This window comes from Oncorhynchus keta, chromosome 17, assembly GCF_023373465.1.
Source record: "Oncorhynchus keta strain PuntledgeMale-10-30-2019 chromosome 17, Oket_V2, whole genome shotgun sequence".
NCBI lineage: Eukaryota > Metazoa > Chordata > Actinopteri > Salmoniformes > Salmonidae > Oncorhynchus > Oncorhynchus keta.
Window position 1 is genome coordinate 57,737,541 of NC_068437.1, and position 70,511 is coordinate 57,808,051.

The following is a 70,511-nucleotide window of genomic DNA, read 5'->3' on the forward strand; positions in this document are numbered from 1 at the left end:
AACAATGCAGGTGTAAAAGCACGGTGGCTAGGAAAAACTCCCTAGAAAGGCCAAAACCTAGGAAGAAACCTAGAGAGGAACCGGGCTATGTGGGGTGGCCAGTCCTCTTCTGGCTGTGCCGGGTAGAGATTATAACAGAACATGACCAAGATGTTCAAATGTTCATAAATGACCAGCATGGTCGAATAATAATAAGGCAGAACAGTTGAAACTGGAGCAGCAGCACAGTCAGGTGGACTGGGGACAGCAAGGAGCCTTCATGTCAGGTAGTCCTGGGGCACGGTCCTAGGGCTCAGGTCAGTTGAAACTGGAGCAGGAGCATGGCCAGGTGGACTGGGGACAGCAAGGAGTCCTCATGTCAGGTAGTCCTGGGACATGGTCCTAGGGCTCAGGTCCTCCGAGAGAGAGAAAGAAAGAGAGAAGGAGAGAATTAGAGAACGCACACTTAGATTCACACAGGACACCGAATAGGACAGGAGAAGTACTCCAGATATAACAAACTGACCCTAGCCCCCGACACATAAACTACTGCAGCATAAATACTGGAGGCTGAGACAGGAGGGGTCAGGAGACACTGTGGCCCCATCCGAGGACACCCCCGGACAGGGCCAAACAGGAAGGATATAACCCCACCCACTTTGCCAAAGCACATCCCCCACACCACTAGAGGGATATCTTCAACCACCAACTTACCATCCTGAGACAAGGCCGAGTATAGCCCACAAAGATCTCCGCCACGGTACAACCCAAGGGGGGCAACCCAGACAAGCCGACCACAACAGTGAATCAACCCACCCAGGTGACGCACCCCCCAGGGACGGCACGAGAGAGCCCCAGCAAGCCAGTGACTCAGCCCCGTAACAGGGTTAGAGGCAGAGAATCCCAGTGGAAAGAGGGGAACCGGCCAGGCAGAGACAGCAAGGGCGGTTCGTTGCTCCAGAGCCTTTCCGTTCACCTTCCCACTCCTGGGCCAGACTACACTCAATCATATGACCCACTGAAGAGATGAGTCTTCAGTAAAGACTTAAAGGTTGAGACCGAGTTTGCGTCTCTGACATGGGTAGGCAGACCGTTCCATAAAAATGGAGCTCTATAGGAGAAAGCCCTGCCTCCAGCTGTTTGCTTAGAAATTCTAGGGACAATTAGGAGGCCTGCGTCTTGTGACCGTAGCGTACGTGTAGGTATGTACGGCAGGACCAAATCAGAGAGGTAGGTAGGAGCAAGCCCATGTAATGCTTTGTAGGTTAGCAGTAAAACCTTGAAATCAGCCCTTGCTTTGACAGGAAGCCAGTGTAGAGAGGCTAGCACTGGAGTAATATGATCAAATTTTTTGGTTCTAGTCAGGATTCTAGCAGCCGTATTTAGCACTAACTGAAGTTTATTTAGTGCTTTATCCGGGTAGCTGGAAAATAGAGCATTGCAGTAGTCTAACCTAGAAGTGACAAAAGCATGGATTAATTTTTCTGCATCATTTTTGGACAGAAAGTTTCTGATTTTTGCAATGTTACGTAGATGGAAAAAAGCTGTCCTCGAAATGGTCTTGATATGTTCTTCAAAAGAGAGATCAGGGTCCAGAGTAACGCCGAGGTCCTTCACAGTTTTATTTGAGACGACTGTACAACCATTAAGATTAATTGTCAGATTCAACAGAAGATCTCTTTGTTTCTTGGGACCTAGAACAAGCATCTCTGTTTTGTCCGAGTTTAATAGTAGAAAGTTTGCAGCCATCCACTTCCTTATGTCTGAAACACATGCTTCTAGCGAGGGCAATTTTGGGGCTTCACCATGTTTCATTGAAATGTACAGCTGTGTGTCATCCGCATAGCAGTGAAAGTTTACATTATGTTTTCGAATAACATCCCCAAGAGGTAAAATATATAGTGAAAACAATAGTGGTCCTAAAACAGAACCTTGAGGAACACCAAAATGTACAGTTGATTTGTCAGAGGAACACCAAAATGTACAGCTTTTATGATTTGTCAGAGGACAAACCATTCACAAGACAAACTGATATCTTTCCGACAGATAAGATCTAAACCAGGCCAGAACTTGTCCGTGTAGACCAATTTGGGTTTCCAATCTCTCCAAAAGAATGTGGTGATCGATGGTATCAAAAGCAGCACTAAGGTCTAGGAGCACGAGGACAGATGCAGAGCCTCGGTCCGATGCCATTAAAATGTCATTTACCACCTTCACAAGTGCCGTCTCAGTGCTATGATGGGGTCTAAAACCAGACTGAAGCATTTCGTATACATTGTTTGTCTTCAGGAAGGCAGTGAGTTGCTGCGCAACAGCCTTCTCTAAAATCTTTGAGAGGAATGGAAGATTCGATATAGGCCGATAGTTTTTTATATTTTCTGGGTCAAGGTTTGGCTTTTTCAAGAGAGGCTTTATTACTGCCACTTTTAGTGAGTTTGGTACACATCCAGTGGATAGAGAGCCGTTTATTATGTTCAACATAGGAGGGCCAAGCACAGGAAGCAGCTCTTTCAGTAGTTTAGTTGGAATAGGGTCCAGTATACAGCTTGAAGGTTTAGAGGCCATGATTATTTTCATCATTGTGTCAAGAGATATAGTACTAAAACACTTGAGCGTCTCTCTTGATCCTAGGTCCTGGCAGAGTTGTGCAGACTCAGGACAACTGAGGTTTGGAGGAATACGCAGGTTTAAAGAGGAGTCCGTAATTTGCTTTCTAATAATCATAATCTTTTCCTCAAAGAAGTTCATGAATTTATCACTGCTAAAGTGAAAGTCATCCTCTCTTGGGGAATGCTGCTTTTTAGTTAGCTTTGCCACAGTATCAAAAAGGAATTTCGGATTGTTCTTATTTTCCTCAATTAAGTTAGAAAAATAGGACGATCGAGCAGCAGTAAGGGCTCTTCGGTACTGCACGGTACCGTCCTTCCAAGCTAGTCGGAAGACTTCCAGTTTGGTGTGGCGCCATTTCCGTTCCAATTTTCTGGAAGCTTGCTTCAGAGCTCGGGTATTTTCTGTGTACCAGGGAGCTAGTTTCTTATGAGACATTTTTTTAGTTTTTAGGGGTGCAACTGCATCTAGGGTATTGCGCAAGGTTAAATTGAGATCCTCAGTTAGGTGGTTAACGGATTTTTGTCCTCTGGCGTCCTTGGGTAGGCAGAGGGAGTCTGGAAGGGCATCAAGGAATCTTTGTGTTGTCTGTGAATTTATAGCACGACTTTTGATGTTCCTTGGTTGGGGTCTGAGCAGATTATTTGTTGCAATTGCAAACGTAATAAAATGGTGGTCCGATAGTCCAGGATTATGAGGAAAAACATTAAGATCCACAACATTTATTCCATGGGACAAAACTAGGTCCAGCGTATGACTGTGACAGTGAGTGGGTCCAGAGACATGTTGGACAAAACCCACTGAGTCGATGATGGCTCCAAAAGCCTTTTGGAGTGGGTCTGTGGACTTTTCCATGTGAATATTAAAGTCACCAAAGATTAGAATATTATCTGCAATGACTACAAGGTCTGATAGGAATTCAGGGAACTCAGTGAGAAACGCTGTATATGGCCCAGGAGGCCTGTAAACAGTAGCTATAAAAAGTGATTGAGTAGGCTGCATAGATTTCATGACTAGAAGCTCAAAAGACGAAAACGTCATTTTTTTTTTTGTAAATTGAAATTTGCTATCGTAAATGTTAGCAACACCTCCGCCTTTGCGGGATGCACGGGGATATGGTCACTAGTGTAGCCAGGAGGTGAGGCCTCATTTAACACAGTAAATTCATCAGGCTTAAGCCATGTTTCAGTCAGGCCAATCACATCAAGATTATGATCAGTGATTAGTTCATTGACTATAATTGCCTTTGAAGTAAGGGATCTAACATTAAGTAGCCCTATTTTGAGATGTGAGGTATCATGATCTCTTTCAGTAATGACAGGAATGGAGGTGGTCTTTATCCTAGTGAGATTGCTAAGGCGAACACCGCCATGTTTAGTTTTGCCCAACCTAGGTCGAGGCACAGACACGGTCTCAATGGTGATAGCTGAGCTGACTACACTGACTATGCTAGTGGCAGACTCCACTATGCTGGCAGGCTGGCTAATAGCCTGCTGCCTGGCCTGCACCCTATTTCATTGTGGAGCTAGAGGAGTTAGAGCCCTGTCTATATTGGCAGATAAGATGAGAGCACCCCTCCAGCTAGGATGGAGTCCGTCACTCCTCAGCAGGTCAGGCTTGGTCCTGTTTGTGGGTGAGTCCCAGAAAGAGGGCCAATTATCTACAAATTCTATCTTTTGGGAGGGGCAGAAAACAGTTTTCAACCAGCGATTGAGTTGTGAGACTCTGCTGTAGAGCTCATCACTCCCCCTAACTGGGAGGGGGCCAGAGACAATTACTCGATGCCGACACATCTTTCTAGCTGATATGCACGCAGAAGCTATGTTGCGCTTGGTGATCTCTGACTGTTTCATCCTAACATCGTTGGTGCCGACGTGGATAACAATATCTCTATACTCTCTACACTCGCCAGTTTTAGCTTTAGCCAGCACCATCTTCAGATTAGCCTTAACGTCGGTAGCCCTGCCCCGGGTAAACAGTGTATGATCGCTGGATGATTCGCTTTAAGTCTAATACTGCGGGTAATGGAGTCGCCAATGACTAGAGTTTTCAATTTGTCAGAGCTAATGGTGGGAAGCTTCGGCGTCTCAGACCCCGTAACGGGAGGAGTAGAGACCAGAGAAGACTCGGCCTCTGACACCGACCCGCTGCTTAATGGGGAGAACCGGTTGAAAGTTTCTGTCTGCTGAATGAGCGACACCGGTTGAGCGTTCCTACAGCATTTCCTTCCAGAAACCGTGAGAAAGTTGTCCGGCTGCGGGGACTGTGCCAGGGGATTTATACTACTATCTGTACTTACTGGTGGCACAGACGCTGTTTCATCCTTTCCTACACTGAAATTACCCTTGCCTAACGATTGCGTCTGAAGCTGGGCTTGCAGTACAGCTATCCTCGCCGTAAGGCGAGCACAGCGGCTGCAATTAGAAGGCATCATGTTAATGTTACTACTTAGCTTCGGCTGTTGGAGGTCCTGACGAATCGTGTCCAGATAAAGCGTCCGGAGTGAAAAAGTTGAGGAAAAAATAAATAAATATATGAACGGTAATTAAAAAGTGAAACCCGTAAAGTTGTCAGGTAGCAAAATAGGTTGGCAACAAAACGCACAGCAATTCGAAAACAAGCCTGCAAGTTGTGACCGGAAATCAAGACTTGTGTTTTAGGTTATTGTCCTGCTGAAAGGTGGATTTGAATCTCGGTGTCTGTTGGAAAGCAGACTGAACCAGATTTTCCTCTTCTTTTTCCTCTTTTTTTCTCTTCCATTTCTTTTTATCCTGAAAAACTCCTTAGTCTTTGCCGATGACAAGCATACTCATAACATGATTCAGCCACCACCATGCTTGAAAATATGAAGAGTGGTACTCAGTGATGTGTTGCATTGGATTTCCCCAAACATAATGCTTTGTATTCTGGACATGAAGTTAATTTCTTTGCCACAACCTATTATGAGACTTGTTGTTTTGAGCATATTTTCGTTCCTGAACTTGCTGTACATAGTCCATCTGTAAATAGCCCACCCAATCTACCTACCTCATCCCCATATTGTTTTTATGTACTTTCCTGCTCTTTTGCACACCAGCATCTCTACATTTGCAACTCTGTGTTGTTGTTTGTATTCGCACTGCTTTGCTTTATCTTGGTCAGGTCGCAGTTGTAAATGAGAACTTGTTCTCAGCTGGCCTACCTGGTTAAATAAAGGTGTTCTCAGCTGGCCTACCTGGTTAAATAAAGGTGTTCTCAGCTGGCCTACCTGGTTAAATAAAGGTGTTCTCAGCTGGCCTGGTTAAATAAAGGTGAAATAAATTATTATTATTATTATTTTTAAACTTAGTCTTGCTATAACAAAAGGCTGAATACATTTGAGCTTTTCATTTGTAATTAATTTGTAAAACAAAATTAAAAACATAATTCCAATTTGACATTATTGTGTGTAAGCCAGTGACAAAAAATATACATTTAATCAAATGTAAATTCAGGCTGTAAACACTAAATGTGGAAAAAGCCATGAGTCGTGAATACTTTCTGAAGGCCCCTGGTTTTGTTATACTGAGTGTTCTCAACGAGCCTAGAGAACTGATATCACTGTATGTTATACTCAAGTGACCGTTAAATAAAGAGAAAAACTTATTATCACTATTATTTGTAAACTTAGTCTTGAGTGACCTGACAGAGCTTTTCATTTGTAAAACTGATATCACTGTAAAATGTAATATTTGAGTGTAAGCCAGTGACAAAAAGAGAAAACTGATATCACTGTATGTTATACTGAGTGACCGACAGAGAGAAAACTGATATCACTGTATGTTATACTGAGTGACCGACAGAGAGAGAACTGATATCACTATACTGAGTGACTGACAGGGAGAGAACTGATACCACTGTATGTAATACTGAGTGACTGACAGAGAGGGAACTGATATCACTGTATGTTATACTGAGTGACCGACAGAGAACTGATATCACTGTATGTTATACTGAGTGACTGACAGAAAGGGAACTGATATATGTATGTTATACTGAGTGACTGACAGAGAGAGAACTGATATCACTGTATGTTATACTGAGTGACCGACAGAGAGAGAACTGATATCACTGTATGTTATACTGAGTGACTGACAGGGATAGAACTGATATCACTGTATGTAATACTGAGTGACTGACAGAGAGAGAACTGATATCAACACTCCTACTCTGTGCCATTGTGGATTGGTGCTACAGGAAAATAATGACGTGCCAGTACAATTATGGATATTACCGTATGCAAGGATGTTAACATGGTGCTTTCAGCCTTTCAGAAACAAAGAAAGTCTTATAACAGAGCACACTGGTCTGTCTATGTGCTCATCATTCAATGGGCTCAGTTCAAGTCTCACTTGTTCACTTCAAGAATGCTTTCCTTGTTCAGAATTATCTTGAAAAAACTTTTTTTTTATTTTCAAGCAGCATGCACTTGGCAATAAATCAACCCCCCAAAAAAAAAAAAGCACCACAATAACAATGTGAAATTAGAATGATAAAAGGAAAAATCCCTATGCGGCTGAATCCATGTCATGTGGTCACTGCTGCGGATGATAAATCGAGTCAAAAGACATTGGGACGCGAAAGCTGTTCTCCAGAAGTTTCCAGAGTTGCGCAATGAAATCTCGCTTGACACTCGGAAAAGAAAAGACAAGTTGTTCTGTGCCTTCGGACAGCTTCACGACAACTTTTCTTCGGATTTCTTCCAATAGAATTACAGAAGAACTGTCTCTCGTTTGTTACCTAGCAATAGCATACAACTGTCTGTAACGCAGTATGTTTGTGCCTCGGTGGATGTAAGATCCAGCGTCTAGATCACTGAGTTCTGTGTATGCGTATCGGATGTATGCGCCTAGATCACCGTGTTGTGTGTGTCAGTAGGGACTAGTGGAACACATCTGGAGAGGAAACAGTGAACTAAAAAGCTTGCTGGTTGCATATTTCACATTTAAAAAATTGGGGGAGGGGGGGAATTGTCAGGACTCAGGACAGGAAGTAGGATGGTGAGGGAGGGAGGTGGTTGTCTGGGACTCCCAGGGATGTTACGAGTTTTCTTGTTGGGGACTTGTGCTCTTACGGTCCTGAGCTCTGCAGGCTTGGTGTTCCTTCTGGTGCAACACATGAACCTGTCAGCCCACCTGGCCCGGTTGGATCTACAGCTCCAGGTGCTCTCAGAGACTTCTGGCGCCGTGCTGCATCATTCTACAGCAGTATCCCTCCGGGCCAGCAGGGACCCTGGAGAGGAGACTGATAGGTTGCAGGTGCTCTCAGAGGAATCTGGGTTGCAGACATCACCCCACAGGACGAGCAGGGACCCCGGAGAGGAAGCTTCCCACAGGACGAGCGGGGAAGACCCAGGCAGAGAGGAGGCAGAAAGGGAGCTGCAGCATGGCCGACCCCGCAATAAGAGGAGCCAGGCTGGGAAACACAAGACTAAGCGACAGCAGAAACGTGACGACAGGGACATGATGATAATGATGACATACTCTATGGTCCCGGTAAGAAATATTTACTACATGAATTAGAGGCAGTATGTTATGTGTCTACTAAGTGAGTTATAGTAGGTTATTTTTGTAATTTAGTGACTGGATATATTTTTATACTCCTTTCTCGTACTGATACCCCCGGTGGGAATTGAACCCAACAAAAACCCTGTGTGTCTACTAAGTGAGTTATAGTAGGTTATTTTTTATTTATTTTTTACCTTTATTTAACCAGGCAAGTCAGTTAAGAACAAATTCTTATTTACAATGACGGCCTAGGAACACAGTGGGTTAAACTGCCTTGTTCATGGGGCAGAACGACATATTTTTACCTTGTCAGCTCGGGGGATTCGATCTTGCAACTTTTCGGTTACTAGTCCAACGCTCAAACCACTAGGCTACCTACCGCCCCTCCACTCTAACCACTAGGCTACCTGCCGCCCCTCCACTCTAACCACTAGGCTACCTGCCACCCCTCCACTCTAACCACTAGGCTACCTGCCGCCCCTCCACTCTAACCACTAGGCTACCTGCCGCCCCTCCACTCTAACCACTAGGCTACCTGCCGCCCCTCCACTCTAACCACTAGACTACCTGCCGCCCCTCCACTCTAACCACTAGGCTACCTGCCGTCCCTCCACTCTAACCACTAGGCTACCTGCCGCCCCTCCACTCTAACCACTAGACTACCTGCCGCCCCTCCACTCTAACCACTAGGCTACCTGCCGCCCCTCCACTCTAACCACTAGGCTACCTGCCGCCCCTCCACTCTAACCACTAGGCTACCTGCCACCCCTCCACTCTAACCACTAGGCTACCCTGCCGCCCCTCCACTCTAACCACTAGGCTACCTTCCACCCCTCCACTCTAACCACTAGGCTACCTGCCGCCCCTCCACTCTGCCCACTAGGCTACCCTGCCGCCTCTACACTCTAACCACTAGGCTACCCTGCCGCCTCTACACTCTAACCACTAGGCTACCCTGCCGCCTCTACACTCTAACCACTAGGCTACCCTGCCGCCCCTCCACTCTAACCACTAGGCTACCTTCCACCCCTCCACTCTAACCACTAGGCTACCTGCCGCCCCTCCACTCTGCCCACTAGGCTACCCTGCCGCCTCTACACTCTGCCCACTAGGCTACCCTGCCGCCTCTACACTCTAACCACTAGGCTACCCTGCCGCCTCTACACTCTAACCACTAGGCTACCCTGCCGCCTCTACACTCTAACCACTAGGCTACCCTGCCGCCTCTACACTCTAACCACTAGGCTACCCTGCCGCCTCTACACTCTAACCACTAGGCTACCCTGCCGCCTCTACACTCTAACCACTAGGCTACCCTGCCGCCTCTACACTCTAACCACTAGACTACCTGCCGCCCCTCCACTCTAACCACTAGGCTACCTGCCGTCCCTCCACTCTAACCACTAGGCTACCTGCCGCCTCTCCACTCTAACCACTAGGCTACCTGCCGCCCTCCACTCTAACCACTAGGCTACCCTGCCGCCCCTCCACTCTAACCACTAGGCTACCTTCCACCCCTCCACTCTAACCACTAGGCTACCTGCCGCCCTCCACTCTGCCCACTAGGCTACCCTGCCGCCTCTACACTCTAACCACTAGGCTACCCTGCCGCCTCTACACTCTAACCACTAGGCTACCCTGCCGCCTCTACACTCTAACCACTAGGCTACCCTGCCGCCCCTCCACTCTAACCACTAGGCTACCTTCCACCCTCCACTCTAACCACTAGGCTACCTGCCGCCCCTCCACTCTGCCCACTAGGCTACCCTGCCGCCTCTACACTCTGCCCACTAGGCTACCCTGCCGCCTCTACACTCTAACCACTAGGCTACCCTGCCGCCTCTACACTCTAACCACTAGGCTACCCTGCCGCCTCTACACTCTAACCACTAGGCTACCCTGCCGCCTCTACACTCTAACCACTAGGCTACCCTGCCGCCCCTCCACTCTAACCACTAGGCTACCCTGCCGCCTCTACACTCTAACCACTAGGCTACCCTGCCGCCTCTACACTCTAACCACTAGGCTACCCTGCCGCCCTCCACTCTAACCACTAGGCTACCTTCCACCCCTCCACTCTAACCACTAGACTACCTGCCGCCCCTCCACTCTAACCACTAGGCTACCTGCCGTCCCTCCACTCTAACCACTAGGCTACCTGCCGCCTCTCCACTCTAACCACTAGGCTACCTGCCGCCCCTCCACTCTAACCACTAGGCTACCCTGCCGCCCCTCCACTCTAACCACTAGGCTACCTTCCACCCCTCCACTCTAACCACTAGGCTACCTGCCGCCCCTCCACTCTGCCCACTAGGCTACCCTGCCGCCTCTACACTCTAACCACTAGGCTACCCTGCCGCCTCTACACTCTAACCACTAGGCTACCCTGCCGCCTCTACACTCTAACCACTAGGCTACCCTGCCGCCCCTCCACTCTAACCACTAGGCTACCTTCCACCCTCCACTCTAACCACTAGGCTACCTGCCGCCCCTCCACTCTGCCCACTAGGCTACCCTGCCGCCTCTACACTCTGCCCACTAGGCTACCCTGCCGCCTCTACTCTAACCACTAGGCTACCCTGCCGCCTCTACACTCTAACCACTAGGCTACCCTGCCGCCTCTACACTCTAACCACTAGGCTACCCTGCCGCCTCTACACTCTAACCACTAGGCTACCCTGCCGCCTCTACACTCTAACCACTAGGCTACCCTGCCGCCTCTACACTCTAACCACTAGGCTACCCTGCCGCCTCTACACTCTAACCACTAGGCTACCCTGCCGCCTCTACACTCTAACCACTAGGCTACCCTGCCGCCTCTACACTCTAACCACTAGGCTACCTGCCGTCCCAGGTAGATAGTTATTGTAGGTTATTTTTGTAATTTAGTGACTGGATATATTTTTATACTCCTTTCTCGTACTGATGGGAATTGAACCCAACAAAAACCCTGGTGTTGCAAGTGCTGAGAGCCACACAGTTACACGCTTGTAACGCCAGGGTAGTGGGTTCGATTCCCGGGACCACCCATACGTAGAATGTATGCACACATGACTGTAAGTCGCTTTGGATAAAAGCGTCAGCTAAATGGCATATATTATTATTATTATTACCATAAGTGATGTGGTATGTAGAGTATAAACTGGAACAAGACTCTGCTACAGTTTAAGCTGTGACTTGTCACACGTTTTTTTTTCTTATGTGTGTAGATCATCATTTATGATTACACAACGTTAAGTTACTGTAGAGTTTGTTTTCGAGGAAGGAAGATTCAATCTGGAATAGTTTAGTATTCTCACTCTCCTCCATATGTTCAGAGTCATTTCCTCTTTTCAGTCTTCTGGGATTAGCAGAAAATGTCCTTCCCATGCCAAGAATCATCTCATTGGAAGTCTGTGGATATATGATTAAGAGGAGGAAAACTGAGCATGCATCTGAAATATATCCTATTCCCATGTATAGTGCACTACTTTTAGAAAAGGTTATGTAGGACCCTGGTCTAAAAGTAGTGCACTATATAGGGAATAGGGTTCTATAGGGCTCTGGTCTAAAGTAGTGCACTATATAGGGAATAGGGTTCTATTGGGCTCTGATCTAAAGTAGTGCACTATATAGGGAATAGGGTTCTATAGGGCTCTGGTCTAAAGTAGTGCACTATATAGGGAGTAGGGTTCTATAGGGCCCTGGTCAAAAATAGTGCACTATATAGGGAGTAGGGTTCTATAGGGCTCTGATCTAAAGTAGTGCACTATATATAGGAATAGGGTTATATAGGACCCTGGTCTAAAGTAGTGCACTATATAGGGAATAGGGTTCTATTGGGCTCTGGTCTAAAGTAGTGGATTATATAGGGAATAGGGTTCCATTTGGTACTCTGCCAAACTCATAGAAATATAAAAGAGCCGCTCTTGGAGCTCAGATGCAAAAAATATTTCTGTCCAACGTTTGGACAGACCAGCTGTCTTCACCAGGGTATGATGACAAACACTGCGAGGTGACTCGTTTATATCGTGTTAGAAGACACACACAGGTGTCTGTAATCATGGCCGGGGGTGGCCTGATATCATTGGTTAATTCTCATATATTAAAATAGCATACAAAAAAACATAAATGGATAGCGTAGATACAATTTCGCTACGTAAGCCTACAAAACATTTACAAAATCACAATAATCACAAGAATGTCTTCAGATCTGGAACGAATTGCAAAAATCGCTGAAGTTGGAGACTTTTATCTCCCTCACCAACTTTAAACATCAGCTATCTGAGCAGCTAACCGATCGCTGCAGCTGTACATAGTCCATCGGTAAATAGCCCACCCAATTTACCTACCTCATCCCCATACTGTTTTTATTTATTTACTTTTCTGCTCTTTTGCACACCAATATCTCTACCTGTACATGACCATCTGATCATTTATCACTCCAGTGTTAATCTGCTAAATTGTAATTATTCGCCTACCTCCTCATGCCTTTTGCACACAATGTATATAGACTCTTTTTTTAAAATAAATACAAAATAAAAATTTTACTTGTGTTATGGACGTGTTTATTGTTTTCTCAATGTGTAACTCTGTGTTGCTGTCTGTTCACACTGCTTTGCTTTATCTTGGCCAGGTCGCAGATGCAAATGAGAACTTGTTCTCACCTAGCCTACCTGGTTAAATAAAGGTGTTCTCAACTAGCCTACCTGGTTAAATAAAGGTGTTCTCAACTAGCCTACCTGGTTAAATAAAGGTGTTCTCAACTAGTCTACCTGGTTAAATAAAGGTGTTCTCAACTAGCCTACCTGGTTAAATAAAGGTGTTCTCAACTAGCCTACCTGGTTAAATAAAGGTGTTCTCAACTAGCCTACCTGGTTAAATAAAGGTGTTCTCAACTAGCCTACCTGGTTAAATAAAGGTGTTCTCAACTAGCCTACCTGGTTAAATAAAGGTGTTCTCAACTAGCCTACCTGGTTAAATAAAGGTGTTCTCAACTAGCCTACCTGGTTAAATAAAGGTGTTCTCAACTAGCCTACCTGGTTAAATAAAGGTGTTCTCAACTAGCCTACCTGGTTAAATAAAGGTGTTCTCAACTAGCCTACCTGGTTAAATAAAGGTGTTCTCAACTAGCCTACCTGGTTAAATAAAGGTGTTCTCAACTAGCCTACCTGGTTAAATAAAGGTGTTCTCAACTAGCCTACCTGGTTAAATAAAGGTGTTCTCAACTAGCCTACCTGGTTAAATAAAGGTGTTCTCAACTGGCCTACCTGGTTAAATAAAGGTGTTCTCAACTAGCCTACCTGATTAAATAAAGGTGTTCTCAACTAGCCTACCTGATTAAATAAAGGTGTTCTCAACTAGCCTACCTGGTTAAATAAAGGTGAAATAAAGATCTAAGACTACACTGAGACCGAAGGGTCTTTAAATGAAAGATCCAAGCTGTAGTTTAAGTTTCTGTTATTGTCACCGTTTCCCTTCACTTGTGTCTTTCAGATCAAGGTCCTGTTGGAACTATGTAACAGCACAAAATACATGTGTTTAACAGGTGCGTTGTTGTTGAAATAGCTCTTCTAATATCTAGGGTACACAGACAGGTAACAGACAGGTAACAGACAGGTAACAGACAGGTAACAGACAGGTAACACACAGGTAACACACAGGTAAGACAGGTAACACACAGGTAACAGACAGGTAACACACAGGTAACACACAGGTAACAGACAGGTAACAGACAGGTAACACACAGGTAACACACAGGTAACACACAGGTAACAGACAGGTAACAGACAGGTAACACACAGGTAACAGACAGGTAACAGACAGGTAACAGACAGGTAAGAAAAACACATTTGTTTTTTTGAAAACTACAATTATTAAAATAAAAAACATTAGCAACAGCCTTAATACAGACAGTACCTCATTGAAACGCTGTATGTTGCCTATTGCACAATGACATGGACATGAATACAAAAAGGTCCTAACCATTCGTTCCATCCTACATTACAGGCTCACCAGGACCTCCAGGTAAAACAATCAAGAACACTTTGCATCAATCAAAGCATGACAAAAGGGAAAAGGGTGGATACCTAGTCAGTTGTCCAACTGAAAGCCTTCAACTGAAATGTGTCTTCTGCATTTAACCCAACCCCCCCTCTGAATCAGAGAGGTGAAGGGGGAGGGGGGGGGGAGGGGGCTGCCTTAATCGACATCTACGTCTTCGGCGCCCCGGGGAACAGTGGGTTAACTGCCTCGTTCAGGGCCCGGGGAACAGTGGGTTAACTGCCTTGTTCAGGGCCCGGGGAACAGTGGGTTAACTGCCTTGTTCAGGGTCCGGGGAACAGTTGGTTAACTGCCTTGTTCAGGGCCCGGGGAACAGTGGGATAACTGCCTTGTTCAGGGCCCGGGGAACAGTGGGTTAACTGCCTTGTTCAGGGCCCGGGGAACAGTGGGATAACTGCCTTGTTCAGGGCCCGGGGAACAGTGGGTTGACTGCCTTGTTCAGGGCCCGGGGAACAATGGGTTAACTGCCTTGTTCAGGGCCCGGGAACAATGGGTTAACTGCCTTGTTCAGGGCTCGGGAACAGTGGGTTGACTGCCTTGTTCAGGGCCCGGGGAACAATGGGTTAACTGCCTTGCTCAGGGGCAGAACGATAGATTTTGTACCAACCTTTCAGTTACTGGCCGAATGTTCTAAAAAAAAAAAAAAAAAAGTTTTTAATGCATCTAGTCATACATGTAGTTATCGATGATCATACAGGATGGTATCTGTTCAAGGCACTCCGGGTGTGGATGGGAAGCCAGGAGTCAATGCTACGGAAGGCATATCAGGACCACCTGGACCTGCAGGGAGACGTGGGAAAAAGGTCAGACACTGTTGGTGGTCTGTGATTTATTTTTTGGTCCATGCACAAGTGTTCTATTATACATGTGCAGACCAGTGGAGGCTGGTGTCACCTTAAATTGGAGGACTTGTAATTAATTCTATTCCAGCCATGACAATGATTCCATCTTCCAATTCAAAGTGACACCAGCCTCCACTGGTACAGACCTAACGAAACTAAATAATTTAAAGAAATCAGTAAAAGAATTTAAAAAATCCATCCATAACTATCATGATGACCCCTTGCCTGTCCAGGTCTCCCTGGAGAGAGAGGGAGCCTGGGGTGAAAGGAGACGTGGGAGACCCTGGACCTCCAGGACTGAAGGACGAGACCTCCAATGACATCTTCATAGAGGGTAAAAGAGGGTAGAGTTCTCATTCTCTTAAAAATCTATTTTACTAGCTCACCTTACTAGCTTAATCCCCCTACTAGTCCATTTTACTATCTTAATCCCCCTACTAGTCCATTTTACTAGCTTAATCCCCTATTAGTTCATTTTACTAGCTCACCCTACTAGTTCACATCTTACTAGCTTAATCCCCCTACTAGTCCATTTTACTAGCTTAATCCCCTACTAGTTCATTTTACTAGCTCACCCTACTAGTCCATTTTACTAGCTCACCCTACTAGTCCATTTTACTAGCTTAATCCCCCTACTAGTTCATTTTACTAGCTCACCCTACTAGTCCATTTTACTAGCTTAATCCCCCTACTAGTTCATTTTACTAGCTTAATCCCCCTACAAGTCCATTTTACTAGCTTAATCCCCCTACAAGTCCATTTTACTAGTTTAATCCCCCTACTAGTCCATTTTACTATCTTAATCCCCCCTACTAGTTCATTTTACTAGCTCACCCTACTAGTTCACATTTTACTAGCTTAATCCCCTACTAGTTCACATTTTACTAGCTTAATCCCCCTACTAGTTCATTTTACTAGCTTAATCCCCTACTAGTTCACATTTTACTAGCTTAATCCCCTACTAGTTCATTTTACTAGCTTAATCCCCTACTAGTTCATTTTACTCGCTTAATCCCCTACTAGTTCATTTTACGAGTTTAATCCCCTACTAGTTCATTTTACGAGCTTAGTCCCCCTACTAGTTAATTTTACGAGTTTAATCCCCTACTAGTTAATTTTACGAGCTTAATCCCCTACTAGTTCATTTTACGAGCTTAATCCCCCTACTAGTCCATTTTACTAGCTTAATCCCCCTACTAGTCCATTTTACTAGCTTAATCCCCTACTAGTCCATTTTACTAGCTTAATCCCCCTACTAGTCCATTTTACTAGCTTAATCCCCCTACTAGTCCATTTTACTAGTTTAATCCCCCTACTAGTTCATTTTACAAGTTCATTTTACTAGTTCATTTTACTAGCTCCCATGACTAGTTCATCTTACTAGCTCACCCTACTAGTTCATTTTACTAGCTCACCCTACTAGTTCATCTTACTAGCTCACCCTACTAGTTCATCTTACTAGCTCACATGACTAGTTCATCTTACTAGCTCACCTTGCTAGCTTACCTTACTAGCTCACCTTACTAGCTCACCTTACTAGCTCACCTTGCTAGCTTACCTTACTAGCTCACCTTACTAGCTCACCTTACTATCTCACCTTGCTAGCTCACCTTGCTAGCTTACCTTGCTAGCTCACCTTACTAGCTCACCTTGCTAGCTTACCTTACTAGCTCACCTTACTAGCTCACCTTACTAGCTCACCCTACTAGTTCATCTTACTAGCTCACCCTACTAGTTCATCTTACTAGATCACCCTACTAGTTCATCTTACTAGATCACCCTACTAGTTCATCTTACTAGATCAACCTGCTCGTTCATCTTACTAGCTCAACCTGCTCGTTCATCTTACTAGCTCAACCTGCTCGTTCATCTTACTAGCTCACCCTACTAGTTCATCTTACTAGCTCACCCTGCTAGTTCACCCTGCTCGTTCATCTTACTAGCTCAACCTGCTCGTTCATCTTACTAGCTCAACCTGCTCGTTCATCTTACTAGCTCACCCTGCTAGTTCATCTCACTAGCTCACCCTGCTAGTTCATCTTACTAGCTCACCCTGCTAGTTCATCTTACTAGCTCACCCTGCTAGTTCATCTTACTAGATCACCCTACTAGTTCATCTTACTAGCTCATCCTACTAGTTCATCTTACTAGCTCACCCTACTAGTTCATCTTACTAGCTCACCCTGCTAGTTCATCTTACTAGCTCAACCTACTAGTTCATCTTACTAGCTCACCTCCTTACTAGTTCATCTTACTAGCTCTAGTTCACCCTACTAGTTCATCTTACTAGCTCACCCTGCTAGTTCATCTTACTAGATCACCCTCTAGTTCATCTTACTAGCTCACCCTAGTTCATCTTACTAGTTCATCTTCACTAGCTCACCCTGATCACCCTACTAGTTCATCTTACTAGCTAGATCACCCCTGCTAGTTCCTACTAGATCACCCTACTAGTTCTTACTAGATCATCATCCCTACTAGTTCATCTTACTAGCTCACCCTACTAGTTCATCTTACTAGATCACCGTACTAGTTCATCTTACTAGTTCACCTTACTAGAGTTCATCTTACTAGATCACCCTACTAGTTCATCTTACTAGCTCATCTACTAGTTCATCTTACTAGATCACCCTACTAGTTCATCTTACTAGATCACCTTACTAGATCACCCTACTAGATCACCCTACTAGTTCATCTTCTAGATCACCTACTAGATCACCCTACTAGTTCATCTTACTAGATCACCCTACTAGTTTCTTACTAGATCACCTCAGTTCACCTTACTAGATCACTCTAGTAGCTCACCCTACTAGTTCATCTTACTAGCTCACCCTGCTAGTTCATCTTACTAGCTCACCCTGCTAGTTCATCTTACTAGCTCACCATGCTAGTTCATCTTACTAGCTCACCCTGCTAGTTCATCTTACTAGCTCACCCTGTTAGTTCATCTTACTAGCTCACCCTGCTAGTTCATCTTACTAGCTCACCCTGCTAGTTCATCTTACTAGCTCACCCTGCTAGTTCATCTTACTAGCTCACCCTGCTAGTTCATCTTTAGCTCACCCTGCTAGTTCATCTTACTAGCTCACCCTGTTAGTTCATCTTACTAGCTCACCCTGCTAGTTCATCTTACTAGCTCACCCTGCTAGTTTATCTTACTAGCTCACCCTACTAGTTCATCTTACTAGCTCACCCTACTAGTTCACCCTGCTAGTTTATCTTACTAGCTCATCCTCAACTACATTTGAGCTACTAAACACTGATTTTGCAGATACTTACACAATTTATGTTTTACTTGCAATGATCATAATTGTATTAGATACTGTAAATGTTTTTCTGAGAAGCTTGTTCAGATCCTGTTTCTCTGGTTGTGTTCGAAGGGCCTCCGGGTCCAAGGGGTCCTCCTGGCCCTGCCGGTCCCCTGGTCTACCTGGCCCCCAGCGACCTTAGAGGACCCAGAACCCTCTAGAAATAGGACCATGAGAGCACAGTTGTTAGAGAACACCTGTTTCCATCAAGACAACATGTCTGACTCTCTGGGTGAGTATGCGGTTCAGAGATTCCACCAACAATGACATGCATTCATCCTCACTGTAAAACACTGTTCCATTTTTCTCTACACTCTTAGGTACAGAGAATGCAGCCACAAGCAGCGACACCTTAAATGTAACCAACGCAGAGACTGTTAATAGAACCATCAGGGCACAAGCCAACATGTCTTCGGGTGAGCATACTGTCCTGGCAGAGATTCCACCACCAACAACAACTCAGAATCACCATGTATGAACATAAATTTATTGCTCAGTGTAAAAACAACAACACTGTTGCATCTCTCTCCCCTTAGAGTCAGTGAATATGGCTTCAAGTAATGACATGAATGTAACTGACACCGAGAACGAGGAATCAAATAACCGACAAATGACATACATCGAGATTGTGGAAGAAGGACCTTGGAACGCAAGTGAGATTGTGGAAGAAGGACCTTTGAACCCAACCGAGATTGTGGAAGAAGGACCTTTGAACCCAACCGAGATTGTGGAAGACGGACCTTTGAACCCAACCGAGATTGTGGAAGAAGGACCTTTGAACACAACTGACAGCGAGATTGTGGAAGAAGGGACCTTTGAACACAACCAAGATTGTGGAAGACGGACCTTTGAACCCAACCGAGATTGTGGAAGACGGACATTTGAACGCAACTGACAGAGAGATTGTGGAAGACAGACCTTGAACCCAACCGAGATTGTGGAAGACGGACATTTGAACGCAACTGACAGAGAGATTGTGGAAGAAGGACCTTGAACCCAACTGACAGCGAGATTGTGGAAGAAGGACCTTGAACACAACCGAGATTGTGGAAGACGGACCTTTGAACCCAACCGAGATTGTGGAAGAAGGACCTTGAAAGCAACCGAGATTGTGGAAGAAGGACCTTTGAAAGCAACTGACAGAGAGATTGTGGAAGAAGGACCTTTGAACCCAACCGAGATTGTGGAAGAAGGACCTTTGAAAGCAACCGAGATTGTGGAAGAAGGACCTTTGAAAGCAACCGAGATTGTGGAAGAAGGACCTTTGAAAGCAACTGACAGAGAGATTGTGGAAGAAGGACCTTGAACCCAACCGAGATTGTGGAAGACGGACCTTTGAACGCAACTGACAGAGAGATTGTGGAAGAAGGACCTTTGAACCCAACTGACAGCGAGATTGTGGAAGAAGGACCTTTGAACACAACCGAGATTGTGGAAGACGGACCTTTGAACCCAACCGAGATTGTGGAAGAAGGACCTTTGAACCCAACCGAGATTGTGGAAGACGGACCTTTGAACGCAACTGACAGAGAGATTGTGGAAGAAGGACCTTGAACCCAACCGAGATTGTGGAAGAAGGACCTTTGAACCCAACCGAGATTGTGGAAGACGGACATTTGAACGCAACTGACAGAGAGATTGTGGAAGAAGGACCTTTGAACCCAACCGAGATTGTGGAAGACGGACATTTGAACGCAACTGACAGAGAGATTGTGGAAGACAGACCTTGAACCCAACCGAGATTGTGGAAGACGGACATTTGAACGCAACTGACAGAGAGATTGTGGAAGAAGGACCTTGAACCCAACCGAGATTGTGGAAGACGGACATTTGAACGCAACTGACAGAGAGATTGTGGAAGACAGACCTTTGAACCCAACCGAGATTGTGGAAGACGGACATTTGAACGCAACTGACAGCGAGATTGTGGAAGAAGGACCTTTGAAAGCAACCGAGATTGTGGAAGAAGGACCTTTGAAAGCAACCGAGATTGTGGAAGAAGGACCTTTGAAAGCAACCGAGATTGTGGAAGAAGGACCTTTGAACACAACTGACAGAGAGATTGTGGAAGAAGGACCTTGAACCCAACCGAGATTGTGGAAGAAGGACCTTGAACGCAACTGACAGAGAGATTGTGGAAGAAGGACCTTTGAACCCAACCGAGATTGTGGAAGAAGGACCTTTGAACCCAACCGAGATTGTGGAAGACGGACCTTGAACGCAACTGACAGCGAGATTGTGGAAGAAGGACCTTTGAACCCAACCGAGATTGTGGAAGGACCTTTGAACGCAACTGACAGAGAGATTGTGGAAGAAGGACCTTTGAACCCAACCGAGATTGTGGAAGACGGACCTTTGAACGTAACTGACAGAGAGATTGTGGAAGACGGACCTTGAACGTAACTGACAGCGAGATTGTGGAAGAAGGACCTTTGAACCCAACCGAGATTGTGGAAGATGGACCTTTGAACGCAACTGACAGCGAGATTGTGGAAGACGGACATTTGAACGTAACTCACACCGAGATTGTGAAAGAAGCAGCATTTAGGAAAACTGGTATGAAACTATTTAAATCTATAAAGGGGTTGAATTAGGATGGTGAAGGTATTAAAATTGTCTTCATAATTGATTGCATCTTCCCTATTTCCCCCAATGACACCTTGAATGTAACCGACATAGAGGATGCGAAAGAAGAACCTGTTTGGAAAGCTGGTATCAAAACTATTTGTTCATAGGCAACACTGGGGGTTCAATTGGGATGTTGAAGGTAGATTATTGTCCTTCATAATTGGTTGGATTTTGTCAACAGAAGGCCTTAAAGTCTTCACTGTTCCTCAATGTAACCGCAGCATTTGAAGGTACAGCCTGGAAGCTTAGTTTGTACTACTGCACTATACCTTCAACCTTTACTCGTGAGCGCCCCTAGTGGAAACTGTTGCTGAGTGATATTTCAAACATTGTCATTATTTTAATTTCCATGTTTCTCTTCGTATCCATAGAATACATTATCAAAAGCATAACGTGCTTTCCAAACGTCACTAAAATGGAAACAACATTTGGAGTTTGGATGCAAGATGCAGCTGAACGATTGAACGATAACCACATTTGGATGGCTGGACACTTTTCAGGTACAGTGTTTTTGGTTTTGTCGTAAAGGAAATACCAGTAACATTGAGGAACCGTGTTTTAATAAAATAGGGAAAACTCAAGGCCAAAGAAATAAATCAGCTGGTACAATACATCACATAAGTTGCAACAATGAATCCATTTCCAGTAGAAAGATACTGTGTGTGCGCGATTTACATTTGGCTTTCAGGTCGAGTCTTGCAGGAGTACAAGAGCATTGCATCATTTCCTAACGGCAGGTCTATTGACATGAGGAAGTTCTACCAGGGTTGTGGCCACATCATCTACAATGGGTCTGTTTACTATCACAATGCAGGAACCTCGAAAGTTGTCAAGTAAGTGTTTCTTTACTGCAGTTGAAAGCAACACGTATATTATCAGGTAAAAAAATATATATATTTTGTACATGATTCTAAGTGTTTTATCCATTCTCAATATTTTGCTTTTACAGGGATAACCTGAAGACCAGGAGATTACAGACACTGGCCATTGAGGATGCTCTTTACCACAATCGAACCTATCTCTTCCACAACTCCAAGACGTACTTTAAGTTTGCTGTGGACGAACGGACTGTGGCTCATATATGCTTCAGCTATCAGTGGAACCGTGATGGTGGCCAAGTTAAACCATAAGAGGTTTTCTGTGTCGTCTGTGGTTAGCACGCCCTATCCTGTACCGAACGCTGGGAATGCCTTTGTTGCATGCGGAGTTCTGTATCTGACTGACACCAAAGATACAAAAGTCACACATGCCTTTGACTTAATGAAAGAGAAACCTTTGAATGTAAGTTTGGATCTCAGATCAGCCAATGGTATAATGGCCATGTTGTCATATTATCCCGAAAATCAGCTTTTGTACATGTGGGACAACAGCTATGTGAAAATATGCCAGGCTTATTTTACTTTGGATCAAAAAAGTCTAGTCAAATGTTGTGGTCGTAAATAAATCTTATGATCGTAAACAAATCTTATGATCGTGGGAGACATTCTGCCTAGGAGAATACAGTCAGTCACAATGCAGAGAAGGTTCTATTAACAATCAGAGCACACACCCAGCAAGACAACACCCATCAAGCCTACACCCATCAAGCCAACACCCATCAAGCCAACGCCCATCAAGCCAACGCCCATCAAGCCAACGCCCATCAAGCCAACGCCCATCAAGCCAACGCCCAACAAGCCAACGCCCAACAAGCCAACGCCCAACAAGCCAACGCCCAACAAGCCAACGCCCATCAAGCCAACGCCCATCAAGCCAACGCCCATCAAGCCAACGCCCATCAAGCCAACGCCCAACAAGCCAACGCCCAACAAGCCAACGCCCAACAAGCCAACGCCCAACAAGCCAACGCCCATCAAGCCAACGCCCATCAAGCCAACGCCCATCAAGCCAACGCCCATCAAGCCAACGCCCATCAAGCCAACGCCCATCAAGCCAACGCCCATCAAGCCAACGCCCAACAAGCCAACGCCCATCAAGCCAACGCCCAACAAGCCAACGCCCATCAAGCCAACGCCCATCAAGCCAACGCCCATCAAGCCAACGCCCATCAAGCCAACACCCATCAAGCCAACGCCCAACAAGCCAACACCCATCAAGCCAACGCCCATCAAGCCAACACCCATCAAGCCAACGCCCATCAAGCCAACACCCAACAAGCCAACGCCCAACAAGCCAACATGTGACTGTTCTAATTTTGTAAGAATTTGAGTGTCATAAAATATAAATTTTTGTATAATATTTTTCATCAATATTTTCTTCTTCTTCTCATTCATTTTGTACAATTACCAATAAAAAACATGTTTTCTTTTCCTATTTTACAGTAATTCTCTATCTGATCCTCAATTCAATCAACTGTAAATCCAGCCCTCATTCCCTTTCAAAGTTTGATAATGCAATACACTACATACACTAAAGTCTGACCTCAAAACAAATAGAAAAAAACTACATTCTGTAACAACGCGAACAGAACAAGGCTCAGTAAACAGAATATCAGATCAATAAAGACATGACACAATCTATATTTAGGCTAGTTAAAAACATAGTAAACAAAAGGTGAATGTAGACTCAAATAACCAAAACATAGCCTACTACGGTGAGATGTATCCTGTAGCGGTCTTGCCAAACAAATAGTCCTTAAAATAATAATAATAAATACATTTTTAAAAATCATTCAAAATCACAGCAGAAGCAAATCCAGGAAGAAAATTAAAAAAATATGGGACTACCAATCACAGCCGGATGTGATACAGCCTGGATTTGAACCAGGGACTGTAGTGACACCTTTCACACTGAGATGCAGTGTCTTAGACCACAGATTTTGCGCCAACCTGGCACTCAATTATTTAAACTTTTCCCTGGTTTTATACAGGGACATAAAACTAACACGGAGGGGGCTCAGCCCCTTTTGCACACTCGTGGTGCTGGGGCCTATGGGGAGTGGGGGTCTAGGCCATCCTTAAATTGGAGAATTGTGCATTATTATTCTTAATTCTATGTATTAAAAAAACGGTGTATATTTTTCTCCATACCTCTTGCTTGAGCTGTCTGTGTCCTCCTGACTGGTGACTATTTTTTTATTTACAAAATATGCTTCTCTGATCAAATATTGAAAGGACTGTGACTCTTATTCAGTACATACATGTTCGTTGTTGGTTGCTTTTCTAAAAAGTCTACCAGCCATGTCAGCTAAAATAGTTATACACGCTGGCTACTCTTAACTTGATTGAAAGCCTGAAATGGATTACTCGCTAGTTATGAGGCTGGGAAACCTTATCTGGCCTGTCGTTTACACACGTGAGGAGTCTAAACGAATCAGCAAGTCTGGAAGTTCCTAATTCCGAATTGCAGTGTAAACGCGGTATAAAGTTGAAGCGGTTTACCCCATTATATCTGAACGGTGACACATTGGTATATGAATGACATCGTTGACCCGCTAATAAAACCTACACCGTCGCAGTGACTCCACCAAATTGTGCTCCGGGAAGAAACTTGTCAAGCCTCGTTTCGGTTCCATCGTGCTTCGCGTACACTTCAAAAAGGTAAGGTTTGGGTTTTCTAGTAAACTATATATTGTTAAAGCCACATAGCTAACCAGTTGACATGTTTTAGTTATGTTTCACCGGATAACTAAGTTGGCTAAATGACCTCTAATCCGGATTGATCACTTGTTTTTCTGTCGCTTGCCGTGTTTCCTACATAATATAAATTAACTAGTTGCCCCACTGGCTTCCAAGTCCGGCCTCGTCCTTCCAGCTATAAGGGTGTTTTATTTTTGTATTTTCACGTTTGTAGAATAACTTGTAAGTCACGTAGCTGAGGACCACAACTTGTTGACGGGTGAACCTGAATAACTAGTTGGTTATATTGTTAGTGAGGAGTTTAGTTCCGTCAGATGTTTACGTGACTTTGTTTTACTTATCTAACTGTGTCCTAGGTATCTACAGTACCTAACGATTGCCCGGGTTGATTCATGCTGGTTAGTAGTTAATCCTGTTTTATCTGTGTTTTATTTGCTAGACATTGATTGACTAAAGTATGTCCTGTACATGCACATCGGCCGTGAGGATATTCTTGAATTCAGCACACAGAGGTAACGACACTTTGTAATCTTAATAAATTGTCATAGATAATAATAATAATAATAATAATCTAAACGCGTCTCTAGCTAAACTTTTTTTTTTTTTTTTAACAGGACGTCCTGTTTCATTACTTTAATACATTTTGGGTGTGAGAATTGTGTGCGATGTCACAAATGTAGCGCACAGCTCGCTGTATTTCCGTAATGCCAGATGTTGATATTGACATGGTAAACAACACCTTAGACTAAGTGATGATTAATGATTTCCGGGAAAGGCTGATCTAATGATTGGCTGATAGAGGAGGGGAAACGAGGCATAGAATTTGAATGAATCATTCTATATCTATGGAACGGGGAAGTTTGTCTGACCTAATATATATATATATATATATATATATATATATATATATGAATCATGGCCATCCAGAAATAAAAACTACCAAGTTTAAGGATTATGATAACATAGGCCTAAAAATTTGGTTGCATGGTGTTTCTGTTGTACAGGACTGTCTTGTTCTCGTATTCAACTGTATGCTTTGAGCAGACCTGGTTCTTGTGAAGCTCACCTGCCACCCAGAGTCCGAGTCAGATCCTTCCATGAAACGGCAGTGTGTTTCGTTGCCAAAGATGGAACAACCAAGGATGGATCCAGCGACAGTGGAAAGGTAAACACATCTGTTTGGTTTACAGAATGAATCACCCCGTGGTGACTGGACCCAGATCTGTTTGGTTTTCACAATGAATCACCCTGTGGTGACTAGACCCAGATCTGTTTGCCCTCTTTACAGAATGAATCACCCCGTGGTGACTAGACCCAGATCTGTTTGCCCTCTTTACAGAATGAATCACCCAGTGGTGACTAGACCCAGATCTGTTTGCCCTATTTACAGAATGAATCACCCAGTGGTGACTGGACCCAGATCTGTTTGCCCTATTTACAGAATTAATCACCCGTGGTGACTAGACCCAGATCTGTTTGCCCTATTTACAGAATGAATCACCCTGTGGTGACTAGACCCAGATCTGTTTGCCCTATTTACAGAATGAATCACCCAGTGGTGACTAGACCCAGATCTGTTTGCCCTATTTACAGAATGAATCACCCCGTGGTGACTAGACCCAGATCTGTTTGCCCTATTTACAGAATGAATCACCCCGTGGTGACTAGACCCAGATCTGTTTGCCCTATTTACAGAATGAATCACCCCGTGGTGACTCGACCCAGATCTGTTTGGACTTGTCTCGTCAACTCCTATGGTCATTGCCAAACTTGACATAACAACGTGCCAAGGATGACTTGTTCCCAGATCTGTTTATGCTGGTGGTGGTGACATCTTTAATAGAACTATTGAGTTGAAATGGAATTGGGGCCCCATCTCTGGTGGTGACAAGACACAATAATAGACTTTGTAATAAATACAGTGTTTTTTTTTTTTTTTTCAAGCAGTGACAATGACATAGCTTCCTATCTGTGACTACATTGCATTCACGATAGTGTCTCTCTCTCTCTCTCTCTCTCTATTGTGTTCGTCATATGCAGAAGAACCTCAGTGAGGGAAAGAGACTTCCAGGCTCTTCTGGTGGATCAGGGAAGGGGGGTAACCAGCTGCACTGTCCCAAATGTGGAGACCCATGTACACATGTGGAGACCTTTGTATGTGAGTACCTTTAAAAAAAAAAAAGGTTTTTAGAAGGAATAAGATACGATGTTCACACAGGCTGTATTTTCTAGTTGTAGAGAAAGCAGTGGTAATAACGATTGACTTGTCACTACTATTGTATGAAATCAGAGACGGAAAAAGGGAAGCATTTCAATGTTGTTTTGTTGTTGTTCAGTGTCAACACGTTTTGTAAAGTGTGAGAAATGCCATCACTTCTTCGTGGTGCTCTCCGAGACGGACTCTAAGAAGGGTCTGAAAACAGAAGCAGAGTCGCCCGTTGAGGCCTTCACACAGAAACCTCCCCCGCCACCCAAAAAGGTACGTGCACCAATGACCATAAAGAGGAACTGGTTCTTGTTTCTCCTGTTTTTGTTGTTGTTGATGTGATGGTTATCGTCAAACAGGAATGACGATGATGATGCTGCAGGTATACCTGGAGCTATAATGCATTCCATACATTTTTTTTTGGGGGGTTACTGGGCAAATTTCAGGTCTACAACTTCAACTTTGTGAAAATTCTGTACAACTTCCAGAGTTAGTTTTACTGTGAACACTGAGGCCTTACCACCATGAAGTTAGTTTTACTGTGAACACTGAGACTGTACCAGCATTAAGTTAGTTTTACTGTGAACACTGAGACTGTACCAGCATTAAGTTAGTTTTACTGTGAACACTGAGACTGTACCTGCATTAAGTTAGTTTTACTGTGAACACTGAGACTGTACCAGCATTAAGTTAGTTTTACTGTGAACACTGAGACTGTACCTGCATTAAGTTAGTTTTACTGTGAACACTGAGGCTGTACCAGCATGAAGTTAGTTTTACTGTGAACACTGAGACTGTACCTGCATTAAGTTAGTTTTACTGTGAACACTGAGACTGTACCAGCATGAAGTTAGTTTTACTGTGAACACTGAGGCTGTACCCGCATTAAGTTAGTTTTACTGTGAACACTGAGGCTGTACCCGCATTAAGTTAGTTTTACTGTGAACACTGAGGCTGTACCAGCATGAAGTTAGTTTTACTGTGAACACTGAGGCTGTACCTACTTTAAGTTACAGTTTTACTGTGAACACCGAGGCTGTACCAGCATTAAGTTAGTTTTACTGTGAACACTGAGGCTGTACCAGCATTAAGTTAGTTTTACTGTGAACACTGAGGCTGTACCTGCATTAAGTTAGTTTTACTGTGAACACTGAGGCTGTACCTGCTTTTAAGTTACAGTTTTAAGTGGCCAAGTCGGATACTATGGCTATTTGATCATAATGTGGGCCTACCATCAAGAACAATGGAGAAAATGCATCCCATAATATAAACAAATGTTGAGGTAGGATATATGATCACACCGGTAATAGATTCGTTGTTATATTACTTGTGAGGCACAGCTGAGTGAGCAGACATTTAAATTATTAGCTTTTTATTTTACTGGGCTGATGGTGCCTGTATCTGAGGGAGAGAGCGGCAGACTGAGGGAGAGAGCGGCAGACTGAGGGAGAGAGCGGCAGACTGAGGGAGAGAGCGGCAGACTGAGGGAGAGAGCGGCAGACTGAGGGAGAGAGCAGCAGACTGAGGGAGAGAGCAGCAGACTGAGGGAGAGAGCAGCAGACTGAGGGAGAGAGCAGCAGACTGAGGGAGAGCAGCAGACTGAGGGAGAGAGCAGCAGACTGGGGGTCAGTCTCTGCAGAGGGAGAGAGCAGCAGACTGGGGGTCAGTCTCTGCAGAGGGAGAGAGCAGCAGACTGGGGGCCAGTCTCTGCAGAGGAGAGAGCAGCAGACTGAGGGAGAGAGCAGCAGACTGAGGGAGAGAGCAGCAGACTGAGGGAGAGAGCAGCAGACTGGGGGTCAGTCTCAGCAGAGGAGAGAGCAGCAGACAGGGTCAGTCTCAGCAGAGGAGAGAGAAGCAGACAGGGTCAGTCTCAGCAGAGGGAGAGAGCAGCAGACTGAGGGAGAGAGCAGCAGACTGGGGGAGAGAGCAGCAGACTGGGGTCAGTCTCAGCAGAGGGAGAGACAGCAGGTGAGGGAGAGACAGCAGGTGAGGGAGAGAGCAGCAGACTGGGGGAGAGAGCAGCAGACTGGGGGGAGAGAGCAGCAGACTGGGGAGAGAGCAGCAGACTGGGGGAGAGAGCAGCAGACTGGGGGAGAGAGCAGCAGACTGGGGGAGAGAGCAGCAGACTGGGGGAGAGAGCAGCAGACTGGGGGTCAGTCTCTGCAGAGGAGAGAGCAGCAGACTGAGGGAGAGAGCAGCAGACTGAGGGAGAGAGCAGCAGACTGGGGGTCAGTCTCTGCAGAGGGAGAGAGCAGCAGACTGAGGGAGAGAGCAGCAGACTGGGGGTCAGTCTCTGCAGAGGGAGAGAGCCGCAGACTGAGGGAGAGAGCAGCAGACTAGGGGTCAGTCTCTGCAGAGGGAGAGAGCAGCAGACTAGGGGTCAGTCTCTGCAGAGGGAGAGAGCAGCAGACTGAGGGAGAGAGCAGCAGACTGGGGGCCAGTCTCTGCAGAGGGAGAGAGCAGCAGACTGAGGGAGAGAGCAGCAGACTGAGGGGAGAGAGCAGCAGACTGGGGGTCAGTCTCAGCAGAGGGAGAGAGCAGCAGACAGGGTCAGTCTCAGCAGAGGGAGAGAGCAGCAGACAGGGTCAGTCTCAGCAGAGGGAGAGAGCAGCAGACAGGGTCAGTCTCAGCAGAGGGAGAGAGCAGCAGACAGGGTCAGTCTCAGCAGAGGGAGAGAGAAGCAGACAGGGTCAGTCTCAGCAGAGGGAGAGAGCAGCAGACTGGGGGAGAGAGCAGCAGACTGGGGGAGAGAGCAGCAGACTGGGGTCAGTCTCAGCAGAGGGAGAGACAGCAGGTGAGGGAGAGACAGCAGGTGAGGGAGAGAGCAGCAGACTGGGGGAGAGAGCAGCAGACTGGGGGAGAGAGCAGCAGACTGGGGGTCAGTCTCTGCAGAGGGAGAGAGCAGCAGACTGAGGGAGAGAGCAGCAGACTGAGGGAGAGAGCAGCAGACTGAGGGAGAGAGCAGCAGACTGGGGAGAGCAGCAGACTGGGGGAGAGAGCAGCAGACTGGGGGAGAGAGCAGCAGACTGGGGGTCAGTCTCTGCAGAGGAGAGAGCAGCAGACTGAGGGGAGAGCAGCAGACTGAGGGAGAGAGCAGCAGACTGAGGGAGAGAGCAGCAGACTGGGGGTCAGTCTCTGCAGAGGGGAGAGCAGCAGACTGAGGGAGAGAGCAGCAGACTGGGGGTCAGTCTCTGCAGAGGAGAGAGCCGCAGACTGAGGGAGAGAGCAGCAGACTAGGGGTCAGTCTCTGCAGAGGGAGAGAGCAGCAGACTAGGGGTCAGTCTCTGCAGAGGGAGAGAGCAGCAGACTAGGGGTCAGTCTCTGCAGAGGGGAGAGCAGCAGACTGAGGGGAGAGAGCAGCAGACTGAGGGAGAGAGCAGCAGACTGGGGGTCAGTCTCAGCAGAGGAGAGAGCAGCAGACAGGGTCAGTCTCAGCAGAGGGAGAGAGCAGCAGACTGGGGGTCAGTCTCTGCAGAGGGAGAGAGCAGCAGACTGGGGGTCAGTCTCTGCAGAGGGAGAGGCAGCAGACTGGGGGTCAGTCTCTGCAGAGGGAGAGGGCAGCAGACTGGGGGTCAGTCTCTGCAGAGGGAGAGAGCAGCAGACTGGGGGTCAGTCTCTGCAGAGGGAGAGAGCAGCAGACTGGGGGTCAGTCTCTGCAGAGGGAGAGCAGCAGACTGGGGTCAGTCTCTGCAGAGGAGAGAGCAGCAGACTGGGGGTCAGTCTCTGCAGAGGGAGAGAGCAGCAGACTGGGGGTCAGTCTCTGCAGAGGGAGAGAGCAGCAGACTGGGGGTCAGTCTCTGCAGAGGGAGAGAGCAGCAGACTGGGGTCAGTCTCTGCAGAGGGAGAGAGCAGCAGACTGAGGAGAGAGCAGCAGACTGAGGAGAGAGCAGCAGACTGAGGGAGAGCGCAGCAGACTGGGGGTCAGTCTCTGCAGAGGGAGAGAGCAGCAGACTAGGGGTCAGTCTCTGCAGAGGGAGAGAGCAGCAGACTGAGGGAGAGAGCAGCAGACTGAGGGAGAGAGCAGCAGACTGGGGGTCAGTCTCAGCAGAGGGAGAGAGCAGCAGACAGGGTCAGTCTCAGCAGAGGGAGAGAGCAGCAGACTGAGGGAGAGAGCAGCAGACTGAGGGAGAGAGCAGCAGACTGAGGGAGAGAGCAGCAGACTGACGGAGAGAGCAGCAGACTGGGGTCAGTCTCTGCAGAGGGAGAGAGCAGCAGACTAGGGGTCAGTCTCTGCAGAGGGAGAGAGCAGCAGACTGAGGGAGAGAGCAGCAGACTGACGGAGAGAGCAGCAGACTGGGGGTCATTCTCTGCAGAGGGAGAGAGCAGCAGACTAGGGGTCAGTCTCTGCAGAGGGAGAGAGCAGCAGACTAGGGGTCAGTCTCTGCAGAGGGAGAGAGCAGCAGACTGAGGGAGAGAGCAGCAGACTGAGGGGTCAGTCTCAGCAGAGGGAGAGAGCAGCAGACTGAGGGAGAGAGCAGCAGACTGGGGGTCAGTCTCAGCAGAGGGAGAGAGCAGCAGACAGGGGTCAGTCTCAGCAGAGGGAGAGAGCAGCAGACAGGGTCAGTCTCAGCTGAGGGAGAGAGCAGCAGACTGAGGGAGAGAGCAGCAGACTGAGGGAGAGAGCAGCAGACTGAGGGAGAGAGCAGCAGACTGGGGGTCAGTCTCAGCAGAGGGAGAGGGCAGCAGACTGGGGAGAGAGCAGCAGACTGGGGGTCAGTCTCAGCAGAGGGAGAGAGCAGCAGACTGAGGGTCAGTCTCAGCAGAGGGAGAGACAGCAGACTGGGGGAGAGAGCAGCAGACTGGGGAGAGAGCAGCAGACTGGGGGAGAGAGCAGCAGACTGGGGGAGAGAGCAGCAGACTGGGGAGAGAGCAGCAGACTGGGGGAGAGAGCAGCAGACTGGGGAGAGAGCAGCAGACTGGGGTCAGTCTCAGCAGAGGGAGAGAGCAGCAGACTGGGGGTCAGTCTCAGCAGAGGGAGAGAGCAGCAGACTGAGGGAGAGAGCAGCAGACTGAGGGAGAGAGCAGCAGACTGAGGGAGAGAGCAGCAGACTGAGGGAGAGAGCAGCAGACTGGGGGTCAGTCTCTGCAGAGGAGAGAGCAGCAGACTGAGGGATTGAGCAGCAGACTGGGGGTCAGTCTCAGCAGAGGGAGAGAGCAGCAGACTAGGGGTCAGTCTCTGCAGAGGGAGAGAGCCGCAGACTGAGGGAGAGAGCAGCAGACTAGGGGTCAGTCTCTGCAGAGGAGAGAGCAGCAGACTAGGGGTCAGTCTCTGCAGAGGGAGAGAGCAGCAGACTGAGGGAGAGAGCAGCAGACTGAGGGGTCAGTCTCAGCAGAGGGAGAGAGCAGCAGACTGAGGGAGAGAGCAGCAGACTGAGGGAGATAGCAGCAGACTGGGGGTCAGTCTCAGCAGAGGGAGAGAGCAGCAGACAGGGTCAGTCTCAGCAGAGGGAGAGAGCAGCAGACTGGGGGTCAGTCTCAGCAGAGGGAGAGAGCAGCAGACAGGGTCAGTCTCAGCAGAGGGAGAGAGCAGCAGACAGGGTCAGTCTCAGCAGAGGGAGAGAGCAGCAGACTGGGGTCAGTCTCAGCAGAGGGAGAGGGCAGCAGACTTGGGAGAGAGCAGCAGACTGGGGGTCAGTCTCAGCAAAGGGAGAGAGCAGCAGACTGAGGGTCAGTCTCAGCAGAGGGAGAGAGCAGCAGACTGAGGGTCAGTCTCAGCAGAGGGAGAGAGCAGCAGACAGGGTCAGTCTCAGCAGAGGGAGAGAGCAGCAGACAGGGTCAGTCTCAGCAGAGGAGAGAGCAGCAGACTGAGGGAGAGAGCAGCAGACTGAGGGAGAGAGCAGCAGACTGGGGGTCAGTCTCAGCAGAGGGAGAGAGCAGCAGACTGGGGGTCAGTCTCAGCAGAGGGAGAGAGCAGCAGACAGGGTCAGTCTCAGCAGAGGGAGAGAGCAGCAGACTGAGGGGAGAGCAGCAGACTGAGGGAGAGAGCAGCAGACTGGGGGAGAGAGCAGCAGACTGGGGGAGAGAGCAGCAGACTGGGGGAGAGAGCAGCAGACTGGGGGAGAGAGCAGCAGACTGGGGGAGAGAGCAGCAGACTGGGGGAGAGAGCAGCAGACTGGGGGTCAGTCTCTGCAGAGGGAGAGAGCAGCAGACTGAGGGAGAGAGCAGCAGACTGGGGGTCAGTCTCTGTAGAGGGAGAGAGCCGCAGACTGAGGGAGAGAGCAGCAGACTAGGGGTCAGTCTCTGCAGAGGGAGAGAGCAGCAGACTAGGGGTCAGTCTCTGTAGAGGGAGAGACCCGCAGACTGAGGGAGAGAGCAGCAGACTAGGGGTCAGTCTCTGCAGAGGGAGAGAGCAGCAGACTAGGGGTCAGTCTCTGCAGAGGGAGAGAGCAGCAGACTGAGGGAGAGAGCAGCAGACTGAGGGGTCAGTCTCAGCAGAGGGAGAGAGCAGCAGACTGAGGGACAGTCTCAGCAGAGGGAGAGACAGCAGGTGAGGGAGACGGCAGCAGGTGAGGGAGAGAGCAGCAGACTGAGGGTCAGTCTCAGCAGAGGGAGAGACAGCAGGTGAGGGAGAGAGCAGCAGACTGAGGGTCAGTCTCAGCAGAGGGAGAGAGCAGCAGACTGAGGGTCAGTCTCAGCAGAGGGAGAGAGCAGCAGACTGGGGGTCAGTCTCAGCAGAGGGAGAGAGCAGCAGACTGAGGGTCAGTCTCAGCAGAGGGAGAGCGCAGCAGACTGAGGGTCAGTCCCAGCAGAGGAGAGAGCAGCAGACTGAGGGAGAGAGCAGCAGACTGAGGGAGAGAGGCAGACTGAGGGAGAGAGCAGCAGACTGAGGGAGAGAGCAGTCTCAGCAGAGGGAGAGAGCAGCAGACTGAGGGAGAGAGCAGCAGACTGAGGGAGAGAGCAGCAGACTGAGGGAGAGAGCAGCAGACTAGGGGTCAGTCTCTGCAGAGGGAGAGAGCAGCAGACTAGGGGTCAGTCTCTGCAGAGGGAGAGAGCAGCAGACTGAGGGAGAGAGCAGCAGACTGAGGGAGAGAGCAGCAGACTAGGGGTCAGTCTCAGCAGAGGGAGAGAGCAGCAGACTAGGGGTCAGTCTCTGCAGAGGGAGAGAGCAGCAGACTAGGGGTCAGTCTCTGCAGAGGGAGAGAGCAGCAGACTGAGGGAGAGAGCAGCAGACTGAGGGGTCAGTCTCAGCAGAGGGAGAGAGCAGCAGACTGAGGGACAGTCTCAGCAGAGGGAGAGACAGCAGGTGAGGGAGACGGCAGCAGGTGAGGGAGAGAGCAGCAGACTGAGGGTCAGTCTCAGCAGAGGGAGAGACAGCAGGTGAGGGAGAGAGCAGCAGACTGAGGGTCAGTCTCAGCAGAGGGAGAGAGCAGCAGACTGAGGGTCAGTCTCAGCAGAGGAGAGAGCAGCAGACTGGGGGTCAGTCTCAGCAGAGGGAGAGAGCAGCAGACTGAGGGTCAGTCTCAGCAGAGGGAGAGAGCAGCAGACTGGGGGTCAGTCTCAGCAGAGGGAGAGAGCAGCAGACTGAGGGTCAGTCTCAGCAGAGGGAGAGCGCAGCAGACTGAGGCTCAGTCCCAGCAGAGGGAGAGAGCAGCAGACTGAGGGAGAGAGCAGCAGACTGGGGGTCAGTCTCTGCAGAGGGAGAGAGCAGCAGACTGGGGGTCAGTCTCTGCAGAGGGAGAGCAGCAGACTGAGGGAGAGAGCAGCAGACTGGGGGTCAGTCTCTGCAGAGGGAGAGAGCAGCAGACTGGGGGTCAGTCTCTGCAGAGGGAGAGAGCAGCAGACTGGGGGTCAGTCTCTGCAGAGGGAGAGCAGCAGACTGGGGGTCAGTCTCAGCAGAGGGAGAGCAGCAGACTGGGGGTCAGTCTCTGCAGAGGGAGAGCAGCAGACTGGGGGTCAGTCTCTGCAGAGGGAGAGAGCAGCAGACAGGGTCAGTCTCTGCAGAGGGAGAGAGCAGCAGACAGGGTCAGTCTCTGCAGAGGGAGAGAGCAGCAGACAGGGTCAGTCTCAGCAGAGGAGAGAGCAGCAGACTGAGGGAGAGCAGCAGACTGAGGGAGAGAGCAGCAGACTGAGGGAGAGAGCAGCAGACTGAGGGAGAGAGCAGCAGACTGAGGGAGAGAGCAGCAGACTGGGGGTCAGTCTCAGCAGAGGGAGAGAGCAGCAGACTGAGGGAGAGAGCAGCAGACTGGAGGGAGAGAGCAGCAGACTGAGGGAGAGAGCAGCAGACTGAGGGAGAGAGCAGCAGACTGAGGGAGAGAGCAGCAGACTGGGGTCAGTCTCAGCAGAGGGAGAGAGCAGCAGACTGAGGGAGAGAGCAGCAGACTGGGGGAGAGAGCAGCAGACTGGGGGTCAGTCTCTGCAGAGGGAGAGAGCAGCAGACAGGGTCAGTCTCAGCAGAGGGAGAGAGCAGCAGACAGGGTCAGTCTCAGCAGAGGGAGAGAGCAGCAGACTGAGGGAGAGAGCAGCAGACTGAGGGAGAGAGCAGCAGACTGGGGGTCAGTCTCAGCAGAGGGAGAGGGCAGCAGACTGGGGAGAGAGCAGCAGAGGGGGAGAGAGCAGCAGACTGGGGGTCAGTCTCTGCAGAGGAGAGAGCAGCAGACTGAGGGAGAGAGCAGCAGACTGAGGGAGAGAGCAGCAGACTGAGGGAGAGAGCAGCAGACTGAGGGAGAGAGCAGCAGACTGGGGGTCAGTCTCAGCAGAGGGAGAGAGCAGCAGACTGGGGGTCAGTCTCAGCAGAGGGAGAGGGCAGCAGACAGGGTCAGTCTCAGCAGAGGGAGGAGCAGCAGACAGGGTCAGTCTCAGCAGAGGGAGAGAGCAGCAGACAGGGTCAGTCTCAGCAGAGGGAGAGAGCAGCAGACAGGGTCAGTCTCAGCAGAGGGAGAGAGCAGCAGACAGGGTCAGTCTCAGCAGAGGGAGAGAGCAGCAGACTGAGGGAGGAGCAGCAGACTGGGGGTCAGTCTCAGCAGAGGGTCACTCTCAGCAGAGGGTCAGTCTCAGCAGAGGGAGAGGGCAGCAGACTGGGGAGAGAGCAGCAGACTGGGGGAGAGCGCAGCAGACTGGGGGTCAGTCTCAGCAGAGGGAGAGAGCAGCAGACTGAGGGTCAGTCTCAGCAGAGGGAGAGACAGCAGGTGAGGGAGAGACAGCAGACTGAGGGAGAGAGCAGCAGACTGGGGGAGAGAGCAGCAGACTGGGGGAGAGAGCAGCAGACTGGGGAGAGAGCAGCAGACTGGGGAGAGAGCAGCAGACTGGGGGAAGAGAGCAGCAGACTGGGGGAAGAGAGCAGCAGACTGGGGGAAGAGAGCAGCAGACTGGGGGAAGAGAGCAGCAGACTGGGGGAAGAGAGCAGCAGACTGGGGGAAGAGAGCAGCAGACTGGGGGAAGAGAGCAGCAGACTGGGGGAAGAGAGCAGCAGACTGGGGGAAGAGAGCAGCAGACTGGGGGAGAGAGCAGCAGACTGGGGGAGAGAGCAGCAGACTGGGGGAGAGAGCAGCAGACTGGGGGTCAGTCTCTGCAGAGGAGAGAGCAGCAGACTGGGGGAGAGAGCAGCAGACTGGGGGAGAGAGCAGCAGACTGGGGAGAGAGCAGCAGACTGGGGGTCAGTCTCAGCAGAGGGTCAGTCTCAGCAGAGGGAGAGGGCAGCAGACTGGGGAGAGAGCAGCAGACTGGGGGTCAGTCTCAGCAGAGGGAGAGAGCAGCAGACTGAGGGTCAGTCTCAGCAGAGGGAGAGACAGCAGGTGAGGGAGAGACAGCAGACTGAGGGAGAGAGCAGCAGACTGAGGGAGAGAGCAGCAGACTGGGGAGAGAGCAGCAGACTGGGGGAGAGAGCAGCAGACTGGGGGAGAGAGCAGCAGACTGGGGGAGAGAGCAGCAGACTGGGGGAGAGAGCAGCAGACTGGGGGAAGAGAGCAGCAGACTGGGGGAAGAGAGCAGCAGACTGGGGGAAGAGAGCAGCAGACTGGGGGAAGAGAGCAGCAGACTGGGGGAGAGAGCAGCAGACTGGGGGAGAGAGCAGCAGACTGGGGAGAGAGCAGCAGACTGGGGAGAGAGCAGCAGACTGGGGGAGAGAGCAGCAGACTGGGGGAGAGAGCAGCAGACTGGGGGAGAGAGCAGCAGACTGGGGGAGAGAGCAGCAGACTGGGGAGAGAGCAGCAGACTGGGGGTCAGTCTCTGCAGAGGGAGAGAGCAGCAGACTGAGGGAGAGAGCAGCAGACTGGGGGTCAGTCTCAGCAGAGGGGAGAGCAGCAGACTAGGGGTCAGTCTTTGCAGAGGAGAGAGCCGCAGACTGAGGGAGAGAGCAGCAGACTAGGGGTCAGTCTCTGCAGAGGGAGAGAGCACAGACTAGGGGTCAGTCTCTGCAGAGGGAGAGAGCAGCAGACTAGGGGTCAGTCTCTGCAGAGGGAGAGAGCAGCAGACTGAGGGAGAGAGCAGCAGACTGAGGGGTCAGTCTCAGCAGAGGGAGAGAGCAGCAGACTGAGGGACAGTCTCAGCAGAGGGAGACAGCAGCAGGTGAGGGAGACAGCAGCAGGTGAGGGAGAGAGCAGCAGACTGAGGGTCAGTCTCAGCAGAGGGAGATACAGCAGGTGAGGGAGAGAGCAGCAGACTGAACCCAGCCCCGGCACATATACTAAATGCAGCATAGATACTGGAGGCTGAGACAGGAGGGGTGGGGGGGGAACACTGTGGCCCCGTCCGATGAAAACTTTACTTAAAGCCTGAGATGCATTATGAAACAGTTCCTTTTATTGATAGACTTGTTTGAACACGTTAAAGGTCTTCATCGTAAATGTCAATGACGCTGTCTTTCAGATCTATGCCTACCTGGACAGGTACGTAGTGGGTCAGTCGTATGCTAAGAAGGTGCTGGCGGTAGCTGTTTATAATCACTACAAGAGAATCTACAACATCCCTGCTGGGAGCAGACCGGTGGAGGTGGCGAAACGGGCCTCGCTCACTCCACGAGGTCAGTAGTACAGTCTACTGTTAGTTAGAAACAGGCCTCGCTCACACCACGAGGTCAGTAGTACAGTCTACTGTTAGTTAGAAACAGGCCTCGCTCACACCACGAGGTCAGTAGTACAGTCTACTGTTAGTTAGAAACAGGCCTCACTCACACCACAAGGTCAGTACAGTCCACTGGTAGTTAGAATTAGGAAACCCACACTACAAGGTCAGTTAGACTACTGGTAGTTCTGACACCACGAGGTCAGCGTAGTCTGTTAGCTGTAGTAGTTCTGACACCACGAGGTCAGCGTAGTCTGTTAGCTGTAGTAGTTCTGACACCACGAGGTCAGCGTAGTCTAGCTGTAGTAGTTCTGACACCACGAGGTCAGCGTAGTCTGTTAGCTGTAGTAGTTCTGACACCACGAGGTCAGCGTAGTCTAGCTGTAGTAGTTCTGACACCACGAGGTCAGCGTAGTCTGTTAGCTGTAGTAGTTCTGACACCACGAGGTCAGCGTAGTCTGTTAGCTGTAGTAGTTCTGACACCACGAGGTCAGCGTAGTCTGTTAGCTGTAGTAGTTCTGACACCACGAGGTCAGCGTAGTCTAGCTGTGGTAGTTCTGACACCACAAGGTCAGTCAGCAGAGTTCAGTCAGCTAAAGACCTTTGTTTAAAATGTTAGTAATATTTAGCCTCAGCTTCCAGGAAACGTAGACTGGACAAAAATGAAGTTGGCTTACTTCCAGAATAGTAGAATTTCAGTAGACAACAAAGACCCAACCACTGTTTTCTAGAATGTGCTGAAACACCTGTTCAGTCCTGTTCATATCAGTCACCTCAAGGTGCTCTCGTTTAGTATCATTTGCCATTTGTTCAATGATTTTACTTTTTACACCCACATTTCACAGTTTTTTTTAAATGGATTTTTAATGGATTTAACAAGGTGATGATATTACAACAACTACAGTGGGATCTGATTCCTCCTTGCAGAACTGTAGTAGTGACGATGTGTAAATCTGGCTGTGATCACGTTGATTTGGAGTACTTTGTCATCCTCTGTAGAGCTAGAGACGAGAAGACGGGACGATGAGTACAGATTCACCAGTAAGTGATTTGATTGGTCCTCCTTACATAGTGTCATTGACGATTTTTTTTTAAAACATGTCACATTTTTGATTGGAGCATTCTGTTTTGTGTAATATGTATATATTTTTATTTTTTATTTTTTATTTCACCTTTATTTAACCAGGTAGGCTAGTTGAGAACAAGTTCTCATTTGCAACTGCGACCTGGCCAAGATAAAGCATAGCAGTGTGAACAGACAACACAGAGTTACACATGGAGTAAACAATTAGCAAGTCCTCACAGTAGAAAAACTGGGCAGTCTATATACAATGTGTAAATCATGAGGAGGTAGTTGATCATTTTGCAGATTAACACTGGTGATAAATGATCAGATGGGCATGTACAGGTAGAGATATTGGTGTGCAAAAGACAGAAAAGTAAATAAATAAAAACAGATAAAAACAGTATGGGAATGAGGTAGGTGAAATTGGTGAGCTATTTACCAATAGTGTCAGCTGCATGATTTTTTTTTTTAAAACTGATGTTTGAAGTTGGTGAGGGAGATAAAAGTCTCCAACTTCTGATTTTTTTGTAATATGTATCCAGTCACAGTGTGTGTGTGTCTACCAACTGAGCCAAACAGAGGGGGGCTCTACCAACTGAGCCAAACAAGCCCGTATTAAGTATTTGAAAGTATGTTGACTACACAGTGGCTCCCAGTAGAGCAGAGCACATGTATTTTTAGATTGAACTTTGACCTATTGCAGCGACGCAGCACCACAGATACTGATACTTCGCATTCTAACTGAAGAGCCTAGATGATGTAACACTGGAGAACTGGAAACGCGTCATACAAAACAATAAGAACACTGAGGTGGAAAAACAAATACCTGGGACCTCCGACGTCAATCTTTAAATGAATCGCTCTTTATTATCAGCAAGCTGGGCGGCAGGTAGCCTATAGTGGATAGAGCGTTGGGCCAGTAACCAATCAAGTCCCTGAGCTGACAAGGTGGAACAGTGGGTTAACTGTCGCTCTGCCCCCCCCCCCCTGAACAAGGCAGCTAACCCACTGTTCCCCTGAACAAGGCAGCTAACCCACTGTTCCCTGAACAAGACAGCTAACCCACTGTTCCCTGAACAAGACAGCTAACCCACTGTTCCCCTGAACAAGGCAGCTAACCCACTGTTCCCCTGAACAAGGCAGTTAACCCACTGTTCCCTGAACGAGGCTGTTAACCCACTGTTCCCCTGAACGAGGCTGTTAACCCACTGTTCCCCTGAACGAGACAGCTAACCCACTGTCCCCTGAACAAGACAGCTAACCCACTGTCCCCTGAACAAGGCAGCTAACCCACTGTTCCCCTGAACAAGACAGTTAACCCACTGTTCCCTGAACAAGGCAGTTAACCCACTGTTCCCTGAACAAGGCAGTTAACCCACTGTTCCCTGAACAAGGCAGTTAACCCACTGTTCCCTGAACAAGGCAGTTAACCCACTGTTCCCCTGAACAAGGCAGTTAACCCACTGTTCCCCTGAACAAGGCAGTTAACCCACTGTTCCCCTGAACAAGGCAGTTAACCCACTGTTCCCTGAACAAGGCAGCTAACCCACTGTTCCCCTGAACGAGGCTGTTAACCCACTGTTCCCCTGAACGAGGCTGTTAACCCACTGTTCCCCTGAACGAGGCTGTTAACCCACTGTTCCCCTGAACGAGGCTGTTAACCCACTGTTCCCCTGAACAGGCAGTTAACCCACTGTTCCCCTGAACAAGGCAGTTAACCCACTGTTCCCCTGAACAAGGCAGTTAACCCACTGTTCCCCTGAACAAGGCAGTTAACCCACTGTTCCCCTGAACAAGGCAGTTAACCCACTGTTCCCTGAACAAGGCAGTTAACCCACTGTTCCCCTGAACAAGGCAGTTAACCCACTGTTCCCCTGAACAAGGCAGTTAACCCACTGTTCCCCTGAACAAGGCAGTTAACCCACTGTTCCCCTGAACGAGGCAGTTAACCCACTGTTCCCCTGAACGAGGCAGTTAACCCACTGTTCCCCTGAACGAGGCAGTTAACCCACTGTTCCCCTGAACGAGGCAGTTAACCCACTGTTCCCCTGAACGAGGCAGTTAACCCACTGTTCCCCTGAACGAGGCAGTTAACCCACTGTTCCCCTGAACGAGGCAGTTAACCCACTGTTCCCCTGAACGAGGCAGTTAACCCACTGTTCCCCTGAACGAGGCAGTTAACCCACTGTTCCCTGAACAGGCAGTGAACCCACTGTTCCCCTGAACAAGGCAGGTAACCCACTGTTCCCCTGAACAAGGCTGTTAACCCACTGTTCCCCTGAACGAGGCTGTTAACCCACTGTTCCCCTGAACGAGGCTGTTAACCCACTGTTCCCCTGAACGAGGCTGTTAACCCACTGTTCCCCTGAACGAGGCTGTTAACCCACTGTTCCCCTGAACGAGGCTGTTAACCCACTGTTCCCCTGAACGAGGCTGTTAACCCACTGTTCCCCTGAACGAGGCTGTTAACCCACTGTTCCCCTGAACGAGGCTGTTAACCCACTGTTCCCCTGAACGAGGCTGTTAACCCACTGTTCCCCTGAACGAGGCTGTTAACCCACTGTTCCCCTGAACGAGGCTGTTAACCCACTGTTCCCTGAACGAGGCAGTTAACCCACTGTTCCCCTGGGCCCTGAAGAATAAGTTAACCCACTGAACCCGGGCCCTGAACAAGACAGTTAACCCACTGTTCCCCTGAACAGGCAGTTAACCCACTGTTCCCTGAACAAGGCAGTTAACCCACTGTTCCCTGAACAATAGTTAACCCACTGTTCTACCCTGAACAAGGCAGTTAACCCACTGTTCCCCTGAACAAGGCAGTTAACCCACTGTTCCCCTGAACAGGCAGTTAACCCACTGTTCCCCTGAACAGGCAGTTAACCCACTGTTCCCCTGAACAAGGCAGTTAACCCACTGTTCCCCTGAACAAGGCAGTTAACCCACTGTTCCCCTGAACAAGGCAGTTAACCCACTGTTCCCCGGGCCCTGAACAAGACAGTTAACCCACTGTTCCCCTGAACAGGCAGTTAACCCACTGTTCCCCGGTAGGCCGTCATTGTAAATAAGAGTTTGTTCTTAACTGACTTGTCTAGTTAGATAAGGGTTCAATTGAAAGGTTACAACAAACTCTGCACACCGTACAGGTTTCTCAGAAGCTCCGCTGGGGCGGGCCCAACGGTTTCCTTATATACGGCTATAACATCAGTTACAAGTTATATTTGCCTGATTTAGCATAATTCATTCATTACCGGTGACTCGCACATGTGACTGACCAATACCTCACGAGGCTTTCTCTCTCTCCCAAGTTGAGACCTTGAAACTGAGATACCTTGGTTGTTGCCATGGCAACAAGTTGAGGATTACTCCATACACGATCAGTCAGTCACCTGCATGAACCCATCTGATTGGTTATTAGAAAAGTAGCGTTGATTTGATTCACAAACACAACACTTCCTGTTCCTTTCTGTTGTTGTGTACTTGTAGAATAAGTTGACAAAACATTAGGAACACCTTCCTAATATTGAGTTGCCACCTCCACTTTTGCCCTCAGAACAGCCTCAATTCATCGGGGCATGGGACTCTACAAGCCTCCCCTTCATCTGCATGTCTCCTCCCCTTCATCTACACTGATTGAAGTGGATTTAACAGGTGACATCAATAAGGGATCATAGCTTTCACCTGGATTCACCTGGTCAGTCTGTTATGGAAAGATCAGGTGTTCTTAATATTTTGTACACTGAGTATACAAGTAGTACATTAGAGATGTGTAGTACAACACAAGTTGCCAGGTCACAGTAGGCCGACATTGCATATCCTGTTTGGAAAAGTCATGTTTTTGTGCCAGGTCATTACCATGAGAGATGGGGAAACCCAAAATGTGTTTTCCCTAGCCTGGGGGGCAAATGTGTTTCTGCCCTCTCGCCAACTCCTTATGGAATCAGGCATGCCAAACAAGCTTGACAAGGACCACAATGGAGTTGATATTTGGCAAGAGCACAAACGGATCCTGGGACCAGAGTAGAATTCGCCACTGTCCTGCTGCCAAATCACCTGAACCCAAAGTTTGTTTACGTTGTAGAACTACTTCAGATAGCAGGGATCAGTCCCCATGGCAACGCTCTGGGAGCCTCCATGCAGCAGCAGGCTCCTCGGGAGAAGAGGGGCGGGGACGTGTTAGACTCCACCCACACTGACATCAAACTGGAGAAGAGCAACATCGTGCTGTTAGGCCCAACCGGATCAGGTTACTCAACTATTTATTTTATTTTAATTTTCGTCCAAAAACAACTTACTGTTGTGAAATATATCCTTTTCTCATGTCCATAAAAAAAATATTCCTCACAATATATTTCCCAGGCAAGACATTGTTGGCCCAGACTCTGGCCAAGTGTCTAGATGTACCTTTTGCCATCTGTGATTGTACCACCCTGACCCAGGCTGGCTACGTGGGGGAGGACATCGAGTCTGTTATCGCCAAGCTGCTGCAGGACGCCAACTACTCTGTGGATAAAGCACAGCAAGGTGGGTGGCTCATAAACACTGGTTTCTGCGTCTTCAGGGCTTCAATAGTTCCATAATGCTTTTCATGTACAGTACTTTGTGAGTAGTCTGATGCAGGGATTATATTCGGGGGGGTTTTTATTTATTTTTTTTGCGGATGAGAATTCAGTTATTATGAAAGTTGATCTTAATCACATATGTACAAGATGTATAATAATGACCACCAATATAATACACCAATACAATATAAATCACCAATATAATATAATGACCACTAATATAAATACACCAATATAATACACCAATATAATACACCAATACAATATAATACACCAATATAATACACCAATATAATACACAAATACAATATAATACACCAATATAATACACCAATACAATATAATGACCACCAATATAATACACCAATCCAATATAATACATCAATATAATACACCAATACAATATAATGAACACCAATATAATACACCAATATAATACACCAATATAATATAATACACCAATATAATATAATACACCAATATAATATAATACACCAATATAATATAATACACCAATATAATACACCCCAATATAATATAATACACCAATATAATATAATACACCAATATAATATAATACACCAATATAATATAATACTATAATATAATACACCAATACAATATAATATAATACTATAATATAATATAATACACCAATATAATGAACACCAATATAATATAATACTATAATATACACCAATATAATACACCAATATAATACACCAATATAATATAATACACCAATATAATATAATACACCAATACAATATAATACACCAATATAATATAATACTATAATATAATATACCAATATAATACACCAATATAATGAACACCAATATAATACACCAATATAATACACCAATACAATATAATACACCAATATAATATAATACACCAATACAATATAATACACCACTATAATATAATACACCAATATAATATAATACACCAATATAGACTTACATCAGTTGTAAATCTATGGCAAGACTTGAACAGGGTTGTCTATCAATGATCAGCAACCAACTTCAGAGTTGACCTAATGATGTGTACATGTATTGTACAATCCAAAGCTCTTAGAGATTTACCCAGAAAGCCTCACAGCTGTAATCATTGCCAAATGTGATTCTAACATGTATCGAATCAGGGGTGTGAATACTTTTATTTTCAATATATATTCAAAGATTTCAAAAAATTATTATGGGGTAGATCGGTGAGGAGAAAAAAAAAATATATATATATATATATTTAAACCATTTTGAATTCAGGCTGTGACACAACAAAATGTTGAATTAAGTCGAGGGGTATGAATAATTTCATGAAGGCACTGAAAGTAATTTGACCTACCTTTAGTTGACTGTAAACATCTCCCTGTCCAGGCATTGTGTTTCTGGATGAGGTGGATAAGATCGGCAGTGTTCCTGGGATCCACCAGCTCAGAGACGTAGGAGGAGAAGGTGTACAGCAGGCCAGTACTCAACACAACTCTACTTTATTATCCCAAGCTTAGGAAAGTCATTTGGTCAAATTTTACAAGAGTGTCTAGACATACAACAAAACATTAAGAACGCCTGCTCTTTCCATGACATAGACTGACCAGGTGAAAGCTATGATCCCTTATTGATGTCACCTGTTAATTCCACTTCAATCAGTGTAGATGAAGGGGAGGGGACATGTAGATGAAGGGGAGGAGACATGTAGATGAGGGGGAGGAGACATGTAGATGAAGGGGAGGAGACATGTAGATGAGGGGGAGGGGACATGTAGATGAAGGGGAGGGGACATGTAGATGAAGGGGAGGGGACATGTAGATGAAGGGGAGGGGACATGTAGATGAAGGGGAGGGGACATGTAGATGAAGGGGAGGGGACATGTAGATGAAGGGGAGGGGACATGTAGATGAAGGGGAGGGGACATGTAGATGAAGGGGAGGGGACATGTAGACGAAGGGGAGGAGATGAAGGGGAGGGGACATGTAGGTGAAGGGGAGGGGAGGGGACATGTAGAGGTGAACATGGGAGGGGACATGTAGATGAATGTAGGGGAGGGGACATGTAGATGAAGGGGAGGGGACATGTAGATGAAGGGGAGGGGACAGGTTAAATACTTTTTAAAAAATAATGTTTTTTAAGTTCTGAGACAATTGTTTAATTTAACCTTTTTATTTTAACTTGTCAAGTCAGTTAAAAACAAATTCTTATTTACAATGACGGCCTACCGGGGAACAGTGGGGTTAACTGCCTTGTTCAGGGGAACAGTGGGGTTAACTGCCTTGTTCAGGGGAACAGTGGGGTTAACTGCCTTGTTCAGGGGAACAGTGGGGTTAACTGCCTTGTTCAGGGGAACAGTGGGGTTAACTGCCTTGTTCAGGGGAACAGTGGGGTTAACTGTTGGGGTTAACTGCCTTGTTCAGGGGAACAGTGGGGGGTTCAGGGGAACAGTGGGGTTAACTGCCTTGTTCAGGGGAACAGTGGGGTTAACTGCCTTGTTCAGGGGCAAAACGACAGATTTTTACCTTGTTATCTCGGGGATTCAATCTAGCAACCTTTCAGTTACTGGCCCAACGCTCTAACCACTATGCTACCTGCCACCCTCGTAGATTGTGTGTGTGTGTGCAATTCAGAGGGGGAATGGGCAAGACAAAATATTGAAGTGCCTTTGAATGGGGTATGGTAGTAGATGCCAGGTGCACCGGTTTGTGTCAAGAACTGGAAAGCTGCTGGGTTTTTCCACGCTCAACAGTTTCCCGTGTGTATCAAGACTGGTCCACCACCCAAAGGACATCCAGCCAACTTGACACAACGGTGGGAAGCATTGTTGTCAACACGGACCAGCATCCTTGTGGAACGCTTTCAACACCTTGTAGAGTCCCATGCCCTGATGAGTTGATGAGTTGAGGCTGTTCTGAGGGCAAAAGGGGGGGAGGCAACTCAATATTAGTAAGGTGTTCCTAATGTTTTGTCAACTTATTCTACAGCAACAGTTGTGCACTAGATACCTCTAATAATGACTTCATTTGTATCCATTAGAAAAGTCTTTGTGTCATGCAGCATGCCAGCATACGGGTGGCTATTCACAGATCTGATGAACAGCACATCGCAAACATTACATACCTGACTTACTTAGGCCCATCACCCTTGTGGGGATCATGGCTACAGTAGCCCACAGCCCTTGTGGGGATCGTGGCTACGGTAGCCCACAGCCCTTGTGGGGATCGTGGCTACGGTAGCCCACAGCCCTTGTGGGGATCGTGGCTACGGTAGCCCACAGCCCTTGTGGGGATCGTGGCTACGGTAGCCCACAGCCCTTGTGGGGATCGTGGCTACGGTAGCCCACAGCCCTTGTGGGGATCGTGGCTACAGTAGCCCACAGCCCTTGTGGGGATCGTGGCTACAGTAGCTATTTTTACACGCAAGAGTAATAATGACCATTGCAATTCAATATTATAGCTGGGTGGTGTTCGTTTGAACCTCACAGCCAGGATCCTTGTGCTTCTAGAGCAGGGATCGCCGACTCGATTCAGCCTCGGGACGGTTTTTGTTGGGGGGGGGCAGCAGAACATAATTACAAATAGTTTGTAGAATGTAAATTGACTGAAAGAAGCCCAAAGAGAGATGTTTGACTAAAACATAATCATTTCAAACCTTGATTACATTTGTAAACAATCATGTTTTTCTATTATGAATGGGAATACTTCAACAGATGACACTTGTAGCTGATTTCTTGGGTTTTAAGTCTTTTATATATCAAACAATGACATTTTTACATTTTTTTAATTATAATTATAATGATTTTATTCTCTGTAAACTTTGGGGGGGGGGGGGCAGTTGGGCAACCCTGTTGTAGAGCGTTTACCTGATGGTTGTATTAGTGATTGACGGCGTGTGTTTCTGAATGTAGGGGCTGCTGAAACTCCTGGAGGGCACGATAGTGAACGTTCCAGAGAAGAACTCCAGGAAGTTGAGAGGAGAGACTGTGCCGGTGAACACCACTAACATCCTGTTCGTAGCGTCAGGGGCCTTCAACGGACTCGACAGAATCGTCAGCAGACGAAAGAATGAAAAGGTTAGTAAGAAAGAATATATATATATAATTGTCCCCTTTTTTGTATCGACCCACACCTGTAAAACGGCTGCAGACTATTTTATTCCGTTCACTGGTTTTATAGAGAGACTTGGTCAGTTGAGTATCTCTAGTCTGAGCATTCTTAGTTTATGTATTTGTCAATTTTTAAAGGGTCAATCTGCGGTTTCTAAATCCATTTTAATATGTTTTTTTATTTCACCTTTTTATTTAAACGGGTAGGCAAGTTGAGAACAAGTTCTCATTTACAACTGCGACCTCTGGCCAAGATAAAGCAAAGCAGTTCGACAGATACAACGACACAGAGTTACACATGGAGTAAAACAAACATACAGTCAATAATAAACAAGTCTATATACGATGTGAGCAAATGAGGTGAGATAAGGGAGGTAAAGGCAAAAAAAGGCTATGGTGGCAAAGTAAATACAATATAGCAAGTAAAACACTGGAATGGTAGATTTGAAGTGGAAGAAAGTGAAAAGTAGAAATAAAAATAATTGGGTGCAAAGGAGCAAAATAAATAAATAAAATAAATACAGTTGGGAAAGAGGTAGTTGTTTGGGCTAAATTATAGGTGGTCTATGTACAGGTGCAGTAATCTGTGAGCTGCTCTGACAGCTGGTGCTTAAAGCTAGTGAGGGAGATGAGTGTTTCCAGTTTCAGAGATTTTTGTAGTTCGTTCCAGTCATTATGTTCCCGTTGATTCTTGAAAAATATAACTAAATAAATACCTCATGAGTTAAACACTTGGAACAAAAATATGAGTTTAAAGTCGTATCCCATCAGAACCTACTTGGAACAAAAATATAAACTCAACATGCAACAATTTCAACGTTTTACTGAGTTACAGTTCATATCAGGAAATCAGTCAATTGAAATAAATACATTTGACCCTAATCTATGGATTTGACATAACTGGGAATACAAATATGCATCTGTTGGTCACAGAAAACCTTACAAGCGAATTAGGAACGTGGATCAGAAAACCAGTCAGTATCTGGTGTGACCACCATTTGCCTCATGCAGTGCGACACATCTGGGGCGGCAGGTAGCCTAGTGGTTAGAGTGTTGGACCAGTAACTGGAAGGTTGCTGGCTCCCCGAGCTGACAAGGTAAAAATCTGTTGTTTTGCCCCTGAACAAGGCAATTAACCCACTCTTCCCCAGTAGGCCGTCATTGTAAATAAGAAATTGTTCTTATCTGACTTGCCAAGTTAAATAAAGGACAAAATCAAATAAGAAATCTCTGTCACATAGAATTGATCAGGCTGTTGATTGTGGCCTGTGGAATGTTGTCCCACTCCTCTTCAATGGCATGGTGTGAAGTTGCTGGATATTGGCGGGAACACGCTGTCGTACAGGTCGATCCAGAGCATCCCAAACATGCTCAATGGGTGACATGTCTGGTGAGTATGCAGGACATGGAAGAACTGGGACATTTTCAGCTTCCAGGAATTGTGTCCAGATCCTTGAGACATGGTGTCGTGCATTATCATGCTGAAACATGAGGTGATGGCGGTGTATGAATGGCATGACAATAGGCCTCAGGATCTCATCACAGTATCACTGTGCATTCAAATTGTCATCGATAAAATGCAATGGTGTTCGTTGTCCGTAGCTTATGCCTTCCCATACCATAACCCCACCGCCACCATGGGGCACTCTGTTCACAACATTGACATCAGCAAACCGCTCGCCCACACGACGCAATACATGCTGTCTGCCATCTGCCCGGTACAGTTGAAACCGGGAATCATCCACAAAGAGCTCACTTCTCCAGCATACCGGTGGCCATCGAAGGTGAGCATTTGCCCACTGAAGTCGGTTACGACGCCAAACTACAGTCCGGTCAAGACCCCTGGTGAGGACGACGAGCACGCAGATGAGCTTCCCTGAGATGGTTTCTGACAGTTTGTACAGAAATTCTTCAGTTGTGTAAACCCACAGTTTCATCAGCTGGGTGGCTGGTCTCAGATGAACCCACAGGTGAAGAAGCCGGATGTGGAGGTCCTGGGCTGGCGTGGTTACACGTGGTCTGTGTTTGTGAGGCCGGTTGGATGTACTGACAAATTTTATAAAATTATGTTGGAGGTGGCTTATGGTAAAGAAATTAACATTACATTCTCTGGCAACAACTCTAGTGGACATTCCTGCAGTCAGCATGCCAATTGCACGCTCTCTCAACTTGAGACATCTGTAGCATTGTGTTGTGTGACAAAACTTCACATTTTTTTTAAGTGGCCTTTTATTGTCCCCAGCACAAGGTGCACTTGTGTAATGATCATGATGTTTAATCAGCTTGTTGATATGCCACAAATGTGTCAGGTGGATGAATTATCTTGGCAAAGGAGAAATGCTCACTAATAGGGATGTAAAACAAATTTGTTATCGTTTCAACTTCCGATCTACCGCTTTAATAACGTAGTATTTCATCAATGGAACATGAACGTCTATGCCTCTTCAGATGACGTCTCATTTCTTCAGTGCTTTAGACCACTTGCGTTTTCCTTAACCCTCTCCTGCCTGGTCCTCCTCCGCCTATGTAGTACCTGTTGTTACCGCTCTCTTTTCTTCTTCTTCTTCTAGTACCTGGGCTTTGGCACACCATCCAACATGGGTAAGGGTCGCCGCACGGCGGCGGCGGCCGACAAAGCTAACAGCAGTGAACAGACTGACATGGTCGCAGAGATGGAGGAGAAGGACCGGCTGCTGAAGCTCGTGGAGGCCCGGGACCTCATTGAGTTTGGGATGATCCCGGAGTTTGTAGGGCGTCTGCCTGTGGTGGTGCCTCTACACAGTCTGGATGAAGAGACGCTGGTCCGTATCCTGACTGAACCACGCAACGCTGTCATACCCCAGTACCAGGCCCTGTTCAGCATGGACAAGGTTAGTAGTAGACTCGGTACCAGGCCCTGTTCAGCATGGACAAGGTTAGTAGTAGACTCGGTACCAGGCCCTGTTCAGCATGGACAAGGTTAGTAGTAGACTCGGTACCAGGCCCTGTTCAGCATGGACAAGGTTAGTAGTAGACTCGGTACCAGGCCCTGTTCAGCATGGACAAGGTTGTTAGTAGTAGTAGACTCGGTACCAGGCCCTGTTCAGGATGGACAAGGTTAGTAGTAGTTGTAGTAGACTCGGTACCAGGCCCTGTTCAGGATGGACAAGGTTAGTAGTAGTTAGTAGTAGTAGACTCGGTACCAGGCCCTGTTCAGCATGGACAAGGTTGTTAGTAGTAGTAGTAGTAGACTCTGCACCAGGCCCTGTTCAGGATGGACAAGGTTAGTAGTAGTTGTAGTAGACTCGGTACCAGGCCCTGTTCAGGATGGACAAGGTTGTTAGTAGTAGTAGACTCGGTACCAGGCCCTGTTCAGGATGGACAAGGTTAGTAGTAGTAGTAGTAGACTCGGTACCAGGCCCTGTTCAGGATGGACAAGGTTAGTAGTAGTTGTAGTAGACTCGGTACCAGGCCCTGTTCAGCATGAACAAGGTTGTTAGTAGTAGACTCGGTACCAGGCCCTGTTCAGGATGGACAAGGTTAGTAGTAGTTGTAGTAGACTCGGTACCAGGCCCTGTTCAGCATGGACAAGGTTGTAGTAGTAGTAGTAGACTCGGTACCAGGCCCTGTTCAGGATGGACAAGGTTAGTAGTAGTTGTAGTAGACTCGGTACCAGGCCCTGTTCAGCATGGACAAGGTTGTTAGTAGTAGACTCGGTACCAGGCCCTGTTCAGCATGGACAAGGTTAGTAGTAGTTGAAGTAGACTCGGTACCAGGCCCTGTTCAGGATGGACAAGGTTAGTAGTAGTTGTAGTAGACTCGGTACCAGGCCCTGTTCAGCATGAACAAGGTTGTTAGTAGTAGTTGTAGTAGACTCGGTACCAGGCCCTGTTCAGCATGAACAAGGTTGTTAGTAGTAGTAGACTCGGTACCAGACCCTGTTCAGCATGGACAAGGTTGTTAGTAGTTGTAGTAGACTCGGTACCAGGCCCTGTTCAGCATGGACAAGGTTAGTAGTAGTTGTAGTAGACTCGGTACCAGGCCCTGTTCAGCATGAACAAGGTTGTTAGTAGTAGTTGTAGTAGACTCTGTACCAGGCCCTGTTCAGCATGAACAAGGTTGTTAGTAGTAGTTGTAGTAGACTCGGTACCAGGCCCTGTTCAGCATGAACAAGGTTGTTAGTAGTAGTTGTAGTAGACTCGGTACCAGGCCCTGTTCAGCATGAACAAGTTTGTTAGTAGTAGTAGTAGTAGACTCTGTACCAGGCCCTGTTCAGCATGAACAAGGGTAGTTGTAGTAGACTCTGTACCAGACCCTGTTCAGCATGGACAAGGTTGTTAGTAGTAGTTGTAGTAGACTCGGTACCAGGCCCTGTTCAGCATGGACAAGGTTGTTAGTAGTAGTTGTAGTAGACTTGGTACCAGGCCCTGTTCAGCATGAACAAGGTTGTTAATAGTAGTAGTAATAATATATGCCATTTAGCAGGCGCTTTTATCCAAAGCGACTTACAGTCATGTGTGCATACATTCTACGTATGGGTGGTCGGGAATCGAACCCACTACCATGGCATACAAAGGACCAACTGTGCTACAGAAGGACCACAGTAGTTGTAGTAGACTCGGTACCAGGCCCTGTTCAGCATGAACAAGGTTGTTAGTAGTAGTAGTAGTAGACTCGGTACCAGGCCCTGTTCAGCATGGACAAGGTTGTTAGTAGTAGTAGTAGTAGACTTGGTACCAGGCCCTGTTCAGCATGAACAAGAGTAGTTGTAGTAGACTCGGTACCAGGCCCTGTTCAGCATGGACAAGGGTAGTAGTAGTAGTAGACTGTACCAGGCCCTGTTCAGCATGGACAAGGGTAGTAGTAGTAGACTCGGTACCAGGCCCTGTTCAGCATGGACAAGGTTGTTAGTAGTAGACTCGGTACCAGGCCCTGTTCAGCATGGACAAGGTTAGTAGTAGTAGTGGTTGTAGTAGACTGTACCAGGCCCTGTTCAGCATGGACAAGGGTAGTAGTAGTACATTTACATTACATTTAAGTCAGGCCCTTTCAGCATGGACAAGGTGCATTCAGTATGTAGTAGTAGTAGTGCATCTAAATATTTTAGGGGGGGGGTAGAAGGCCCTGTATCTAGCTGGACAAGGTTGGGGTTTAGTGTCTAGAAGGTAGTGATTGACTCGCTGTCCAGGCGCGTGAGGAGTTTGTTCCACCAGCCAGATGGACAGTTGAGTAGTACTTCCTCAGTGGTAGGGAGTAGACTGGATGTACCAGGCCCTTGTTTTCAGCCTGGACAAGCCTGGAGGTACTGAGTGCCGTTCCCCTCACAGCTCCGTAGGCAAGCACCATGGTCTTTCAGCGGATGGACAAGGCCAGTGGAGTAGTAGCGGAGGAGTAGTGAGAGAACTTGGGAAGGTTGAACACCAGGCCCGTTCTGGATGACAGGGGTTTAATGGCACAGGTAGTAGAGCCCAGCCACCAGGCCCTGTTCAGACGGGAGATGACAAGTGCCTGGTTAGGACCTGCGTAGTAGTAGTAGTAGACTCGGTACTCTGCCGGATGTTCAGCATGAACCAAGGTTGTTACCGTAGATGTTAGTGAGAAGACAGGGTGTTACCAGGATCCCAAGGTTCAGCTCATGACACAATGGAGTTGTTAGTGATGTAGTAGATCATGGACGGGCGGTCCAGGCCCGGGAGGAAGAGCAGCTGTCTTGACAAGGTTCAGTTGAGGTGGTGATCCGTCATCCACAGATATGTACCAGGCATGCTGTTCGCCACCTGGACAAGGTTGTTAGTAGATTAATTGTGTGTAGTCTGCATAGCAATGATAGGAGGACCATGTGAGGTTATGACAGAGCCAAGTGACTTGGTGTATAGCGAGAATAGAGAGGGCCTAGAACAGAGCCCTCAGGACACCAGTGGTGGCGCGCGTAGTGAGAGACAGATTCTCGCCACGCCACCAGAGCCCTGTTCAGGTAAGATGCAACAAGCGTGGGTTAGTAGTGCCCAACTCGGAGAGGGTGGAGAGGAGGATCTGATGGTTCACTGTATCCAGGCCCTGTTCTAGAAGGATGAGAGCAGAGGAGAAGGTTAGCTTTAGCAGTGCGGAGTGCAGAGAGCAGTCTCAGTTGAATGACTAGTCTTGAAACCTGACTGATTTGGATGGAGAAGGTCATTCTGAGAGAGATAGCGGTAGAGCTGGCCAAGTTCAGCACGACAAGAGTTTTAGGAGAGAAAAGAAAGAAGGGATACTGGTCTGTAGTTGTTGACATCGGATGGACAAGGGTGTAGGTTTTTCAGAAGGGTGCAACTCAGGCCCTCTTGAGGACGGAAGGGACAAGCGGTCAGGGATGAGTTGATGAGGGTGAGGTACCAGGTCCCTGGTCTGGAGCATGGAGGGGATAGGGTCAGCGGGCAGGTTGTTGGGCGGCCGGCCGTCACAAGGCCCGAGATTTCATCTGGAGAGAGAGGGGAGAAAGAGGTCAGAGCACAGGGGGGCAGTTCAGCAGAACCAGCGGTGTCGTTTGAGTAGACGAGGATACGGATGTCGTCGACCTTCTTTTCAAAATGTTGACAAGTCATCTGCAGTAGGAGTAGTAGGGGGAGGATTCAGGGAGGGAGAAGGTGGCAAAGGCTTCCTAGGGTTAGCATGGCAGATGCTTGGAATTTAGAGTGGTAGAAAGTGGCTTTAGCAGCAGAGACAGAGGAGGAAAATGTAGAGAGGAGGGAGTGAAAGGATGCCAGGTCCGCAGGGAGGCGAGTTTTTCCTCCATTTCCGCTCGGCTGCCCGGAGCCCTGTAGACTCGGTACCAGGCCCTGTTCAGCATGGACAAGGTTGTTAGTAGTAGACTCGGTACCAGGCCCTGTTCAGGACAAGGGTAGTTGTAGTATATTCGGTACCAGGCCCTGTTCAGGACAAGGTGAGGAAGAAAAGTCTTTCAGTCCTTTCAGGACTGGAAGAACATTTCAACTGCTGAGAATCTACAAGCTCTCTTTCTCTCTCTCTTCTCTTACTTTCTCTCTTTCTCCCTGCCAGCTGCTCACAGGACTGCTGGCTACTTAGCAGACACAAACTAGACATCATATTGTCATTATCAAGGATGTGTTTGTCATGTTTAGTCTAGCCCAAGTTTTTGGCTGTGCAGATCACATTCGCTCTGCCTCAGTGTCTCGGTTCCTGTTTTATCCGTCTCTCTGTCTCTCTGTCTCTCTCTCTGATTGTTCCAGTGTGAACTGAATGTAACCACAGATGCTCTGAGGGCCATCGCCAAGCTGGCTCTGGAGAGGAAGACGGGAGCCCGAGGCCTGAGGTCCATCATGGTCAGTCAATACAATGTGCTCAATTCCTAGAAGTTGGGGTATTTGAGTCTTATCAGCAGTAACGATAATATACAAACAGTGGATTCAGTCGCTGATGTTAAATCTAAGTGATATTTCTATCATGTGGTGAGTGACTTACATTTACATTTAAGTCATTTAGCAGACGCTCTTATCCAGAGCGACTTACAAATTGGTGCATACACTTCTTGTGACTGAAGGTGAAATGAATTCCTACACCGTCCGTGTCTGTCTCGTTTCAGTTTTCCGACACTACTGTGTGAAATATATCCTTTTTAAATACAGGAGCGGCTTCTTCTGGAGCCCATGTTCGAGGTGCCATGTTCAGACATCGTGTCTGTGGAGTTAACCGAGGACGTCGTCCTGGACAAATCGGAACCGCACTACGTCAGGTTCGTCAGCACCTGTTTTTGGGGTTTCTTATTGGCTTCGTAGTGTCTTTGTTTATCGCTGTACGTAAACTCTTGCCAGGATTTAAATGACTTGCCTAGTTAAGTAAAATATACATTTTAATAGATGAATAACAACCATATCAGTCTGTTGGTTTCATCATGCCAGAGGTACAGCAACAGTCAAACGTTTTATAAATTTGACAAATTCAAGGTTTTCTTTTGTTTTTACTATTTTTCAATATTGTATAATAATAGTGAAGACATCAACTATGAAATAACCCATATGGAATCATGTAGTAACCAAAGAAAAGTGTGAAACAGGTGAAAATATATTGGGTTGAGGTCGGGTGATTGTGGAGGCTAGGTCATCGATGCAGCACTCCATCACTCTCCTTCTTGGTCAAATAGCCCTTATACACCCTGGAGGTGTGTTGGGTCATTGTCCTGTTGAAAAACAAATGATAGTCCCACTAAGCGTAAACCAGATGGGATGGAGTATCACTGCAGAATGTTGTTTGCCATGCTGGTTAAGTGTGCCTTGAATTCTAAATAAATCACTGACAGTGTCACCAGCAAAGCACCATCACACCTCCTCCTCCATGCTTCACAGTGGGAACCACACATGCAGAGATCATCGGTTCACCTACTCTGCGTCTCACAAAGACACGGCGGTTGGAGCCAAGAATATCAAATTTGGACTCATCAGACCAAAGGACAGATTTCCACCAGTCTAATGTCCATTGCTCGTGTTTTTTGTCCCAAGCAAGTCTCTTCTTATTATTGGTGTCCTTTAGTAGTGATTTCTTTACAGTAATTCGACCATGAAGGCCTGATTCACACGGTCTCCTCTGAACAGTTGATGTTGAGATGTCTGTTACTTGAACTCTGTGAAGCGTTTATTTAGGCTGCAATTTCTGAGTCTTGTAACTCTCGGTCTTCCTTTCTTGTCGTTGACCTCACGAGCGCTTGATGGTTTTTGCGACGGCACTTGAAGAAACGTTCAAAGTTGTTGAAATCTTCCGGTTTGACTGACCTTCATGTAATGATGGACTGTCGTTTGTCTTTGATTATTTGAGAGGTCCTTGCCATAATATGGACTTGGTCTTTTACCATATAGGGCTGTCTTCTGTATACCAGCCCTACCTTGTCACGACACAACTGATTGGCTCAAATGCATTAAGAAGGAAAGAAATTCCACAAATGTACTTTTAACAAGGCACACCTGTCAATTGACATGCATTCCAGGTGACATCCTCATGAAGCTGGTTGAGAGAATGCCAAGCTGTCAAGGCAAAGGGTGGCTACTTTGAACAATCTCAAATATAAAATATATTTTGATTTGTTTAACACTTAAAAAAAAATGTTTACTACATGATTCCATATGTTATTTCATAGTTTTAATGTCTTCACTATTATTCTACAATGTAGAAAATAGTTTTAAAAATAAAGAAAAACCCTTGAATGAATAGGTGTGTCCAAACTTTTGACTGGTACTGTATGTTAAGAACAGAACTGAAACCTGACCTGAAGTTCCCATGTAATGTTCCCAACATCTCCACAGACCGTACCTTGGCCCCACAACCACTAATACTGACCCTCTCTCTCTCGCCCTCTCTCTGCATAACTAACCTTACCACTAATTACTGACCCTCCTCTCTCTCGCCCTCTCTCTCTGCATAACTAACCTTACCACTAATTACTGACCCTCCTCTCTCTCGCCCTCTCTCTCTGCATAACTAACCTTACCACTAATTACTGACTCTGCATACCTAACCTTACCACTAACTACTGACCGCTCTCTCGCGCTCTCTCTCGCTCTCTCTCTGCATAACTAACCTTACCACTAATTACTGACCCTCTCTCTCTCTCGCCCTCTCTCTCTGCATAACTAACCTTACCACTAACTACTGACCCTCCTCTCTCTCTGCATAACTAACCTTACCACTAACTACTGACCCTTCTCTCTCTCGCCCTCTCTCTCTGCATACCTAACCTTACCACTAACTACTGACCGCTCTCTCGCGCTCTCTCTCGCTCTCTCTCTGCATAACTAACCTTACCACTAATTACTGACCCTCTCTCTCTCTCGCCCTCTCTCTCTGCATAACTAACCTTACCACTAACTACTGACCCTCCTCTCTCTCTGCATAACTAACCTTACCACTAACTACTGACCCTTCTCTCTCTCGCCCTCTCTCTCTGCATAACTAACCTTACCACTAACTACTGACCCTTCTCTCTCTCGCCCTCTCTCTCTGCATAACTAACCTTACCACTAATTACTGACCCTCTCTCTCTCTCGCCCTCTCTCTCTGCATAACTAACCTTACTACTGACCCTCCTCTCTCTCGCTCTCTCTCTCTGCATAACTAACCTTACCACTAACTACTGACCCTCCTCTCTCTCTGCATAACTAACCTTACCACTAATTACTGACCCTCCTCTCTCTCTGCATAACTAACCTTACCACTAATTACTGACCCTCTCTCTCTCTCGCCCTCTCTCTCTGCATAACTAACCTTACCACTAATTACTGACCCTCTCTCTCTCTCGCCCTCTCTCTCTGCATAACTAACCTTACTACTGACCCTTCTCTCTCTCGCTCTCTCTCTGCATAACTAACCTTACCACTAATTACTGACCCTCCTCTCTGTGCCAAAGAGTGTTTTGCTAAATGCCTAAAAATGTAAATCTATTTCCAGGGCTCCAGCGAAGGAGGCGGCAGAGGAGGAGTACGACTCTGGTATTGAAGAGGAGAACTGGCCCAGACAGATGGACGCAGCAACTAACAACTGATCTGATCCACCTTGACCTTTTTTTTTTTACTGACACTCATTTTCAAGAACTGCTACAATCTCTACACACAGTGCAATCTAGAATCATTAGAACACCTTCTAGAATCGTTTTGGAAGCCAGTTGTGGGTTCCTTGAATTCCAGACCCTGAGACCCCGTGGAGCCCACTACTGAAACTACAGCTTGATGAAAGTCTTCCTTGACCTTTTGTCTCTCTGTGTTTTCATAAGGAACAACTAGGATGTGAGATCTGTAATATACCTGTTGATCGTGTGAAACAAATGGTAGTTGTTTAGTTATGAATGAAGGGCCACTAACAACATGGACATTTTTTTATTTTATATAGTGTGTGTATATATATATTTTCCATCTTTGGGGATTTGCCTTTTATCTATCTTAAGAGAATGCCATTTTTATTCTAAATGATTTTTTTAATGGGTGATTGTGTTCTTTCCCTATTGTGGTGTGATGATGGCAGGTTGTCGTGGCAAAGGAAACCCACATATAACATGAATGTGATCAGCCAGGGAAACTCATATAACATGAATGTGATCAGCCAGGGAAACTCATATAACATGAATGAGATCAGCCAGGGAAACTCATATATAACATTAATGTGATCAGCCAGGGAAACTCATATATAACATGAATGAGATCAGCCAGGGAAACTCATATAACATGAATGAGATCAGCCAGGGAAACTCATAACATGAATGTGATCAGCCAGGGAAACTCATATATAACATGAATGTGATCAGCCAGGGAAACTCATATAACATGAATGTGATCAGCCAGGGAAACTCATATAACATGAATGTGATCAGCCAGGGAAACTCAAATATAACATGAATGTGATCAGCCAGGAAACTCATATAACATGAATGAGATCAGCCAGGGAAACTCATATAACATGAATGTGATCAGCCAGGGAAACTCATATATAACATGAATGTGATCAGCCAGGGAAACTCATATAACATGAATGTGATCAGCCAGGGAAACTCATATAACATGAATGTGATCAGCCAGGGAAACTCATATAACATGAATGTGATCAGCCAGGGAAACTCATATAACATGAATGTGATCAGCCAGGGAAACTCATATAACATGAATGTGATCAGCCAGGGAAACTCATATAACATGAATGAGATCAGCCAGGGAAACTCATATATAACATTAATGTGATCAGCCAGGGAAACTCATATAACATGAATGAGATCAGCCAGGGAAACTCATATAACATGAATGAGATCAGCCAGGGAAACTCATATATAACATGAATGTGATCAGCCAGGGAAACTCATATAACATGAATGAGATCAGCCAGGGAAACTCATATATAACATTAATGTGATCAGCCAGGGAAACTCATATATAACATGAATGTGATCAGCCAGGGAAACTCATATAACATGAATGAGATCAGCCAGGGAAACTCATATATAACATGAATGTGATCAGCCAGGGAAACTCATATAACATGAATGAGATCAGCCAGGGAAACTCATATAACATGAATGTGATCAGCCAGGGAAACTCATATAACATGAATGTGATCAGCCAGGGAAACTCATATAACATGAATGAGATCAGCCAGGGAAACTCATATAACATGAATGTGATCAGCCAGGGAAACTCATATAACATGAATGTGATCAGCCAGGGAAACTCATATGTGATCAGCCAGGGAAACTCATATAACATGAATGTGATCAGCCAGGGAAACTCATATAACATGAATGTGATCAGCCAGGGAAACTCATATAACATGAATGTGATCAGCCAGGGAAACTCATATGTGATCAGCCAGGGAAACTCATATAACATGAATGTGATCAGCCAGGGAAACTCATATATAACATGAATGTGATCAGCCAGGGAAACTCATATATAACATGAATGTGATCAGCCAGGGAAACTCATATAACATGAATGTGATCAGCCAGGGAAACTCATATAACATGAATGTGATCAGCCAGGGAAACTCATATAACATGAATGTGATCAGCCAGGGAAACTCATATAACATGAATGTGATCAGCCAGGGAAACTCATATAACATGAATGTGATCAGCCAGGGAAACTCATATAACATGAATGTGATCAGCCAGGGAAACTCATATAACATGAATGAGATCAGCCAGGGAAACTCATATAACATGAATGTGATCAGCCAGGGAAACTCATATGTGATCAGCCAGGGAAACTCATATAACATGAATGTGATCAGCCAGGGAAACTCATATATAACATGAATGAGATCAGCCAGGGAAACTCATATAACATGAATGTGATCAGCCAGGGAAACTCATATAACATGAATGTGATCAGCCAGGGAAACTCATATATAACATGAATGTGATCAGCCAGGGAAACTCATATATAACATGAATGTGATCAGCCAGGGAAACTCATATGTGATCAGCCAGGGAAACTCATATAACATGAATGTGATCAGCCAGGGAAACTCATATGTGATCAGCCAGGGAAACTCATATAACATGAATGTGATCAGCCAGGGAAACTCATATATAACATGAATGTGATCAGCCAGGGAAACTCATATGTGATCAGCCAGGGAAACTCATATAACATGAATGTGATCAGCCAGGGAAACTCATATATAACATGAATGTGATCAGCCAGGGAAACTCATATAACATGAATGTGATCAGCCAGGGAAACTCATATGTGATCAGCCAGGGAAACTCATATAACATGAATGTGATCAGCCAGGGAAACTCATATAACATGAATGAGATCAGCCAGGGAAACTCATATAACATGAATGAGATCAGCCAGGGAAACTCATATATAACATGAATGTGATCAGCCAGGGAAACTCATATAACATGAATGAGATCAGCCAGGGAAACTCATATAACATGAATGAGATCAGCCAGGGAAACTCATATATAACATGAATGTGATCAGCCAGGGAAACTCATATAACATGAATGTGATCAGCCAGGGAAACTCATATAACATGAATGTGATCAGCCAGGGAAACTCATATAACATGAATGTGATCAGCCAGGGAAACTCATATATAACATGAATGTGATCAGCCAGGGAAACTCATATAACATGAATGTGATCAGCCAGGGAAACTCATATATAACATGAATGTGATCAGCCAGGGAAACTCATATAACATGAATGTGATCAGCCAGGGAAACTCATATAACATGAATGTGATCAGCCAGGGAAACTCATATAACATGAATGTGATCAGCCAGGGAAACTCATATAACATGAATGTGATCAGCCAGGGAAACTCATATAACATGAATGTGATCAGCCAGGGAAACTCATATGTGATCAGCCAGGGAAACTCATATAACATGAATGTGATCAGCCAGGGAAACTCATATAACATGAATGAGATCAGCCAGGGAAACTCATATATAACATGAATGTGATCAGCCAGGGAAACTCATATAACATGAATGTGATCAGCCAGGGAAACTCATATAACATGAATGAGATCAGCCAGGGAAACTCATATAACATGAATGAGATCAGCCAGGAAACTCATATAACATGAATGTGATCAGCCAGGGAAACTCATATATAACATGAATGTGATCAGCCAGGGAAACTCATATAACATGAATGAGATCAGCCAGGGAAACTCATATATAACATGAATGTGATCAGCCAGGGAAACTCATATAACATGAATGTGATCAGCCAGGGAAACTCATATAACATGAATGAGATCAGCCAGGGAAACTCAAATATAACATGAATGAGATCAGTTCTGGAAACTCAAATATAACATGAATGTGATCAGCCAGGGAAACTCATATATAACATGAATGTGATCAGCCAGGGAAACTCATATATAACATGAATGTGATCAGCCAGGGAAACTCATATATAACATGAATGTGATCAGCCAGGGAAACTCATATAACATGAATGAGATCAGCCAGGGAAACTCATATATAACATGAATGAGATCAGCCAGGGAAACTCATATAACATGAATGTGATCAGCCAGGGAAACTCATATAACATGAATGTGATCAGCCAGGGAAACTCATATGTGATCAGCCAGGGAAACTCATATAACATGAATGTGATCAGCCAGGGAAACTCATATAACATGAATGTGATCAGCCAGGGAAACTCATATAACATGAATGTGATCAGCCAGGGAAACTCATATGTGATCAGCCAGGGAAACTCATATAACATGAATGTGATCAGCCAGGGAAACTCATATATAACATGAATGTGATCAGCCAGGGAAACTCATATATAACATGAATGTGATCAGCCAGGGAAACTCATATATAACATGAATGTGATCAGCCAGGGAAACTCATATAACATGAATGTGATCAGCCAGGGAAACTCATATAACATTAATGTGATCAGCCAGGGAAACTCATATATAACATGAATGTGATCAGCCTGGGAAACTCATATAACATGAATGTGATCAGCCAGGGAAACTCATATAACATGAATGTGATCAGCCAGGGAAACTCATATAACATGAATGTGATCAGCCAGGGAAACTCATATAACATGAATGAGATCAGCCAGGGAAACATGAATGGGACATTATATTGTAGACTTGAAGACATGTTCTGTTTAAGTATCTTCAATGCTATATAATGATATACAACTAGTGGGGCGGCAGGGTAGCCTAGTGGTTAGAGCGTTGGACTAGTAACTTAAAGGTTGCAAGTTCGAATCCCCGAGCTGACAAAGTATAAATCTGTCATTCTGCCCCTGAACAAGGCAGTTAACCCACTGTTCCTAGGCCAGTTAACCCACTGTTCCTAGACCATCATTGAAAATAAGAATTTGCCAAGTTAAATAAAGTTTTTTTTAAAAGTATATAATTCCCTGACTGTCATCGACAAATACTATTTGAAATATTTTACCCTGCTTGAAGTGCCATGTAAGAGAAAGGGGGATACCTAGTCAGTTACTGACTGTCTTCAACTAAAATGTGTCTTGACCCTGAATCAGAGACGTGGGGGGCTGCAGATAATCAGAGGGGGTCTGCATGTAATCGATGTGGACAGGGGTCTGCATGTAATCGATGTGGGGGGCTGCAGTAAACAGATCGATGTGGGGGGCTGCAGTAATCGATGTAGACAGGGGGCTGCATGATAAACAGAGTCGATGTCAGACAGGGGGCTGCATGATAAACAGATGTCAGGGGGGCTGCTGTAGACAGATGTGGGAGGCTGCAGTAAACATCGATCAGACAGGGGGCTGCAGATAAACAGAGTCCAGTCTCTGTCAGATGGGGGCTGCAGATAAACGAGTCCAGTCTCTGTAGGGGGCTGCAGATAATCAGATGTGGGGGCTGCAGTCTCGATGTAGACAGGGGGCTGCATGTAAACGAGTGGGGGCTGCTGTAGACATGAGGGGGCTGCAGTAAACGTGGGGAGGCTGCAGTAATCGACAGAGGGGGGCTGCATGTAATCGACGTGGGGGCTCTGTCAGACGTGGGGGGCCTGCAGTAATCGATGTGGGGGCTCTGGTCAAAGTAGTGCACTATATAGGGAATAGGGTTCAGTCAACACTCTTCTCAAAGGTAAATGACAACATGTAAAAAGTTGTGATTGTTTTAAATATCATAAATAAAACGTATACCTCTATTACTGTCAATGTAGATTGTTTCAAAGCTTCTCTGTGCTATTTTATTCAAACTCCACTTGCAATGTCATGTGTCACCACTGAGGGGCACCATGACTACCATGCCATGTGGCACCATGACTACCAGGCCATGTGACACCACTGAGGGGCGCCATGACGACCATGCCATGTGACATCAATGAGGGGCAACATGACTACCATGTCATGTGACATCATTGAGGGGCACCATGACTACCATGGCTCTACCTTTACTTCAGAGAGCAGAACTGGCCATGCAGCTCAATGAGAACCAGAGTCTATTTTTTCAATGGAGAACTGGCCAAGAAGGCAGCAATAAATGTTTTTTTACATTTTATTTCACCTTTATTTAACCAGGTAGGCCAGTTGAGAACAAGTTCTCATTTACAACTGCGACCTGGCCAAGATAAACAGAGTCCAGTCTCTGTCAGACAGAGGAGGCTGCATGATAAACAGAGTCCAGTCTCTGTAAGACAGAGGAGGCTGCATGATAAACAGAGTCCAGTCTCTGTCAGACAGAGGAGGCTGCATGATAAACAGAGTCCAGTCTCTGTTAGACAGAGGAGGCTGCATGATAAACAGAGTCCAGTCTCTGTAAGACAGAGGAGGCTGCATGATAAACAGAGTCCAGTCTCTGTCAGACAGAGGAGGCTGCATGATAAACAGAGTCCAGTCTCTGTCAGACAGAGGAGGCTGCGTGATAAACAGAGTCCAGTCTCTGTTAGACAGAGGAGGCTGCATGATAAACAGAGTCCAGTCTCTGTCAGACAGAGGAGGCTGCATGATAAACAGAGTCCAGTCTCTGTCAGACAGAGGAGGCTGCATGATAAACACAGTCCAGTCTCTGTCAGACAGAGGAGGCTGCATGATAAACAGAGTCCAGTCTCTGTCAGACAGAGGAGGCTGCATGATAAACAGTCCAGTCTCTGTCAGACAGAGGAGGCTGCATGATAAACAGAGTCCAGTCTCTGTCAGACAGAGGAGGCTGCATGATAAACAGAGTCCAGTCTCTGTCAGACAGAGGAGGCTGCATGATAAACAGAGTCTCTGTCAGACAGAGGAGGCTGCATGATAAACAGAGTCTCTGTCAGACAGAGGAGGCTGCATGATAAACAGAGTCTCTGTCAGACAGAGGATGCTGCATGATAAACAGAGTCCAGTCTCTGTCAGACAGAGGAGGCTGCATGATAAACAGAGTCCAGTCTCTGTCAGACAGAGGAGGCTGCATGTATATACAACAAGTCAACATAATCAATAACAGAGAGAAAAGTGGCCTGAACAAGCTTCTTTTTGCCATAAGCGGGAAGCCTTATAACAAAAATAAAAAACAACTTCAATTTAATCGTTGTCACAAGATTACCCACATGAACTTTAAAGGACAACTTGTCACCCAACCAAATACTTAGGTATAGGTATATGAGGGAACTCATGACACGCCACAGGGAGAGGGCCCCGAGGGAACTCATGACACGCCACAGTGAGAGGGCCCTGAGGGAACTCTGACACGCCAGAGGGGCCCTGAGGGAACTCATGACACGCCACAGGGAGAGTCTCTGCCCATGATAAAGGGAACTCATGACACGCCAGAGTCTCTGTCACAGGGAGAGGGCTCCCGACAGGGAACTGCATGACACGCCAGGGGGCCCTGAGGGAACTCATGACACGCTAGGGGGTCTCTGTCAGACAGGGAACTCATGACACACCACAGGGAGAGGTCCCAGAGGGAACTCATGACACGCCAGGGGGCCCTGAGGGAACTCATGACACGCCACAGGGAGAGGGGCTGCAGGGGACTCATGACACACCACAGGGAGAGGGCCCTGTATAGGGAACTCATAATCATAACAGAGGGGCCCTGAGGGAACTTTTTGCCATGACACGCCACAGGGATAAAGGGCCTTCAGGGAACGTTGTCATGACACGCCATGAACTTTAAAGGGAACTCATGACACGCCACAGGGATAGGTATATGAGGGAACTCATGACACACCACAGGGAGAGGGCCCCGAGGGAACTCATGACACGCCAGTGGGGGCCCTGAGGGAACTCATGACACGCCACAGTGAGAGGGCCCTGAGGGAACTCATGACACGCCAGGGGGGGGCCCTGAGGGAACTCATGACACGCCACAGTGAGAGGGCCCTGAGGGAACTCATGACACGCCAGGGGGGGGCCCTGAGGGAACTCATGACACGCTAGGGGGGGGCCCCGAGGGAACTCATGACACACCACAGGGAGAGGGCCCCGAGGGAACTCATGACACGCCAGGGGGGGGCCCTGAGGGAACTCATGACACGCCACAGGGAGAGGGCCCCGAGGGGACTCATGACACACCACAGGGAGAGGGCCCTGAGGGAACTCATGACACGCCAGGGGGGGGCCCTGAGGGAACTCATGACACGCCACAGGGAGAGGGCCCCGAGGGAACTCATGACACGCCAGGGGGGGCCCCTGAGGGAACTCATGACACGCCACAGGGAGAGGGCCCCGAGGGAACTCATGACACACCACAGGGAGAGGGCCCCGAGGGAACTCATGACACGCCAGGGGGGGGCCCTGAGGGAACTCATGACACGCCACAGTGAGAGGGCCCTGAGGGAACTCATGACACGCCAGGGGGGGGCCCTGAGGGAACTCATGACACGCCACAGTGAGAGGGCCCTGAGGGAACTCATGACACGCCAGGGGGGGGCCCTGAGGGAACTCATGACACGCTAGGGGGGGGCCCCGAGGGAACTCATGACACACCACAGGGAGAGGGCCCCGAGGGAACTCATGACACGCCAGGGGGGGGCCCTGAGGGAACTCATGACACGCCACAGGGAGAGGGCCCCGAGGGGACTCATGACACACCACAGGGAGAGGGCCCTGAGGGAACTCATGACACGCCAGGGGGGGGCCCTGAGGGAACTCATGACACGCCACAGGGAGAGGGCCCCGAGGGAACTCATGACACGCCAGGGGGGGGCCCTGAGGGAACTCATGACACGCCACAGGGAGAGGGCCCCGAGGGAACTCATGACACACCACAGGGAGAGGGCCCCGAGGGAACTCATGACACGCCAGGGGGCCCTGAGGGAACTCATGACACGCCACAGTGAGAGGGCCCTGAGGGAACTCATGACACGCCAGGGGGGGGCCCTGAGGGAACTCATGACACGCCACAGTGAGAGGGCCCCGAGGGAACTCATGACACACCACAGGGAGAGGGCCCCGAGGGAACTCATGACACGCCAGGGGGGGGCCCTGAGGGAACTCATGACACGCCACAGTGAGAGGGCCCTGAGGGAACTCATGACACGCCAGGGGGGGGCCCTGAGGGAACTCATGACACGCCACAGTGAGAGGGCCCTGAGGGAACTCATGACACGCCAGGGGGGGGCCCTGAGGGAACTCATGACACGCCAGGGGGGCCCTGAGGGAACTCATGACACGCCACAGGGAGAGGGCCCCGAGGGAACTCATGACACACCACAGGAAGAGGGCCCCGAGGGAACTCATGACACGCCAGGGGGGGGCCCTGAGGGAACTCATGACACGCCACAGCTAAATATGAACAATTAATTTATTTTACCTTTATTTAACTAGGCAAGTCAGTTAAGAACAAATTCTTATTTTGAATGACGGCCTACCGGGGAACAGTGGGTTAACTGCCTGTTCAGGGACAGAACGACAGATTTGTACCTTGACAGCTCAGGGGTTTGAACTTGCAACCTTCCGGTTACTAGTACAACGCTCTAACCACTAGGCTACCCTGCCGCCCCAACTAGTGGGGTTTGTTTTTCTGCTTCGTACTGTAGTTATAGAGATACATTGTAACATTTTTTATGGGTCATGTTCAGTAGGGCACACCGCAGCAGAACAGTTTTAAAGTGCAGGCAGTCCCATGTTTCAGTCCATTTATGAACACACAGCCGTGGTTTTAACACATTTGAATATAGGTTTACTCTGTATTTAGAAGAGAAGCTTGATTTGGGCTGGATTAATTTGTGAGTAAACTTATTTTTCACCAGATCGCACCTTGACATTTTCCACATGTATTCACAATCATACTGTAGCACCCAAGACATGCTGCGGGATTTTCTAAACCTCCCGCTTTGGGCTGGATGTGTCAATGTGTACTTCATACAGGCATAATCTAGGAGCAGAATTACAGGTCTACCTAAAAATAAAATCACAAAATCCCTAGTGTGAACACGACTGAATAAAGATGACTGAAGATCCCCATGTTTAATAAATCTGATAGAGGAAATTATGGTTGAAATGACTAATTATGTATACATTCCAATCAGAACTGACTAGTCCAAATGCTATAATGTACTGTACATGTGAAATTTCTCTCTTGGTCCCTTTCCCAATTGTATATAATGTAGTCAGGAGTTTAGTAACAATGAAGGTCTGTTCCTTAGTTCATTCAGTTGTACAAATCTCCAGGTGGTGGGAACGGGGCATCTCCAGATTGTCGAGAATGTTGATTTATACTGAGTGGCCTTGACTTCGTGCCGATAACGCGAAGGCTCAAGAGCTAGAGGGCCCCTCTGCTTGTGGAATAGAACGTTTGGAAAACGCTGATGTCATTTTCAGTTTATAACCTGTGGAAATGTGTGTATGCATTTAGTACTCTCTGGAATTAAACGCTCTTACCTGACTTTTAAGACTGGTCTCGATCTACTTCATACATAATTAATGAACTTACACCTCATTAATGAATTAGAAACGAGTGCAAATTTGGTTTTGGCTGTAAAACAAAAAGGAATTTAGAAATTCCTCTATCAAAATCAAATCAAATTTCATTTATATAGCCCTTCGTACATCAGCTGATATCTCAAAGTGCTGTACAGATACCCAGCCTAAAACCCCAAACAGCAAGCAATGCAGGTGTAGAAGCACGGTGGCTAGGAAAAACTCCCTAGAAAGGCTAAATGTAGTATAAAGCAAATGTTTATTTGACAGAATGGTCATTTGCGACCCCCCCCCCCAATCCCATAATTATATGAAGTACAACAATTTACTCTAGCAACAACATGGATAATAAAACGAATAAAAGTATTGGAGTGTTATGAACATAGACCTACGTAAAACATGAAACTTAACCCATCAAGTCCTCCCGACATTTCATTAATCTCAGATCAAAGCTTTAAAAAAAAAAAAAAAATCTAAGAAAAATATTACAAATGTGACAGAGTATTTAAAAAGTTCTGTTGGTGTTGACACATCATCTAGACACAGACAACAGAAGTGAAAAAACAAAAGACCTCGCGGGCCAGAGTGATTCAGGATCGATGCAGTAGTTCTGGAAAACCTCAGAGCTGGAACACAGTTGCACCGAGAGACGCTGGGTTCTGTTCTGATACATTATAGTCAGGTGTTAAAAACATTTCCTTCGTCTAGACATGTACAAGAATGGACAGGGGACAGAAACCGTGAAACTCAAGCCAGAAAAGGTGTCTCAGCTGGACGAATCAGGGACAGGTTCTGGCTGATCCCTCAGCTCAGAGATTAGTGACAGTAGAGTTTAGATGTCCTGGCTTGACAGATTTGGAAGCTTTTGAGAGAAATCGCTGTGAAGGAGAATAGAGAGATTAAAAACGGGAACCGCACGTACAGAAGATCAAAATACGAGAATTCAAAAAAGTCAAGTCTGTCTTGGAGATAAAGTAGAATTAAGTGGAACAACCCTTTTAGTTTCCCCCAATCACTTGCACATTTTTTTCAGATGCAAATTGGCACATTTTCAAAACTCGTGTAAAAAAATTCTAAACAGATAACACCAGTGTAATGCCCCCATCTTAGGTTCAGAGTCTTTGCACAATCATTTGCATGACACTCATCTTTCACCACAGTCATTCATACAAAAAAAAGAAAATCTAAGTTATGTGAAACACCATGAGAACCTTTAGTCCCCAACACATCAGATAATGACAGGCTCACCCTTTTCAGTCATTTTAAAACTACCATTTAATCCAATAGTAAACAAAATACAAGATACACATTTCAAAAATGTTATTTTGACATGCTGAAGAATAGATGGTATATATTTTTTCCACCCCCATACAGTATTTGACTAGAATTTGACAATTATTATTTTTTATAAATATGTATCCAAAATGGCAGGTTGTGAATATTTCAGTCTTAATTTCATTGTAGTTATATAGTACATACTGTATGTAGGACAAATGATCAGAAGAGGTATTGTAAAGCAGTCGGCTACTGTAAAAAAAAAAAAACAGCCTGGCGTGACGCCATTTCTGCCCCATGCAACACGGAACAAGATCCCCTTCCCAACATGACTTCGTCAACCCGATACGGTAATCGCACAACCTCTGCTTGAAATGCATCCGCTTTCAGTGACATTCAGGCGAGTTGGAATATTCTATGTACAACCCAGGTGTGTTTCACCAGTACAGTGTACACCAATTCTAAAATGGTAGCATAGCGTTGACTGCCCACTGTGTCCTAATGAAGCACACTGGCTGGTTGAGGAGGATGTAGAACTTAGTCGCATCCATATATCATATGATTTTTTTTTACCTCCCAAAAAATTTGTCAAATTGATACATACATTTTTTTTTTAAAAAGGTAAAAATATTGACTTTTAGTGTTCAAGCAGTTATCAAAACTATATCATGTTAAACTTAAAAATAGGCGCTTCATAATCAGTTGTGCAGTTTGATTATGAGAACAATAAGAAAAAAATGTAAAGTGAATATTGCATTTTGAAAAGCAGATATTCAAAGATTGAATATGTAGCCAACCTAAAAGTGATTTGGTGCAGTGAACAAAGCGATTGTTTTTTTTTGCAAAAATGTGCGTAGAGTTAAACACGAGCCGTTTTAAAAATGTGCTTTGGAGTCGTGAAAATTACACCAAAAGTGATCAAATGAAACTTCCCATAAAGAGTGTAGAACAAAAGCCAGCAGATTAATG

The 70,511-nt window shown here is 46.8% G+C and overlaps 4 protein-coding genes and 3 long non-coding RNA genes across 10 annotated transcripts in view; 4 read left to right on the forward strand and 3 right to left on the reverse strand.

The window, feature by feature from the left end:
- Positions 1–7,575: 7,575 nt before the first annotated feature.
- Positions 7,576–19,198, forward strand: LOC127908481 (uncharacterized). The gene is made up of 7 exons (XM_052467044.1): positions 7,576–8,099; positions 13,587–13,638; positions 14,100–14,117; positions 14,868–14,956; positions 18,376–18,535; positions 18,624–18,719; positions 18,840–19,198. The coding sequence occupies exons 1-7, from the start codon at positions 7,602–7,604 to the stop codon at positions 19,196–19,198; spliced, it is 1,272 nt and encodes a 423-aa protein (XP_052323004.1). The 5' UTR covers positions 7,576–7,601.
- On the reverse strand, positions 8,995–10,144 carry LOC127908506 (uncharacterized). Its single transcript, XR_008067511.1, has 3 exons — positions 9,944–10,144; positions 9,683–9,814; positions 8,995–9,131 (listed from the first exon to the last, which is right to left on the reverse strand). It is a non-coding gene; the product is annotated as an uncharacterized LOC127908506 (long non-coding RNA).
- A 136-nt stretch (positions 19,199–19,334) lies between the features above and the next one.
- Positions 19,335–20,853, reverse strand: LOC127908499 (uncharacterized). Of its 2 annotated transcripts, XR_008067482.1 has the most exons (8): positions 20,734–20,853; positions 20,585–20,695; positions 20,451–20,516; positions 20,243–20,341; positions 19,885–19,956; positions 19,676–19,852; positions 19,467–19,565; positions 19,335–19,395 (listed from the first exon to the last, which is right to left on the reverse strand). It is a non-coding gene; the product is annotated as an uncharacterized LOC127908499 (long non-coding RNA). The 2 variants fall into 2 exon arrangements; XR_008067481.1 differs by lacking the exons at positions 19,676–19,852; positions 19,885–19,956 and having other exon boundaries at positions 19,347–19,395.
- Positions 20,854–21,309: 456 nt separating this feature from the next.
- Positions 21,310–23,114, forward strand: LOC127908482 (histidine-rich protein PFHRP-III-like). Its single transcript, XM_052467045.1, has 4 exons — positions 21,310–21,431; positions 21,620–21,764; positions 21,881–22,049; positions 22,425–23,114. The coding sequence occupies exons 1-4, from the start codon at positions 21,347–21,349 to the stop codon at positions 23,112–23,114; spliced, it is 1,089 nt and encodes a 362-aa protein (XP_052323005.1). The 5' UTR covers positions 21,310–21,346.
- Positions 23,115–24,303: 1,189 nt separating this feature from the next.
- On the forward strand, positions 24,304–58,377 carry LOC118375962 (ATP-dependent Clp protease ATP-binding subunit clpX-like, mitochondrial). 3 transcript variants are annotated; one of them, XM_052466767.1, is made up of 15 exons: positions 24,304–24,470; positions 24,949–25,021; positions 25,514–25,674; positions 26,550–26,667; positions 26,846–26,988; positions 37,519–37,672; positions 38,713–38,754; positions 42,858–43,022; positions 43,136–43,300; positions 44,718–44,806; positions 47,239–47,403; positions 50,007–50,306; positions 54,642–54,734; positions 55,038–55,144; positions 57,847–58,377. In XM_052466767.1, the coding sequence occupies exons 2-15, from the start codon at positions 24,967–24,969 to the stop codon at positions 57,938–57,940; spliced, it is 1,851 nt and encodes a 616-aa protein (XP_052322727.1). In that variant the 5' UTR covers positions 24,304–24,470; positions 24,949–24,966; the 3' UTR covers positions 57,941–58,377. The 3 variants fall into 3 exon arrangements, with proteins under 3 accessions (XP_052322727.1, XP_052322728.1, XP_052322729.1); XM_052466768.1 differs by having other exon boundaries at positions 24,310–24,470; positions 24,866–25,021; XM_052466769.1 differs by lacking the exon at positions 24,304–24,470 and adding an exon at positions 24,750–24,768.
- On the forward strand, positions 50,402–52,213 carry LOC127908507 (uncharacterized). The gene is made up of 6 exons (XR_008067512.1): positions 50,402–50,532; positions 50,752–51,007; positions 51,160–51,324; positions 51,425–51,533; positions 51,590–51,860; positions 52,177–52,213. It is a non-coding gene; the product is annotated as an uncharacterized LOC127908507 (long non-coding RNA).
- A 10,130-nt stretch (positions 58,378–68,507) lies between the features above and the next one.
- The window catches only part of LOC118380179 (protein regulator of cytokinesis 1-like), a 13,605-nt gene continuing 11,601 nt past the window's right edge, over positions 68,508–70,511 (reverse strand). Inside the window, exon 14 of the mRNA XM_035767167.2 lies at positions 68,508–69,145. Coding sequence (XP_035623060.2) covers positions 69,077–69,145 — 69 coding nt within the window. The 3' untranslated portion in view covers positions 68,508–69,076. The remainder of the gene's footprint in view (positions 69,146–70,511) is intronic.

Coding starts and splice junctions, on each gene's coding strand:
- LOC127908481 (XM_052467044.1), top strand. CDS start 7,602: ATGGTGAGGGAGGGAGGTGGTTGTCTGGGACTCCCAGGGATGTTACGA. Junction 8,100..13,586: donor TGACATACTCTATGGTCCCG/GTAAGAAATATT, acceptor TGTGTCTTTCAG/ATCAAGGTCCTGTTGGAACT. Junction 18,536..18,623: donor CAACATGTCTGACTCTCTGG/GTGAGTATGCGG, acceptor CTACACTCTTAG/GTACAGAGAATGCAGCCACA.
- LOC127908482 (XM_052467045.1), top strand. CDS start 21,347: ATGGAAACAACATTTGGAGTTTGGATGCAAGATGCAGCTGAACGATTG. Junction 21,432..21,619: donor GATGGCTGGACACTTTTCAG/GTACAGTGTTTT, acceptor TTTGGCTTTCAG/GTCGAGTCTTGCAGGAGTAC. Junction 21,765..21,880: donor GGAACCTCGAAAGTTGTCAA/GTAAGTGTTTCT, acceptor TTGCTTTTACAG/GGATAACCTGAAGACCAGGA.
- LOC118375962 (XM_052466767.1), top strand. CDS start 24,967: ATGTCCTGTACATGCACATCGGCCGTGAGGATATTCTTGAATTCAGCA. Junction 50,307..54,641: donor CCCTGTTCAGCATGGACAAG/GTTAGTAGTAGA, acceptor TGATTGTTCCAG/TGTGAACTGAATGTAACCAC. Junction 54,735..55,037: donor GAGGCCTGAGGTCCATCATG/GTCAGTCAATAC, acceptor TTTTAAATACAG/GAGCGGCTTCTTCTGGAGCC.